This window comes from Hemitrygon akajei, unplaced genomic scaffold (genome assembly GCF_048418815.1).
Source record: "Hemitrygon akajei unplaced genomic scaffold, sHemAka1.3 Scf000230, whole genome shotgun sequence".
In the NCBI taxonomy this organism is placed as follows: domain Eukaryota; kingdom Metazoa; phylum Chordata; class Chondrichthyes; order Myliobatiformes; family Dasyatidae; genus Hemitrygon; species Hemitrygon akajei.
This window is the reverse complement of record NW_027332112.1, coordinates 28,351-100,439: the sequence shown is the minus strand read 5'-3', so window position 1 is coordinate 100,439 and position 72,089 is coordinate 28,351.

Genomic DNA, 72,089 nt, shown 5'->3' with positions numbered 1-72,089 from the left:
ACTCCTCATGTATGTGAAGGATGTAAGAAATAGAGTCAATTCAATCAGAAAGGAAGGAATGACTTTCGGACTTTTCAAGGTTTAGATGTTTCAAAGTGGTCATAGTCTGGTGAAATAGACTAAAAGACGTCTCTTTGAAACAGAGGGACAGTGTGATAGTATCACAGCTGTGGAAAGAAAGGACACTGTGGGGGGATTGAACGTTAATAGACTGTGAGTAGAACTCAGGAGTAGGAAGCGAACAAACACTGCTTTGAGAGTATCCTGTACACATCTCCCATCACAAAAACGAAAACAACACACAGAGACAGTGACAGGTCGGGAGATAGATTTTGGACAGGTGCCGTATTAACAGTGTTGTTGTGACAAGTAACATAAACCACTGATATTTATTGAAACTTTCTCAAGTTAAAGGGTTTAGAAGTGACTGAATTTCTCAGATGTGTCCAGGAAGGAGTCCTGGCATAATAAGTGGGCAGGCGGACTACCGATCAGTTCATCCTGGATCTAGTACAAGAACGCGAAACGGATCAGCATTTCAGAACGATAGGGCATAGCTATTCCACATTTACCAATAGCTTACACTGGGATAGGAACAGACAGAATGGAATGAACTTAATTGATGCTATTATGTAGGAACTTGGGAAGTGATGTGTTCCCTCAAATGAACAACAGAAATATGGAGATTGCTGATGGAACATTGGATTGGGGTAGAGTATTGGCTTCTTTCATTGAGGCGTGGAACGGATGGCCCCGTAAAGTTTCCCTGTTTGACAAGAGATATGGAACACTTCTTCAAGAAGAAAAAGAAGAAGAAGAAGAAAGGAATATACTTAGGTTTGGGAAGAAAGAATCAGACAGGGCTATGGGAAGTCTCAATGCAGCCAGGAGGAATATAACAATGGGCTTAGAAGGGGACATGAGAACGCCTGCGAGCCGCATTAAGGTAGATGAGGAACAGCAGATGACGAGAGCGAGAGAGTGGGAGAGATCAGCGACAAAAGAGGAATAATATGTCTGGGGTGCAAGGAGGCAGTGAAGGTCCTTACTGATACTTTGCTTCGGTATTCGCCAGTGAGTGAGTCCTTATGAATGTGGATGCAGCAAGAAAAAAGGCAGGTGTGATCTCAGGCGGATTTGAGTGTGTTTCATAGTATATTGACTGCTATATTTATTATAAACTATTATAAATTACTAGGATTACACCTTCAGACGGAGACGTAACCTAAAGATTTGTATTCCTCATGTATGTGAGTAATATAAGAAATAAAGTCAATTGAATCACAAGGGGAGGAATGACTAATAAGCTGGTAAGGAAGGCGGGCTCTGTCGTGGGTAAAGTACTGGAGAGTATAACATCGGTAGCAGAGCGAAGGGCGTTGAGTAGGTTACGGTCAATTATGGAAAACCCTGAACATCCTCTGAATAGCACCATCCAGAGACAGAGAAGCAGTTTCAGTGACAAGTTGCTATCGATGCAATGCTCCTCATACAGGATGAAGAGATCAATACTCCCCAATGCCATTCGGCTTTACAATTCAACCGCCAGGAGTAAGATATGTTAAAGTGCCGGGGTTAGGACGCAATGTATTTAAGTAAACTACTTAAGAACTTTTTAAAAGCTATTATTAATGGTTTTTGAGAGGGTGATTTTAGATGCATATCATATTTTTACTGAGTTAAGTATTGTATGTAATTAGTTTTGCTACAATAAGTGTATGGGACATTGGAAAAAATGTTGAATTTCCCCATGGGGATGAATAAAGTATCTATCTATCTATCTATCTATCTATCTATCTATCTATCTATCTATCTATCTATCTATCTATCTATCTATCTATCTATCTATCTATCATAGATTCTGAACTGGCTAACCAAGCGAAGGCTGATGGGACAGTGGATGGAGTGCACTCTGCCTGGAGGACAGTGGATAGTGATGTTCCGCATGGAAGGTATAATCTTTAGTTAACTTTACATCTATATCTAGACTTTGCTATTACAGTGTTCTGAGAGACAGACATTAATTTCTTTTCTTTCTTTCTTTTTATATCTTTTTATTAATTTTAAGAAAAACATAAGTGAAATATGAATACAAAACGTTTTAATAATTAATAGTTTATATAGACAATCAGATATGTAATAATCAATATATAAAGCCTCCCAAACTCATAGTATTAATGTAAAAGAATCGAAAAAGAGAAAAAAAAAACAAAAAAAAACTAAAAGAAAACTTTAAAAAAAAACTAACCAACATGGGCAATTGCATAATGTTAAATGCATACAGTAGTGCCGATAACTCCGAACCTCCATCCAAATAATTAAGGATAATAACAGTAAGGTTTAGGATCAGACCATTTAACTCATATGAAAATGTTGAATAAATGGTCTCCAAGTTTCCTCAAATTTAACTGAAGAATCAAAAACCACACTTCTAATTTTTTCTAAACTCAGACAAGAAATAGTTTGAGAAAACCACTGAAATACAGTTGGAGGGTTAATTTCTTTCCAATTCAGTAAAATAGATCTTCTAGCCATTAATGTAACAAATGCAATCATTCGTTGAGATGAAGCGGATAAACGATTATTATCTATCATTGGTAAACCAAAAATTGCAGTAAAAGGATGCGGTTGGAAATTGATATTTAAAACTCTTGAAATAATATTAAAAATATCTTTCCAATAATTTTGTAAACAAGGACAAGACCAAAACATATGAGTCAATGAAGCAACATCAGAATGACATCTGTCACAGGTTGAATTAACATAAGAATAAAATCGAACAAGTTTATCTTTAGACATGTGAGCTCTATGTACAACCTTAAATTGAATTAGGGCATGTTTAGCACAAATAGAGGACGAATTTACCAATGATAAAAAAAAAATTCCCATTTCTCAGTAGATATAGGACAATGCAATTCTTCTTGCCATTCCTTCTTAATGTTTTCTGATACATCTGGCTGTACACTCATAATCATATTATAAATGATAGCTACTAAACCCTTTTGACAAGGATTGAGGGCTAAAATTCTTTCTGTAATGTCCAATGGACATTCTTTTGAAAAAGACTTTAATTCATTATACAGAAAATTTCTGACTTGCAAATATCTAAAAAAATGGGTTTTAGGTAAATTATATTTATTAGATATCTGTTCAAAGGACATAATTTTATCATCCAAAAACAAATCACGAAAACATGTTATACCTTTTGTTTTCCATAATTGAAAAGCTTGATCTATAGATGAAGGCCGAAAGAAGTAGTTAGATATTATAGGACATGACAGCATAAACTTATTCAAGCCAAAAAATTTACGAACTTGAAACCAAATTCGTAATGTATACTTGACTATGGGATTAGTTATCTGTTTAGTCATTTTAAATAACGAAAAAGGAAGTGAAGATCCTAAGATTGAGATCAATGAAAAATCTTGCACAGATTTACATTCCAAATTTACCCATTGTGGGCAAGCAGCGGTAGTCAATTCTTGTGTCCAGAATATTAAATACCGTATATTAACTGCCCAATAGTAAAATCTTAAGTTTGGTAGAGCCAAGCCGCCCTCCTTCTTAGGCTTCTGTAAATATTTTTTGCCTAGTCTAGGATTTTTGTTCTGCCACAAATAAGAAGATATTTTAGAGTCAACCATATCAAAAAAAGATTTAGGAATAAAAATTGGTAATGCTTGAAATAAATATAAAAATTTAGGTAGTATCATCATCTTAATGGCATTAACTCTGCCTAACAAAGACAAAGATAATGGAGACCACCTATTAGCAAGTTGCTTAATTTGATCGATTAAGGGTAGAAAATTAATTTTAAATAGATCTTTATGTTTTTTAGTAATTTTAATACCTAAATAAGTAAAATAATCTGTAACAATTCTATATGGTACATGATTATAAATTGGAACTTGCATATTTAATGGAAATAGTTCACTCTTATTAAAATTCAATTTATAACCAGAAAAGTTACTAAATTGAGCTAGCAAAGAAGAAATAGCAGGAATAGATCTTTCAGGGTCAGATATATATAATAACAAGTCATCCGCATATAATGATATCTTATATGTCGTCTCCCCACGGGTAATACCGAAAATATTGGGTGAATCACGACTAGCTATAGCCAAGGGTTCTAAAGCAATGCCAGATAATAAAGGACTTAAAGGACAACCTTGCCTTGTACCACGAAATAGCTGAAAAAAGGGGATCTTTGATTATTGGTAAAAACCGAAGCTAGGGGTTTATGGTATATTAATTTAATCCATGATATAAATTTTGAACTAAAATTAAAATGTTGCATTGTATTAAATAAATATGGCCATTCGACTCTATCAAATGCTTTTTCGGCATCTAAAGAAATGACACATTCTGGTATTTTAGATGGAGAGGTATAAATAATATTTATTAATTTTCTAATGTTAAAAGATGAATAGCGATTTTTAATAAATCCAGTCTGATCTTCAGAAATAATTCGAGGTAATTTTTTTTCTAATCTAATAGCCAGAATTTTACTAAAAATCTTAAAATCCGTATTCAACAAGGATATAGGCCGATAGGATGCGCATTCAGTAGGGTCTTTATCTTTTTTAAGAATTAAAGACATAGAAGCTTCATAAAAAGATTGTGGTAGTTTACCTATACTTAATGCATCTTTAAAAATTTTACAAAGCCAAGGAGAAAGTATGGAAGAAAAATATTTAAAAAATTCTGTAGAAAAACCATCTGGACCAGAAGCTTTACCCGAATTCATTGAACAAAATAGCCTTTTCTATTTCAGACTCCGTAATAGGTGTATCCAAAAATACACTATCCTCAACAGTTACTTTTGGAATACTCAATTTCCTTAAAAATTCATTTATTATAGAAGAGTCCTTAGTACATTCTGATTGATATAAGGAATTATAAAAAATCTTGAAAGGCTTTATTTATCTCTTTGTGATCGATCGTCAAAGTACCATCTTGTTTACGAATCCTAGTAATCTGTCGTTTATCCGAAACAATTTTCAATTGATTAGCTAGTGATTTACCAGACTTATCTCCATATATATAGAATTGGGCTTTTGATTCAATTAACTGACTTTCAATCGAGGAAGATAATAGTAAGCTATGCTCCATTTGAAGTTCCACTCTTTCTTTATAAAGTTCTTTGCTAGGGGTCATTGAATAAATCTTGTCAATTGCTTTGTTTTTATCAACTAGTATTAATATTTTATAATTAGTTTGTTTCCTAACTCCAGCAGAATATGAAATAATCTGTCCACAAATATATGCCTTAAAAGTATCCCACAAAGTTCCACTAGAGATCTCTGCTGTAAAATTTGTTGAGAGAAACAAATCAATTTGCTGTTTAATAAAGTTGACAAAGTCAGGATCCTGCAATAAAACAGGATTAAACCTCCAACCTTTAGTATTAATATATGAATCCGTCATCATAATAGATAACTTCAAAGGTGCATGATCAGATATGGTAATAGAGTCATATTTACAATCCATAACATCTGTAAGTAAATGGTGATCAATGAAAAAGTAATCAATTCTTGAGTAATTATGGTAAACATGGGAAAAGTATGAAAACTCTTTGTCGTTAGGGTGTAAAAAACGCCAAATTTCACAAATAGCTGAATCAATCATAAAAGAGTTAATGAGAGAAGCCGATTTATTCGGAAGAGTTTGGGTGGGCTTGGATCTATCCATCAAAGGGTTTAAACAACAGTTAAAATCCCCACCCATTATCAATCTATATTGATTCAAATTAGGAAAGGATGTAAATAAACATTTAAAAAATACAGGACAATCAGTATTTGGAGCATAAACATTAAATAAAACAACTTTTTGATTAAAAAGTAGACCAGTAATAAGCAAAAATCTACCTTGCGGATCTGAAATTGTTTCATGATGTATAAAAGAAGTTGATGAATCTATAAAAATGGAAGCACCTCTCACTTTGGCTTGCGAATTTGAGTGATACGGTTGACCCTTCCAAAACCTAAACAACCGTTGACTATCCACCTTCCTTACATGAGTCTCTTGTACAAAAATAACATTAGCATTCATTCTATGGAATACTTTGAATGATTTTTTTCCGTTTGATCGGATGATTTAAACCATTAGTATTCCAAGAAACAAAGTTAATAGTCCTATCCATATTGACAATATTTATTACAATTAACACATAAGTTTGAAAAAAAAGTGAACTCATGAACCCGGAAGAAGCAAGTAATTTCAAGGAGAAACCGGAAGTCACGGCACTGCGACCATTTTTGTAGTTTCATTTAAGCCCATGAAATAAAACTAAGCACAAAGCCAGCAAAAAGAAAAGAAAAAAGAAAACTCCCCCTCCCTCCACCCTCAAAACCCCAGGAAAATGCCAAAAAGAGGCAAGCAAGCAATCTAATACTAAAATTAACCCCGTGTCTCAACACGGCAACTCAGACGCAACAAAGTTCAAAAAAATACAAACAACCCACATTATAAGAGAGGGTTGGTATAACAAAAGTTAAAATATAAAATTAGTATTATAAATGTATATAAACAAAAGGGTTAAAAAAGAATTAAAACGATAAAACCCATAAATGACTAATACTGGATTGGTATTTTAAATGAAAGTTTAAAACTTTCAAAGACATCAAAACACATATGACGTTTCAAGCACTAAAGTCTGCCGGGAAGAAGAAACGACATTTTATTTTTTTTAAAATCTTAATAAAAGCGTATATCAGCTTAAAAAGAAAAGCAAAAAAGAGAAAAAGAACCCTAATAAGTTATTTTCAACGCTAATAGATTAATAATATGCAAAAATAATAGTCAAAATGAACCGAGCAAAAAGAGCTTTAACCGTATATAAGAAATACATGTAAGCCATACCCCCCAAAAAATAACCAAACATCATTCTGTAACAGATCCAAATCTATAGGCTAAATTACATTCGATAGCCCGATAGAATGTCATTGTTCCAGGAAACTTTGAACATCCGCTGGAGATTTAAACAGCTGAAAAGTTCCGTCATCAAGAGTGACTCTCAAGTGTGCTGGAAATAACAGCGCTTGCTTGCAGCCTTTCTGGTGAAATTTCGACATAACCGATCTAAAAGCCATTCTCGCCCTTAAGACTTCAGGGCTATAATCTTCCAGAATGCGAAATTTAAACTCTTGATAGCTGATCATACCTTTTTTTCGAGCCGCCCGAATCAAGCGTTCTTTGGTATGAGGGTAATAGATCCGAAGAATTACATGTCGTGGTTTCAAACTTGAATCCGACCGAAAACGGGAGACACGGTGTGCCCGATCGATTACCGGGAGAGAGTCCAGTACCTCTGGACCCAAGACATCCATTGGAAATTTAGAGAAGAAAACGGTAAGATCACCTCTCTCAAATTTTTCCGGAATCCCAATTAATCGAAGATTTTGTCTTCGAGAGCGATTTTCCAAATCAGTAATTTTAACTTTATAACGATCCATCTGTTGAGAAGTCGAAGTTTGCTCTTCTTGTATTTTTTCAATTATACGATCTTTCTTGCGAGCGGCTTCTTCAAGAGCCAAAATACTTGCTTGTTGTTTTTGTGATTCCAGTGAAAGTGTCTGGAGCTTTTCTTCAACTAGTTTCAAACGCTCATCAAACCGAAAAAACTTTACGGTTATGTTGGATTATGGCGGCGACCAATGTACATTGATACTGCTTGCAAGGACATGGCGATGAGAAGGTTAAATTACAGTTAATGGGATGAGATGCTACGGAAAGGACGGACGGAAAGAAAATGGTGATGGACACACGCAGTACAAGAATAAGGAAGGTAACCAGGTAGTTAACAATTAGAGGGCATCAAAAAAAAAAAGAGGATTAAATCTGGCAGCTTAATATCCAGGAATACACGATGTATTAAAAGAGCAGGAATTTATGCAGAGGGTTTTGCTTGACTCTGTTATTAAAAAAATGAAATCCAAGCCTTAGAAGGAGGTAGATTGGGAAAATCAGGTTGGTACTGGATCCCAAGAAATGGGAATTCTGGAACGACTGCGAGGTGAGTTTTTAGAGCAGCTCCTCATTTAGCCCATAGGGTTCAACAAAGATTACAGAGCTGAAATCAAAGGAGCACTCAGGGGTGAGTGATCGTGATAGAATTCACGTTGAGATTTCAGGAGAAACTGACGTCCGAAGTATCAGTAAAGCCGTGGAGTATAGGGAATTCCAGAGGCAAGCAAGAGGAGTTGAGCAGTATTGATTGAATAACAACACTGGTATGGATGATGGATTTGCAGCATTGGCTTGAATTTCAGCAAGCAATTCGGAAGGAGCAAGACACAATATCACAAAGAAGCAGGAGTATTCTAGAGGCACATGGACAACCGTAGCTAATAATAGATGTCAAAAGCAACCAAAAACCAAAGAGATGGCATGTAATAGAACAAACATTATTGGGAAGTGGGAGAATTGGGAATATTTTAAAAAGCAATAGAAGGTAACTAAAAAAGTTATTAGGAATGAAATGTTCGAGTATAAAGGTAAGCTACTCGTTATTATTAAAGAGGATACCAAAAGTGTTTTCGGTAAAATATAGTCTAAAATAGAGGCCAGAGGCCAGAGCGGATGTTGGAACGCCAGAGGGTTCATAATGTGGGACAGGGGCACGGAACTGGCGGACGAACTGAACATGTATTTTGCATCCGTCTTCATTGGTAAAGAGTCTAAGACAATCGTATTAAGTCAGATGTTCAATTCCTTCAGGGGGCTGTAATGTGTGACGTCGTCATTACTAGGTAGAACTTTCTTGGGAAAGGAAAACGTCTGACGGTAGGTTAATAAATTGTAACGGATCGTCAACATCCAAGTGTTCAGAAAGAGGAGGCCGAAAACGAGTGAAGTGACATTTATAATGATCTTTCAAAATCAATACATTCTGCATGTTTCAGCAAGAGTGGAAAATCCACTTTTCGTTAACAAGGGCGAGTTGAAGATAAAGGAAATTATAGATCCCATAATGGGACATCAGTGCCTGGGAAGATGATGTGATTTCTGAACAGTGGAGACACACCATAAAACAGCCTGTAGACAGAATGGTTTCCTCTGGAGATAAGCATGCCTGTTAAAGAAGTTGGGATTATTTGAGAAACAACAAGCAGCATAGACAACGGATACTCTGTGGATGTTGTATTTGTGGATTTTCAGAAGGCCATTGTAAAGGAACACATAGTGATCTTCATAAGGTAATAACCAAAGCTGTGAGCGTAAACCTCCTAGCATGGATTCTCTATTCTATAGATAACTTCTTCTTTTACCTTTCACCTTTCCACCTTTCTCTTCAGTCCTCAAAAATAACTCGTTCCGGAACATCTGAATGTTTCCGAAACTGTCTCTGAATGTCGATAGTTGCTTCTTTAACTGCTGTTCCTCCAGCATTTTCTGCGTGTTGCTATGTAAGAAGCAAATAAGGGCAAGAAGGGAGCCATTTCATTTTTAAATTGTTGCCTAACATTGTAAAACCGCTGTCTGCGCTGGAACCGTTTGATCTATGACTAAGATGGTGACATTGAAGGCGTTGTCGGCAATTTTGCAAACGATATGAGGGTAGGTGGAGGATCCGGTGGATTTGCGGAAGTGGAGAGGCTACAGAAATACTTATATACTGATGAGAAGAATGTACACAGAAGTAATAGATAGAATACACGTCCTGATGATTGTGGTCATCAACATTGTTGAAAGAAATGAATGACTCTTCTTTACATGGAGATAAAATACACAAATCTGAGCTGCAAATGGGCTTGGGAGTCCTCTTGCAGGTTGCTCTAAAGGTTAATTTTCTAGTTCAGTCGGTGATGAGGAAGACAAATTCAGCATTGACATTTACTTCTTGAGAAATGGAATATAAAATCGAGGTGTAGTGTCGAAGATTAAGAAAGTACTTGTGAGGCCTCACTTTCAGTACCGACAGCGTTTTTTGGCCCATTGTCTCAGAAAGCCGGTGCTGACATTAGAGATAGTTCAAAGGATATTACTCGAATATGATTGCAGGATTGAGTGGCTTGACATCGTAGCAGAGTTTAAAGGCCATGGGCCTCTATTCACTGCAATTCAGCAGAAAAATACTGAAATTTATCGAATGTCGAAGGGAGACTTGCAGGGACTGTTTCTGTCAGTACCTCCAGTTGAGCTCTTTCTGTTTGTATATTTCCCACCGGCTATCAGTCTGTGGTGTTTTATTGCCATGTGCTCCTGTCCTCGCTCCTGCTCTACTACGACCCCTGTATTACTGAGTATCCCGTTTCTCATCTGTTTCTCATTATTACCATTGCCACCTGTCTCTCATTGTGCTCCACTTATCGTCTGCCGTTCTGCTTATTGTTCAGTGTATTTCAGTCCTGTGTTTTCACCTGTTTGTTGCCAGATTTTGCCAGAGAATTTTCCTGAGTCTTTCCTGAATCCATACCTGGATTCTGTCTGTTTGAATCCCCTCCAAGTGCCTCCTATGCCTCCTCCAGAAACATACGCTTGTGAGGGCGGTACCTGCTGTTCTTTTCTTTCCCAGTGCACCCTCATTATTGAATTTCAACCTGCAACATTTCCAAATGATCGAGCCAAGGTAACATACGTCATCACCCAATTGTCTTTCGGGCAAACAGAACGGTGAATAGCCGGCCGGGAGGCAGGCTCCCCTTTTTCCAGTAGCTGGCTGTTATTTTCTGTGGAGGTGAGAAAGTACTTGATCGCTCTAAACATGGGAGAGAGGCTTTCCGTGAAGTGCTGCATATGCACTTCAGATCTGTGTCAGATTATGCCATAGAGTTCCGGATCCTACCGCCTCCAGCGGCCAAAACTCAGAGGCACGGTAGAACACCTGATGAACAGCGTCTCCGAAGAGATCAAAGATAAGCTGATCACCCAGGCCCATCCTTCCACCTTTGAAGCCCTGCTGGAGTTGGAAGTTCGTATTGATGTTCACCTTCAGAAGCGTCGTAGAGGGAAGGGTTCCAAAGGTACCCTGCGCCCACTGGGTGAATTCCAAGCTCATCGCCAATCTACATTGCCCTACCGTTTACTTCCTTCTTCAATTCCCGTTCCAGAGCCCGAAGCTGTGCATGTTGACCGTACCCGCCGGACGTCGACTGAACGAGAAAGGAGAATCGGCACCAGTTCCTGTCTGTACTAAGGCCATCCAGGCCATTTCATCTCCACCTGTCCAGTAAAAGACAAGCGTTCACAAGCAGAACGAGGAGTACTGCTGAGCGTGACCCCTGTCCTGCCCTCCTCGACATCACTCACCCTCATTTCTGCTTCTCTGCATTCTGCCGTGCAACGACGAGCAGTTTCCACCTCGGTCGATTCTGGAGCGCACGGGTGTTTTTTCGATTCCGGCATGGCTGCCCGGTTGGGAGTATCCACGTCTGCCCTCCGGTCACCATTAATGGTCGACCCCCTTAAAGACCATAGAATGGCTAATATTGCCGTTGTCACGGCTCTGGTGTGTCTCAGTTTATCTGGCAACCATCATGAATATTTAACTACGTTAATGAATCTTTAAGCTCCCATTGTCCTGGGCCATCCCTGTTTAGTTGAACACAGCCCCCATATTGACTGGCTGAGTCGCAAGATTGTAGCCTAGAACCCATTCTGCCCCTCCTTCTCTCTCCGCCATGCTCAGATCCCCTTGACTCCAAACCCAGATCCGAGAGGAATCTTCGGACTTTAGTGCCATCCCTCCTCAATTCATTAACCTCAAGCCTGGCACATCTCCCGCAAGGGGCCGCCTGTACTCCCTGTCCATAGCTGAAACCGAAGCCAAGAGGAAGTACTTTCAATAGCCTCTGGCTGCAGGCATGCAGACATCATCCGGCCGTCTTCCTCCCCTGCTGGTGCCGGTTATTCCTTCGTGGAAATGAAGGACGGCTCTTTAGGTCCACGCATTGATTACCGGGGACTGACTGAAGTCACTGTTCAGAAGCATTACTCTCTTCCGCTCATGACCTCGGCATTTGAACTACTGCAAGGTGACTCAGTTTTCACCAGGTTTGATCTCTGTAACACCTACAATCTTGACCAAATCCTCGAAGAGGATAAGTGGAAGATGGCCTTCAAAACTGCCTGAGGCTATTATGAGTATCTGGGTATGTCATTCGGTCTCGCCCATGTCCCCGCCGTCTTTCAAGCCCTGGTAAATGACGTTCGCTGGGACATGCTGAACCAATTTGCTTTTGTATATCTCGACGATATTTTTATTTCATTGTAAGTGCCTTGCTGAACACACAGGCTACATCCGTAGAGTTCGGCAGCACCTTCCAGAGAAACACCTCATTGTGAAGTCTGAGAAATGTGAGTTTTATCGCAATGTCTCCTTCCTGGGGTATGTAACTTCAGACGGACCAACAGAAGGTCAAGGCGGTGGTTGAATGGCCCCAGCCTTCGACTCCTCGGGATGTGCAACGCCTCTTGGGCTTTGCTAACTTCCATGGCCGTTCATCAGAAATTACAGTACACTGACTGCACCACTCACTGCTCTTTCCTCGTCGGCTGTCAGATTCTCCTGGTCCCCTGCTGCTGTACAAGCATTCTCTGCCCGTTTTGAATTAATTCAAAGAGGAAAAAAAAATCTTGTACGTATAGTTTAATTCAAAAACAGGCAATTAAACAAGGAATTCATGTCAAGACAAAAATGGGAAACTTACTTGAATATTAAAATTGAAGAAACAAGTTGATCAAGACTATGTCTTGACAGTATGACAAATGCAACAAATGTCCGGTTACGATTAGTGCAATATAATTTTTTACTTCAGTTATATATTACATCACAAAAAAATAAATCAATTAAACCCAAATTTATCTGATCAATGTTCCCGATGTAAACAGGAAATTGGTACTCTTTTACATTCTACTTGGTCTTGTTCTAAAATTCAACCTTTTTGGACAATTTTAAGAGTTTTACTGGAACAAATTATTGGAAGACATCTTCCATATAATATTATTTTTATTAGGTGATATTGATGGGATAAAACCGAAACCCAAATTGAATAAATATCAGAAAGAATTCATAAACATTGAATTGGCAGCAGCCAAAAAGTCTATTGCAGTTACTTGGAAATTGGATTCATACTTAAGTATAGATAGTTGAAAGAATGACATTTTCAGCTGTATTCCACTTGAAAAAAATACTTATAATTTAAGAGATAAACATGAAACATTTCTGAAAATATGGCACCCTTATTTACAAAAGACAGGATTAAATATATAGGTGCTCTGAAGATAAAATTATTGGTTATTTGGGGAAAGAAATAAATATATATACTAAAGCTGTTCTGAAATCCTTTCTTTCTTTCTTTCTTTCTTTCTTTCTTTCTTTCTTTCTTTCTTTCTTTCTTTCTTCTTCTCTTTCTTTTTCTTTCTTTCTATAGGGATATGTTAGTGGGGAGGGGTTACGGAATCAGGGGAAGGGTTGATAGTTTTTTTCACTTTCTTTCTGTAATCATTTAAAAACTCAATTAAAAATATATAAGCATTCTCTGCCCTGAAGGAACGTTTCACCTCTGCCCCCATCCTGATTCTACTCGACACCGACAGGCAGTTCATTTTGGAGGTGGATGCGTCTGACCCTAGGAGCTGTTCTGTCTCAGCGCTCGGCCAGGGCTGAGAAGGTACACCCCTGAGCCTTCATCGCTCACCGCCTCACTGCCACGGAGCGGAATTACGATGTCGGAAAAAGTGAGCTGCTGGCTGTGGAGCTAGCTCTGGAGGTAGCCAAGGTGCCATTCTTAGTCTGGACTGATCACCGGAATCTGGAATATATCCGTACAGCCAAGCGACTAAACTCCCGTCAAGTTCGTTGATCCCTGTTTTTCTCAAGATTCAATTTTACTCTGTCCTTCCGCCCCGGTTCCAAGAATAGAAAACCTGATGCCCTCTTCCGAAGATTTCCCTCCTCTCAGACCCCTGAGGTACCCGATATTATCGACGCTGCTTACAGACTTGTGGGTGTAGCGCAATGGGACATTGAATCCATTATGCAAGCTGCTCAACAGAGCAAGTTCATTATTTACGGTATCCTGTCACCTTGGTATCAAGCGTAATCAGGCCTTCAACAGTCGGCGGTTTTGGTGACCCTCCATGGGAGAAGACATCCGAAACCTCGTCTCAGCGTACTTGTTCTGTGCTCAAGACAAGGAATCTAACCGGTCAGCTGCAGGTTACTGATACTCTCAAAAACAAGAGGCCCAGTTAATTTAATGTGCAGGGTTTTTCTATCGATCTCTGATGATGAACAGCAGTTGCATTTGTAAAATAGACGCGGCATTAGGGATATTCACCCGCGCGAAATGGTCGTGATTTGAAATTATTGTTGCTGTCACAGACGCAAAAGGCAATAAGACCATAAGATATAGGAGCAGAAGCAGGCCATTCGGCCCATCGACACTGCTCCGCCATACAATTATGAGCTGATCAATTTCTTACAGTCATCCCCACTCCCCTGCTCTTAGCTCGTACTCTTTGAAATCTTGGCTATTCAAGACCCTATCTACCTCTGCAGTAAACATACCCAATGACTTGTCCTCCACAGCTGCTCGTGGAAACAGATTTTACGGATTTACCACCCTCTGACGAAAGTAATTCTTTCACATCTCATTTCTAAAAGGATATCCTTCATTTCTGATATCGCGCCCTCTTGTCCTAGAATCCACTACCATGGAAAATAACTTTGTTATATCTAATCTGTTCATGCCTTCTAAGTTTCGGAATGTTTCTATGAGATTCCCCGCTCCCGCCCGACCATTCTCCTGATCTCCAGTGGATACAGCTCAGGACCTGGCAGATGTTTCTCATACGGTAACCCGCTTAATTGCTGGAATCATTCTTGTGAATCTTCTCTGAACCTTCCTCCAATGCCAATATATCCTTTCTAAAATAAGGAGCCCGAAACTATACACAAAACCCCAAGGGTTGCTTCATGAGGACTTTATAGAACCTCAACATCACATCCCTGCTCTTATATTCTATACCTCCAGAAATGAAAGCCAACATTGCAACTCAGCCTGGACGTTCACCATCAGGGTATCTTGTACAAGGACTACCAAGTCCCTTTGAATCCCTGCGTTTTGAATTCTCTCCCTATCTGAATAATATAAGCCCATTTACTTCTTCCACCAAAGTGCATGATCATACAATTTCCAACATTGTATTTCATTTGCCAGTTCTTTACCTATTCCTTTAATCTATCTAAGTTTCTCTGCAATCTCTCTGTTTCATAAACACTACACGCTTTCCCAGCTATCTTTGTATAATTGGCAAATATTCCCACAAACTCATTAATATCGGAATCCAAATCATTGATACACATCGTAAAGATCAGCGGTCCCAAAATCGACCTCTGTGGAACTTCACTAGTAATCAGCAGCCTGCAAGAATAGGATCCCTTTATCCCTATTACCTCTTTTCTGCCGACCAGCCAAGGTTAGTAACTAATGCTAGTAACTCCTCTCTAATTCCATGGTTTTTATCTTCCTAAGCAGCCGCAGATCACCTGGAACTCAGTGCAGGTCTACCCAATGTGAACGCAGTTAAATCTGAAGAAGGGGAAGTATCTAGAGTTCATGAAAACATATATTCCAAAGGCATAACATGTGGTCACAATTCACAGAGCCTTTCTTTCTGACTGTGTCTGTGCAAGAAAGCCACAGCGGTATTTGCTTTCTACAGTCTCTGGAGATTATAGTCTGACAATAAACTGAACACAAGCAGACCAATAAATCAAAGCGCCGACACAAACTAAACTGAACCTGAAAACAGGTTGCGATTACTCTCTGCAGCAGATAAAACTTCCTAGAGAAACGTGGCCTTTGCTATCGTGCACTGAATTAATATTTCTAATTGGGAACACATGTAATAAAGATTCATTTAATTAAAATGAGTATTTGCGTGTTTTAAGAAAAGCATCGTGAAACAGAGAGCAGCGTACATGTTGAAAAGGGTGACATTCAGATTATGAGTGTGTTATTATCTGAACTTTCCTCAACGTGTTTTCACCTAGTGTTAGGGCCCATAAAATTTCGTTGTTTAAATTCGCTGAAGCAAGGCTAAGGCCGCTGTTATTACAGTTCAGTTGTGATGATGGAAAATGGAGGGAAAGAACCGAGGGGTCGAATGTCCTGATACTAATTCAACATTCCAGCAGAACACTCTGAAAAACAAGATGCCTAGTTAATTTAATGTTCAGGGTTTTTCTATCGATCTCTGATGAGAAAAAATGTAGTTAAATGTATAGGGATATTCTCTAGCGCGAAATGGTCATATCTTTGATATTATTGCTGTTGTGTTAGACCACAAGACAGTAAGATCTTAAGGTATAGGAGCAGAAGTAGGCCATTCGGCCAATCGCGTCTGCTCCACCATTCGACCATGGGCTGACCTAATTCTTTTAGACATTCCGTTTCCCCTGCTTTCAGCACATACCCTTTGACGTCCTGGCTAACCAAGAACGTATCTGTCTCTGCCCAATGACACACCCAATGACCTTGCCTACACAGCCGCTCGTGGTAACATAGTTCCCAGATTTACCAACCTCTGTGAGGGACAATTTCGTCTTTTCCCGGCCACTTCTTCAACACGTATTTCTAGAAGTATCCATTCTAATGAAAGCAATCCAAGTACTTTGGATTTGCACAATCCCCTGAATTCTTCATCCTGTGTTAGCAACAGATCTCTAAGTACTTCAGGCACCTGGTCCGTCTCGAGTGACCAGCTAAACAAAGAGATTCATCATCGAGACCAGGCAGGGACGACAATTCTAATACAAGTATCACCGCTTGTAATAATGATTTGTGAGGCAGAGAAAACCTGCATTTACTGAGAAGTATCTTCTATTTCCCGACTAAAAAGCACGTGGGTTTACAAACTATGTACTTGTGTGCACCCTGCTAGGATTCCCGAGCCTCCCTGGACAGTCAATGAAGAGAAAAATGATTACACTGCCCATACGTTCCTCGTGGTCCCAATCTGCATCTCTCCCTGTGGTCCTTCTTAACCGCGATGGTGGGTTTCTGTTTGCCCCAGTGTATTTAGAGTTCCTTTCTCTTATAGATTTCCTCATCAATTGATCTCCATTCCATTGGCTCAAGGTCAGTTGACCAAGGTCAGCTTCTTACTAGTCATTATATAGGTCTACAACCATTTTTGTGCCTTTTGTCTTCTACCTCTGACTGGTCTAAACTAATTAAGTAAGGCAAAACTGATATTGTCTAACGAGATCACAGATTGTTTCGCTGACATTTTACATAATAAGTATCTACCCCTCCGAGAATGGTCTCATTTAGCAGTTTATGATCTGAAGTTCCTTGTGTCGACATTCAATTGCTCTGATTAGATTGTCCCAGAACCAGATTCAGTTCAGAGTCCACGCTCTTAATATGACTTGCCTGGGAATGGTCACATGTTTACCAGCTCATAACCTGAAGCTTCTTGTATCGGCATTCAATTGTTCTAATTAGGTTATCCAAGAGCAGGAATCAGTTCAAAGTCCACAAAAAGGGGTGACGAGGCTGTACATCACTACAACTGGTCTGACTGCTCCTCCTGTCCTTGATTAGACTAACTTCTGCTGGCCAATATTAAAGCAACCTTATGTGTTTCTACTCTTACTGACATATTGCTATGATCTTTCAAGATGAATAAGGTGACAAAATATGAGGTAAGAGTATTGACTATGTCCTTCTCTGCATAATGCACTACTCTTTTATTCCTAATATACTTAACTTCTTCCTTAACTTTTATTTTACTGCTCAATTATAAGAAAGAATATCTACTGCGTTCAATCTTAGCATTAACGGGATTATCATTCTCAACATATATTTTGGCAAATCGAATTTTACTCTTGAATATTGCTCCCTCATCTTCATATGCTGTAAGGTTAAGATCATTGCTTTCTTTTCTCTGCTGTTTTTGCAACTGTCGTTTCTTCAATATTTTATCTATGTATTTATTCATCCATATACTCGTCTATAGATTTGCTAAATATGCCTGCAGATAAAAAAGAAGGATCTCAGGTTGTATGTTTTACGTACTTTGATAATAATTTTTACTTTGAACTTTCAACAATAATTGATTTTTATTTTTGTGCTTCTCTCGACCTTGGGTTTGAAAGCTTCCTCCACAGCGTATATACACTTTTTAAATCGACACCATTGTTCCGCAATTGACTCAACGTAAGGCAGTTCCTTTCAGTTTACCTTCTGAAGACCCAGCTGCAGCTGCACACACTTTTTTTTTCAGCAAAACTTCTAGATTAATAATGAAATGATAACTTGCTCCGAAAGTCTCAACAACTTCCGTACTCAAAATGTAATCCTGATTGTTACACTGTGTTACGTACCCCGTAACTGGGTGTCAGACTAGCAGAGAAAGAAGAATCCTTTGAAGTCTGGTGGTACCAAACTAAAGGTGTTTATTAATAAAAATAAGCAAAACTATATCAATACTGCAAAGATACATATAAATCAAGTTAGCAGTAATAAACCTAGAAGTGTAGGAATAATAATAATCAATAACAAACAAGCTCTATTGATGTCTAGGGGTAAATGAATTGTCATAGAAAAGTAAAAAATTCAGTTCAGTTCATGAGTGCTGATGTAGTTATGGTTGTTGTATTGTAATCGTTGGAGAGAGAGAGAGCGAGAGAGCGAGCGAGCGAGATGTAACAGCGACAGCAGCCAAACCTTCCTTTGCTTTCTTAATCCGTCGTGTCGTTGTGGTCAATCAGTTATGACCTCTCCGTCCTTCTGCTAGACCGTTCTTCTGTGGTGGACTCGTCACACTGGCATGAGTAGACACGCACACAAGCCCCCACCGGCCCTGCTTTTACACTGATAACCTTACTGACCGACCTCCTGGTTCGGTCTTCGAAGCCCCCGCCTTTCTTGTGGGTTCCAACACTCAATCAGTGTCCACTGGCGTGTCTGAAGGGTGTATCTCCGGACCTGTCTTTTATCCCCATCAACGGGGGCTCAGCTATCCATCAATTTTGTATGACTGTGCTTATCAAACCAGTCCACTCCGTCAGTCCACTGAGGAATGTTAATGAGCAAAATGGTAGAAGATACATAACCCTCGCAGAGGTCATAATACAGTAAATCAACAGTCTCTCTCCCCTCTCTTATCTGTAGCAGATGTTCTTGCATGTTTTTCCATCTCTCTCTCTCTCATGAGCAGCATAAAAACAGTAATAGTTCGTGGTTCTCAGGAGGCGAATGGTTAACCCTTCACCCCATTGTCCATCAGATCTGTTCATCATTCATAACAACGGTCACGTGGAATTCTCCTCAGTGTGGAGATATCGCTGGTCCTGGATGAATGAAGGAAAATTAAAAACACTGTGATAAAGATTTGGATGATTACGCATGGGACGATCTGAGGCAAGGAATTTAAAAGGAAGCCGGAGCAAAAGGATGCTTAATTGAGAATTTAGTAGGATCGCGGCAGCAGCGCGAAGCATAGAGGGACTGTTTAGATGAAGCAATCATGTTTTCCATGATGTGGTGACCCGTCTTGAAGAGCAGCTGTCAGCCTTGATGGGAAGGCAATATATTTGCGTGGAAGGTGCGTGCGAGGAGCGTGTAACTAATGCATTTGAATCAGTTTTAGAAGGCCTGTGAAAGAAAAGAGCGAGTGATACGAAGCACTTTTGTTTGTAGTGAAGTGGAAGGATTGAGTAAAATGTATAATCATTTCTACACATTTTGAATGTAATGATGGCATTTTTATCAGAGAAGAAACGTTAACACTGGGGATCAAATGCACTGTCTACAGCCGATAGAAAAGTTGCTGGGCTAACATCCTCATTCACGGAGAAATACTAAACAGGTGGTGGACTTGAAACAGGAGTTGGTTAATGGACGTAGCGACGCAGCTCCATAAGGTTATGGCGATGAAACTCAGCCTATTTCCAAACATCTCCTGCGAGCATAAAAAGAACCCATTACTATTGACACTACTCCGATTCCCTTCCCCATTTGCGACCAGAGAGAAAATCACAGTGAAAGGACACAGGGCCAGGAATCTAAATGAAGATTACAAAATGCCCTACCGTCATTGTACCTGAGAAATATTGATCAAGGTATAGGAAGATTATTGTCCATTGATAATTATAGTCAGCTGTTGCAGGCAACTGATCATCAGAGAGCAGTGTAAAGTCTAGGTACGACAAAATAAAGGAAATGAATTGGATTGTGTTTTTATGCGAACATATCAAAAAACCGCAATACATAGCAGCTTTATGAAGCCTCAGAATTACATTCTTAACATTCGACATTTCATAAATACAAAGATAGAGGAGAAAGTGAATAATTAAATAATCCGTTAAGTTACTTTTGGATTGCCCTACTTTGCAAAAATCTATCCGAACATGGTCTTAAGTATATTTACTGGAGTAGCCTGCAATGCTTCATTGGACAGAGAATTTTGTAGATTCACCACTCTCTGGGAAAACATTTCCTCCTTATCTCCGTCCAAAATCTACATTGCCTTTTGTTCAGTCTGTGTCTCCTAGTTCTGGTTTAATATTCCAGTGGAAACAACTTTCCTGCCTCTATCTTATCCATCCCGTTCATCGTTTTATATGTTTCTATGTCCTGTAGCTCCAGGACACAACCTTAAAAATAACTCAGAAAAGGAAGTAAAATAGATTTCGAAGATAGAAGTAGAGCTCAATCAGAAGATGCAAGCAAACGAGTGTCCATTAGGAGCCATCATCCTAAATTCCTCCTTGCGATTATAAGGGAGGTAACGCAATAAACGGATGTACTGTCACTCCATCATTCAGGCGGTAAGAACCATAGTTCCGAAGTGGGGCTGGGGACGTGTGGCAAATGAGTCAGCACAGTGTACAAATCTGTTACCTTAACGGCGGTGATGGGGATTATTAAACCTGATAATATACAACGAAACGTTCATTTAATCTCAATATTACCTTTGGTCAGTGATTGGAGGTGAGAAACGTGTAGGTCGTTGGATCTTTGAACACGTCGTGACGTCATCCTGTAGATATGTTGAATAATAATTTAGGGCCGATAAATAATTTCTAGCGTCCATTTGCTTTAGAATCGAAAGGATTTCTTAAATGCTGTATGATTCTTATTATAGATTATTTGTTAACTGTTCAATACATAAAAGGACTGAGATAGTTTAAAGTGTGAATGCATTGAGAATGTAAAATATTACACACTTGGGAGTTCATTTGAAAGAGCAACAGCTGTAATGCTTGCGTGAATGAACGGAGAGTAGTCATGTGATTGTTAGCATTCTATTGAAAGGATGTTTGAATATTTTTTTTTCTTTAACAAGAGGATCTCACTGTCTGCAAATTTCTGTTTCATTGGTCGAAATAAATTTGCGGGAACATGTGAATAGCAGAGACAGTTTCTTTTTTCCGAAATTGTATAACGTCTCAGTGTATGGGGGTCGCAATCACCCACACCTGGTTTCCCTTTGTTCTTTAGAATATTTGATAAGGATTTTCACTCTAGGAATTAACTATTTATTCTATATACGACAGTCACCAGCGACAGTATGGAAGGAGGAAACGTCGAAGCTTCGATATTTGTTTTTCCTTACCTGCGTAATTCGATTGCATTTGTGTGTTTGTTTGCTGTGGTGTTGATTTCAGAGGGAGACACGGACTCCACACTGGCCATGTGAAATCAAGGTTAAATTGATCGAGTTTTGTGTTTATCTATTTCGGGTACTATAAACCCATGTTCAACGGTAAATTGATATATGACAAATTTGTGTACTTGAATTGGCAATTTGAAATTCGCTTTCCGGGAGACTGGTTCCTTTGGAAAGCATCAAAGGATGCTACTTAATATTTTGAAATTCTCATCTTGAGTTGCAGAGTTCCAGTGGAAAAAAAGTTGTTTTGTTGTTATCGTAACATCTGCCCTGTAGTAAGTAAACGTAATTTCAGTTTAGATAGCGTGCAGTATCTGTGTGAATTCAGCAGTGTGCTTTCAAAATCAACCCTAACTCCGTAACTTATACAAGTCTTGCTGGATGGTCGAATTAAAGTCTGTCGGTTAGACCACTATGATATCAGAGTCTAGATATAGTTGTAAAGTGTGCTGAAGATTATACATTCCTTGCGGAAAATCACTACACTCTGTCCTCCAGGCAAAACACACTCCATCCACGGCCTCATTGGTCTTTCTTTGGTTAACCAGTTCTGAATCCATGCATCCAGGGTTTACAAGATCCCAGGCCACTGCCCTTCTGAAAAATGTGCACTATAGGGAACCCATTCTGATGCCTTACAGAATTAATATACCCCATATTGACTCTTCTGCTTCATCTACCTATTTTTCACCTTTTCATGGAATTTATTCTGATTCATAAGGGTTACAAAACCATGCTGTCTAGCCCCAAGCAGAATACGTTTCTCCTTAAATTCTGTCTCTAACAAGCTTCTCCAATACCTTGCCCACTGCTGACTGAAGTCGCACTGGCCTGTAGTTCTCAAGACGATCCCTATTATATTTCTTGAACAAAAAAAAAACATTTGCAATTCTCAAATCCTCCCGTACTAATTTTGTGCCCAGTAATGATGCAAATGTCATGTCCAAATGCTCAACAATATCTCCGCTTACTTTCTCTGATTACCTGGATTGCATACCTTCCAGCAGCAAGACATGGTTTATATTCATGTATTCCCTGTTTCCAGCTCGGAATTCTAAGCGTCTGCATGCCTCAGCACACCTGCCTTTTTCACTGCATCCACATTCATCAAGATGTCACTCACCGGTGAATACCGAAGCAACGCATCATAAGGACTTTCACTGCCTCCTTACAGTACAGACACATGTTTCCTCTTTTATCTCTTATCTCTCACACTCTCTCTCTCGTCATCCTCCTCTTTTACACCTACGTTAATGATAGATAGATAGATAGATAGATAGATAGATAGATAGATACTTTATTCATCTCCATGGGGAAATTCAACTTTTTTTCCAATGTCCCATACACTTGTTGTAGCAAAACTAATTACATACAATACTTAACAGTAAAAAATATGATATGCATCTAAATCACTATCTCAAAAAGCATTAATAATAGCTTTTAAATTTTTAATTTAATTTAATTTTAATTTAAAGCTTTTAAAGCTTTAATGTGGCTGTCCCATGTCTTCTCATTCCCCTTTTAATTGATCCCGAGGCCATTGTTAAATCCCTACAGGCTATATTGTGACTTTATATAACCCTGCCTGATCATTTCTTCCAAACACTTAAATATATTTTTTCTTCTTCTTAACGAGGTGTTCCATATCTCTTCTCAACCAGGGTTACCTGACCCATTTTACTTTCTAGTATTATCACAAGATGGTCTGTTCACTAGTCCGCTGGCCCGCTACTTGTGCGAGGTCCCCTTCCTCTAGACAATTGAGGGATTCTGTCACATCTAAACCTTTTAAATAGAGAAATTGCCGATGAGTATCAGAGAAGTTTCAGCTGCCTGTGACAACAGCCGTGTGAAAATGGCACCTGTCGAATATCGATCTCCCGATCTGTCACTGTTACTGTGTGTTGCTTTCCTTTTGGAGATGCGAGTTCTGCACAGAATACTCTCAAACGAGTGTCTCTTCTCTTCCTACTTCGGAGTTCCACTCACAGTCTATTAACATACAATCCCACCAGTGTCCTCCTTTTCCACAGACGTGATACTATCACGCTGGTCCTGTGTTTTAAAGGCTTTTCCTTCACTCTCGTTGAATCGACTATCAGCATTTTGAAACATCTGTACACGAAAATCCCGGAAGTATTCCTCGCCTTGTGATTCAATTAACTTTATTTCTTACATCCTTCACATATATGAGGAATAAATATCTTTAAGTTACGTCTCCGTCTAAAAGTGCAATGTGCAATCCTAGTAATTTATAATAAGTAGAACAGTCCATATAACATTAAAAAACACTCAACTCAGCTTGAGTTTATCACTTTGATGGCCTGGCAGATGACGCTGTCCCGAAGTCTATTGATCCCGGCTTTTATACTGTGGTACCGTTTCTCGGATGTCTCTCAAGTCTCTGTGATAGCTTGGAATTTATTAATTTTAGGATGACCAGGCACAAGATTGTTTGAATTTATGACATATTTTGTCAAACCTAATGAATAATTCAAACTGTTTTGTTCTAAAACTCCACTGAATTGCAACTAAAGTGAGCGTTATCTACACAGATGGGCATTTAACGTTAAAAGAAACCTCATTCCATTCCTCAGCTCTTGTCTGAATTTCCTCTGTGTCAGTGTATAGATACAAGTATTGGTGCACACACTGAGAGTTTGCAACATGTACCCAAATTGCTGTAGTATATATACCGGGGAACTCAAATATCTGTCCAGGTAATAGTAATTTTCCGTTTGCCATTTCAGGGAACGAACTGTATAGGGCATCCAAAGTAATATGAAATTAGCTGAAATTGCAAACAACAAAATCATCGATTTTCTGCGGTTTTCTACCTCGGTATCTTTCTGTTTATCGCTGCTCTTCCGAAGCCCTCTGCGGACTCTATTTGCGGCAATTATATGTCTTACTGTTAACCCATTGAAGATAACAATTAAGCCAATTGGTAGCAATGGTGTTAAAATGCTCTCTAGCAATTCGAGTCCTTTCCACACCGGTAAAGTAGCGTATTCATCTGTGAGGGCACAACGCCACGGCATATTGTCAATAATGACGTAAGGTTCAACAGCAAAGTAATAAGGGACACTTCTCCCGCAGCTCACTATAACCACCGTCACCATGACCACCGTTGCTGTTCTCTCAGTGCAGTATCGTTCCCCGAGCTTTGGACAACATATTGCGATGAAACGATCGAAGGTAAAACTGACCGTAAACCAAACAGAACAGTCCCTCGTCATTATAAATAATACACCTGTCACTGCGCATACAGGAGTAATGAGCAGGAATCTGGAATAAATGTAGATATTGTTGGTCTGTTCCACTAAAGCGAAAAAAATAACCACCATCATATCCGCTGTTGCCATTCCAATCAGGTAACGGGTGATGCATTTGGAGAGTCCGCATTTTCCCCGAGATAAGATCGCAATCGCCGTTAAATTAACTACAAGAAATTTGAAGAGAAAAATAAAATCAACATAGAATTATCGTTAGCAGCAAATATCAGATTGCCCACCATTTTTCCAATGCTACGAAGGGTGTGATTTTTTTTTCTGAAGTGAAAAGCAGAAATTCAATTTGTGCGGACTCTGTCCGTGCAGTCCGGCTGGACAAAAATGGACAGAATTAGCAGTGGATTGGAGACTTTCCAACAGATTAGAACCGAGCATCTGATTTCCGTGAATCATACACCGGTGAAGTTCGATCGCTCCATAAACAACACCATTTCCATTATTTAAGGTGAAATAGTTGAATGTTTATTTGTACTGAAATCATGAGACTTAATGCATATTTTAACGTTATATGTAAGAACAAACAATATTCGACTGTCCGGTCAGTTGTAGAAGATTCTGATCTGGAAATATGACCAATATCGGTTCAGAAAGCTGAGCAAGGTGAAACATTGGAACTGTGGCAATAACGACACCATCGTCATTGACAAAAGAAATACAAAAGCATCATATAGAGACAATATGGAAGCTGAATAACAAAACTATCAGATGTTTGAACCCTCAGTTCTGGAAACTCATTTCAGACGGAAGTAGCATCTGTGCTCAGTAAAAGTCCAAACAGTGCAGCGGAACAAAATCAAGATGACGACGGCACCATACATAGAGTAACCAGCTCCAGTATCTTACCAGGGATACCGATCGCTACAATTGTAGGATAGAAAATGCCCGCGATGTAGAATATAGCCGGATATCCCATAATCCCTCAGAGGCAGCGTTCAGTTGCACGAAACTTTCCGACTGCTCATATGGACTGGTGACAGGTTTTACAGAGTTATACACAAGTGAGAGCAAATCCCCTGAGGCAATTAGATTGGTTATCACATCAGTCACATTAGGGACAACCGGCTAAACAAACCGGTTTACATTAAACAAACATTTACATTAAAGTGTTTTTATCGCTCTGTCACCGTGCCATGAATTCGTATCCCCAAGTGATGTTATAGTTATTAACTTTTCAACAAAAAGATACTATGAACGGAACCAATGTACTTTCCAAGACATCTGACGTCAGCTGCCGAAATGGGACATTTTCTGATCAGTGTTGTTTCTAACGTAGACAATTATCCTGAACAATCAACATGGACAATCAACTTCAAACAGATTTATTTTTCAGCGGGGCGCATTCGCTTCTGACATTAGTGGCTGGACATCAGCTCAAGGGGTGAAATAGGGTACAGTTTATTGAGGGGGAAGTTAGGATTTTTTTTCTGTCGCTTGTTTCAGTCATTTCGAGTAATCTGAATGACGAAATACACAGTAACAGCTGATGACATGTATCACACTGAAGCACGTTGTACATATGTTCTTCTGAGCGTATAAAAGAGATCGAGGGTAATATTCCAGGGACCTTTGCAAATATAAATTTACGCGGCCATACGAACTTAGATACGGATTTATGGACGGATTGATGAACGTTCTTTTCTCGATTAGCAGAGAGTGGATGGATGATTCTTTGACTCTGACAACTGCAGTTCAGGGTTTGGTGTTAGGCCCATTGTGCTTTTTTTAATCATGCATTTTAATTACACAAATGTCGATGTAGAAAACTGAATCAGTAGAATTGCGGATGATTCCAAAATTGGAGACGTTGTTCCTGTCAGGAACTCTATCCAAGCTTGTAGCCTGATGTTGTCTTCCTAGGAAATGGGCTGAAAAATGGCAGATGGCATTTAATACAGACACTTATGAGATAGTCAGAGTTTTGAGGAAAGATACAACAGGTTTCGACTCATATGTTGAATATGTGGACTTTAGTGTGCAGTATTTAAAAAGAGACCTGGCTAAACAGATCGATAATTCCAGGAAATCGGTGTCACGGGCAGATCGTCTCGTATTGAGCTCTGATCACGTGGCCTTCCCAAACAGATTACTGTGTGCACGAATTGAAACGTTATGTTGAAACTGTGCAACATGTAGGCGAGTCCGTAGATAGAATATCGTGGGATGTTCTGGCCTCCTACTTAGAGTTTTGAAATATCATTAAGCTTCAAAATGTCCAGCGATAATTTGAAAAGAAGAGTTCGGGAAATGAACAAGGTGAATGCACGCAGATTTTTTCCCATCCGGGGTCTGTATTGTAGACACTATAGAGAGGGTGCGTGGTTACTAGAGAGGGAGTGCAGAGGAGATTTTCAAGGGTGTTGGCTGGAATGGAGATCGTACCTTAGGAGAACAGGGCCTTTTCTCCTTGTAGTGACTGGGAGTACAGTTAGACGAGAAGCTAGACTGGACTGCCAACACAGATGCCTTGTGCAGGAAGGCACAGAGTCGACTGTACTTCCTTAGAAGGTTGGCGTCATTCAATGTCTGCAGTGAGATGCTGAAGATGTTCTACAGGTCAGTTGTTGAGAGCGCCCTCTTCTTTGTGGTGGCGTGCTGGGGAGGAAGCATTAAGAGGAAGGACGCCTCACGTCTTAATAAGCTGGTAAGGAAGGCGGGCTCTGTCGTGGGCAAAGGACTGGAGAGTTTAACATCGGTAGCTGAGCGAAGGGCGCTGAGTAGGCTACGGTCAATTATGGAAAACCCTGAACATCCTTTACATAGCACCATCCAGAGACAGAGAAGCAGTTTCAGCGACAGGTTACTGTCGATGCAATGCTCCTCAGACAGGATGAAGAGGTCAATACTCCCCAATGCCATTAGGCTTTACAATTCAACTGCCAGGACTTAAGAACTTTTTTTTTAAAGCTATTATTAATGCTTTTTGAGTTAGTGATTTAGATGCATATCATATTATTACTGAGTTAAGTATTGTATGTAATGAGTTTTTGCTACAACAAGTGTATGGGACATTGGAAAAAAAAATGTTGAATTTCCCCATGGGGATGAATAAAGTATCTATCTATCTATCTATCTATCTATCTATCAGAGGATGAGAGGTGACCTGAAGAGGTGTATAAGATGAAGAGAGGCAATGATCGCGTGGATAGTCAGAGGTTTTCTTTCCCCTTCCCCCAGGTCCGAAATGGCTAACACAAGAGAACATAGCTGTAAATTGTTTCGAAATAGGTACAGAGGGGATTCCAGGGGTAGGTTTTTCACACAGAAACTGGTGTGTGCATGGAAAACAGTGCCGGCGAGGTGGTGGAAGCGGATACAATAGGGTCTTTTAAGAGTCTTTTAGACAGGTACATGGGAGCTTAGAAAGATTGAGGGCTATGTACACTGGAAAGTCCAGGGAGTTTCTAGAGTAGGTTACATATTAGGGCACAACATTGTTGACCGAAGTGCCTGTAATGTGCTGTAGGTTTCTACGTTCTATGTTCCATCCTTTGAGGGAATCTACAACTAGAGTTCATCGGCTTGGGGAGTAAGTTGAAATATGCAGCAGTGTATGTGGTAGAAGTTATTCACTCTGAGGGTCGAGCGAGTGTGGAAGGAACTGCAAGCGTAAATGGTAAATGCGGTTTCAATTTTTATCATTTCAGTGAAGGTTGTGTGGGTACGTGGATGAGAGAGGGACGGAGGTTGCAGATAATGGGGAGGGGCGGAGGATCACAGTGGGATGACCTAGATGAACGCGCCTATTTCTCTGTAGTAATAATCTGTGACTTCATGACTATCTCTGTCCCATTTCCCTATCTAGTGTCCTCTCCATTTCCTCACCAATCTAATGATGTGCAGAACAGAAGGTGTGTTGAAGCTCAACTTTCAATCTCATTTCCTTCTACCTTTGTAGTACAAACTATTCTGTGCCTATTGCAGGATTTGTACCGATGAGCGGCGCTCGGTTTAATGGAAAAACGAAGTCTCATCATTTTACATCCAGGTTGGAACCTGTACCACTGTGCAGCCTTCGGTTGACTGGAGAGAGTCTCACATCTGCATCCATCGTGGAGCTGGTGTCATTGCGCGATGTGCGGAATTGTTATCATCACTGTGGGCTGACTCACCTCTCTTTATGCATTGTGGAACTCGTACTGATGCGTGGCCTTCGGCTTCTTTGAAGATATCTCAGCCCTTATAACACGTTTATCCCTCTCACACTTTGAATACGATTTGTGAGGCTAACTGCACTAGTCTCACCGTGTGATTCGCATTTTCTTTTAAATTGCTTTCCATCGGTAGCTCGGAAACAGTTGTCATTTGTTGCGACAGCAATTAATTTCATCTCTACTCCACCATTACTCAACTGTACCATTAATCAATACACCCTGTTCATTGATCAATATATCAACACTCTTACAAGTTTTGTTGATTTCGCCGATATTTGTGTTGTTACCGAGGCATCATTTATCGCCTGTCTCCAATTGCTCCTTCGATGGCAATTATTAACTTCCCTTTTATAGGATTGCAGCCTTTCCAGTGGCGAATGGGAAGAGTTGGGGAGTAACAGTGACGTGCGGAGATATATTTCCCGGCAAAGCAGGTTTCTGATTCACACGGGGACTCTGAGATAGCAAATCCCCTGTGGTCATTGTCCAGACGCTGGAGGTGCTGCCTGGACAAGCACTGAACACAATACACACTGCAGAATGAAATGTGATGATGAGCTGTCAGTTGCTGGATTGAATCAACATTCCTATTGACTTGCTGAAGATGTAAGTGTGGAATATTCCATCATATTCTTGTTCCCTGTCATCTGTGGACAAAAGGTAGGATATTTTAGGAGGCGTCTCATTGAGCAAGTCTTCGATGTGAATCTGTGCATCCTGTTGCAAGGCAGTATGAACCTTATTCTGACAATCTACCTGGAATTTACTCGGTTCCATTCTTATAGTCTGGACGGACATCGGAACAAAGTCTGGACTTTGATAGGAACACCGGAGCACGTTTACACGTTCATTCGCTAATGTAGAAAGCATGGATTTTAGAGGGGGAATGTGAAGCGATAGTATCCCACAATGCGTAGCGGAATTTATATTGGGTCTCACCAATGTGGAATGAGGGAGGACGTGTAGATGCAGGTAGGGCAACTGTAGCGCTTGAAGTGATTAATGCCAGGAAGGAGATTAGTCGGGAGAGATTATGGACAAGAGAGTGCTGTGATTCCTGCAGTAACCGCAGAAGGGTCAGAGGCCCGTGTAGGGAATGGTATCTTCGTAAGGTTCCGTTGAAGACCATGGGAGTTACGAAGGAGGAATGCCGGAGATGTGTTAGGTATCAACATGAACATTTTTTTTCTATCTCTCACTCCAGCTCTAGGAGGAATATAGAAACCATAGAAAGCGAGCAACGGAAATCAGAGTTTTTTTTTCTCAGGACTGAAATGGTTAACACGAGAGGGCACAGTTTTAAGGTGCTTGGAATTAGGTACTCAGGAGATGTCAGTGGTAAGCTTTTTTTTTTCACAGAGAGTGGTGAGTGCGTGGAATGGTCTGCTGGCGACGGTGGTGAAGGTCGATACGATAGGATCTTTTCAGAGACTCCTGGACAGGTACAGGAGCTTAGAAAAATAGAGTTATATGTAACCCCAGGTAATTTCCAAGGTAAAGACATGTTTCACAGAGCTTTGTGGGGCCAAGGGCCGGTATTGTGCTGTAGGTTTTCTATGTTTCTGTGACGCTGGAGGAAGGTAAGTGTAAATTCTCCAGAGAGTGAGACATAGATGTTCGGAAATATTCACCCGTCTCAGTGTGATAATATCGTTCAGTCAATCAAAGGTCAATCAAATGGTTGCAAAATCAAACAATGAAAGTTTCAAAATAATGATTATTACTATCTGAATTAAATGGAAATGCAGGAAACAGAACTAAATTTCAAGCATGTGAGGATGATTGATCAGAATCTAGAATTGGAGTTATCTGAGGACACAGGTCTATTTGCTTGCTGGGAAGTGTTGTTTTGCCTACTGCTACAAATTACCAGGTGGTGTCTCTCCTTTGAATACAACTACTGTCATTGTGATCCTGAAAATGCTTTTGTACTGGTCAAATAAATATTGCAAACATTTATTATGCTAAATATCATCAACTGCAACCAGCATTGCATTTCTAACGGCTCAGTGTATCGTGGGTGTTCCGTCATCAGGAAAGCATATACAATGGCTCTCTGTTAATGAAAGGGAGTCGTTGTTGTCGTTTTTTTTAAGCAGGTAAAATATGTTATATGTATATGTGTTCCTGAAGGTCGAAGGACAGTAATTGTATTCACCGGAGAAACTTCATCTGGAATCTTGTCGCAGAATTGGCAGAATAACACTTTCTAGCAAGTAAATAGACCAGTGTCTCTAGCTAACTCCATTTGAAGATCTTGATCAACATCCATCACACGTTTGAAGTTTGGGGCAGTTTCCTGCATTCTCCTTTAATTCAGATGGTAATCATCATTATTTTGCAGGTTTCATTGTCCGTTTTTGCATAATATATATTTACTTTATATTACCCACTTAAAGAAACTCCTTGTCATTAGCAGAGAGCCATTGTGCACTAAATACATATTTAGTGCATGATATACATGCTATGAAAGTTACTAATTATTAATATTTCTCAAATTAGCAGCTTAAGTTTTGCAACAAAATAAAATCTCCAAGACCCTTCATTTTAAAATGTATTAAGCATTTACATATTTGCACCTCTGGTGGCGGGCCTGTTGTACTCTGCCCAGAGGCAGCTCGTCCACTTTCGGCACCTCCTAAAATCCAGCTCCTACCGGTGGCTCCGAGTAACTGTTTGCGTCTGAAAGCGGCAACCGCCAGTCCGGAGCTTCGACAGGGGGGCTAAACCTGGTGAAAGTAGTCTGGAAACTTGAACCCTCCTGAGTTAGGGATTTGCTTAGCAGAGCCTTTGAAGCCAGTTCCCGGACTCGGCGGGTGAGATCAATTACAAGATGCATCAACCAAGAAGGTGGTGCAGAAAGCTTCATGGAGAGCGAATGGCAAAAAAGGTACCGCTGCAGCCGAGACATTCTCCAAACTTGCCGTTCCTTCCTGCCATTGGACCAAAACTTAAGTTTCAAGTTTTAAGAACAAAGGATATGTACATGGATGGGAGAGGTCTGGAGGGTTATCGACTGGGTGCTTGTCAATGGGAGTAGCGGAATAAAGTTTCGGCACAGACTAGAAGGGTCGAATGGCCTGCCTCTGTGCTGTAGTGTTCTACTTTTGAGGCCGAGCGAGTGGAACTGCCCCAAACCAACAGCTTTTTGGCTATGAAATTCTTCCATCACAAGTTACGCCATCAGCAGAAAGACAGACGAACAACACTGACTAACAAACAAACAAAAACCAAACAAACAAACAAATAAATAAATAAATAAGCGTTAGAAATTTAAAATTTTAAAAAAATAGACAAAACCGCTAGGACATAACCCATTGATATTCTTTCAGAAATTTTCTTTGCACGTTTTTCACAATCATTTCAACTATACATCTGTTTTCCAGTTATAATTCTGCATATACAATAGAAATTCTCACCACGACTCTTTCAAAGAAACTGATTTTCAGTTTATCGCCAATGGGCGTATATAAATTGATAGATCGGTTCGTAAATATATAGGCAGTTCGATTGAGAAGGATTACATTAACAAGACAGATAATTTGATTTTTCTGGGCTCTGAGGAGAAACTGAGGTTATTTCCCTCCTTCCAAGGGATCCAGCACTACAATGAACAGGACTACAGGAACATCACTTCCGATCCGGTGTAACCAGTGCATTCTAAAGTGCCACCGAACAAATGTCACTTCTTTTCTAGATCCCTCAATTCTGCAATGTTATTATCACATCACATTCATTCCGATGATATCTCACACAGAGAATATCACTGCTTATTCAGAACCATCTTCATGTATTCTGCTGAATTCCTTGCCTGTCCAATCTCATAATGGTCAGCAAAAACAGTGCGCGTTACCACAAAATCATATCAGCATCTGTGGTGAACTAGATATACCTGTCTGACTGCTCCTGTGGCTTCTCCCAAGACCCTGCTGACTGCCCCTGTGGCTCCTCCCACAGACCCCTGTATAAAGGCGACTGTGGCCTGCTGCTCTCCCTCATTTTCCCCAGGATGTAGTGTTGTTCTTCAGTCAATAAAAGCCGATATCTCACTTCCTAAGTCTCGGCGTGAGTTATTGATGGTGCATCAATTTTATTGACTGAAAGTTACAACATGGAAACCGCTTTACGCCCAGAACGCCTAGACTTGGACCCCCAAGACCCTGGAGCAGCTCTTGCCTTTGAACACTGGCTGGTGTGCTTCCAATCGTACTTAGAGGAGGTTCGTGCCACCGACTCGGCTGTTCGGCACAAACTTCTCTTCTCGAGGGTCGCCCCAAAAGTTTATTCGTTCATCAGGGACATATCCACCTACGAGGAGGCGCTTGCCGCCCTCCGAAGACAGTACCTGCGGCCAGTAAATCCAGGTTATGCACGGCACCGCTTGGTAACACGAAAACAGCGGCCTACGGAGTCGACTGCTGAAATTCTCCGCGAACTACAGGCACTCGCGCGGACGTGTGATTGCCAAGCGCTCACAGCGGAACAGCATAAGGAACTCTTGGTCCGAGACGCTTTTGTGACTGGGGTTCGGTCAGTGTGTATCCGCCAGCGGCTGCTGGAAAAAGCTGATCTTACCTTACGTTCCGCGATAGAGACGGCCGATTCGATAGAGGCTGCGCAGCTGTACGCCGAAGAAGTCCAGCCGAGCGATTCCCCGGTTCCGAGCGAATTCGCCAACGCCGCTGCCAGTCGCGGTATCTCAAACCCCACGAATTCGCCAGGTATGAAACTCTGTTACTTTTGTGGGCTTCTGAAACATGCCAGGAATAGCTGTCCGACGCGCGAAGCGACTTGTTCCAGCTGTGGGAAGAAGGGCCATTTCGCCAAGGTCTGTAAATCTAAACCGTGCCCGGGGTCGAGCAGCGCTGCATCTGAGACCTGGGGGCCGCCATTTTGCATGACCGGATGTGGACAACCATCTTTGCCGGCGTCACCAGGCCCCGCCCCCGCCTCGCCATCTTGCATGCCCGGATGTGAGCGGCCAACTTTGCCGGCGTCACCAGGCCCCGCCCCCGACACGCCCCGTTCAACGCTGGCTTCCGTGACCCTCGATCAAAGCGCTCCGCACCAGCTCGCAAGGTCGATGATGGACATCCTGGTGGCGGGGCACAGGACTAGCTGCCTGTTTGACACGGGCAGCACTTAGAGTTTTATTGACCCGGCCACAGTGAAACGCTGCGGACTCGTGACACGGCCGGTCCGTCAGAAGATCACCTTGGCTTCAGGGTCGCATTCCACAGACATCCGGGTGGGTTGTGTAGCGACATTGGTGGTGCAGGGCACAGAATATCGGAACTTTGCGTTCCTGGTCATGCCTCGGCTGTGCGCGCCTGTGCTATTGGGGCTGGACTTCCAGAGCCATCTCGAAAGTGTGACTATGGCATATGACGGGCCCCACCCACCACTCACTGTCAGGAATCCTCAGTTTGGTGGGACTTCGCCATATACTCCGTTACCACACGCACATACACCCCGAACCCCACATCCCGCCCAGCACCATGCCGATAGCTGTGCTGCTGACACTATTTGCAACCTCTCCACCCTCAAGATCCCTCCCCCATCGCTGTTCACCAACCTGACCCCCGACTGTAAACCTGTGGCAACTAAAAGTAGGAGGTACAGTGCGGGGGACAGCGCCTTTATTCATTCAGAGGTGCAGCGGCTGCTCAGGGAGGGGATCATTGAGCCAAGCACAAGCCCATGGCGGTCCCAGGTGGTCGTTGTTCGGACTGGGCAGAAAAATAGGATGGTTGTGGACTACAGCCAGACCATCAATAGATTCACGCAGCTTGACGCGTACCTCCTACCCCGCATCGCGGATATGGTCAACCAGATAGCTCAGTACAAGGTGTACTCGACAATTGATCTGAAATCCGCTTATCACCAGCTCCCCATCCGCCCAGAGGACCGCCCCTACACCGCCTTCGAGGCGGGTGGCAGGCTCTATCACTTTCTGCGCGTACCATTTGGTGTCACAAATGGGGTCTCAGTCTTCCAGAGGGAGATGGACCGGATGGTGGACCAGTACAAACTGACGGCCACATTTCCCTATCTAGATAACATCACCATCTGTGGTCGCGACTGGTCGGACCATGACGCCAACCTCCAACGTTTTTTCCAGGTGGCCAATGCTTTGAACCTCACTTATAACAAGGACAAGTGTGTGTTCAGAACCACACTACTCGCTATCCTTGGGTATGTCGTGGAGAACGGGGTCATTGGCCCTGACCCTGACCGTATGCGCCCCCTGTTAGAACTCCCTCTTCCCACTACTCTCAAGGCCCTCCGGCGGTGCCTGGGTTTTTTTTTCCTATTACGCCCAATGGGTTCCCCATTACGCAGACAAGGCCCGCCCCCTGGTCAAGTCTACCACCTTTCCCCTCTCTGCCGAGGCCCGCGCGGCCTTCAGCTGCATTAAAGGGGACATTGCCAAAGCAACGATGCATGCGGTAGACGAGACCATTCCCTTCCAAGTAGAGAGTGACGCCTCTGACGTCGCGCTGGCTGCTACCCTCAATCAGGAAGGCAGGCCAGTGGCGTTTTTTTCACGTACCCTTCAAGGCTCTGAACTTCGGCACTCCACGGTGGAGAAGGAAGCCCAAGCCATAGTGGAAGCTATTCGGCACTGGAGGCACTATCTCGCCGGCAGAAGGTTCACCTTGCTGACCGACCAGCGCTCGGTTGCGTTCATGTTCAGCAGCCAACAGCGGGGCAAAATCAAAAACGATAAAATTTTGCGATGGAGAATAGAACTCTCCAACTATACTTATGATATCCTGTACCGGCCTGGCAGGCTCAATGAACCGTCTGATGCCCTATCCCGGGGACAGTGTGCTAGTGCCCAGCTCGACCAGCTGTATGCCTTTCATGCCCAACTTTGCCACCCGGGGGTCACCCGGTTTTATCATTTCATTAAAGCCCGGAACCTGCCGTACTCCCTGGAGGACATCAGGACGATGACCAGGGACTGCCAGATCTGCGCTGAGTGCAAACCGCACTTCTACCGTCCTGACACTGCGCAGCTTGTCAAGGCCACCCGCCCTTTTGAGCGACTGAGTATTGACTTTAAGGGACCCCTTCCCTCCACCGACCGCAATGTCTACTTTCTCAGTATTATTGACGAGTACTCGCGATTCCCCTTTGCCGTTCCCTGCCCCGACACTACTACCACGTCGGTCATAAAAGTCCTGCGCCAGCTCTTCACACTGTTCGGATATCCCTGCTATGTCCACAGTGATAGAGGGTCCTCCTTTATGAGTGACGAGTTGCGCCGGTTCCTGCTTGCTAGGGGCATAGCTACTAGTCGCACCACGAGTTATAATCCCCGGGGGAATGGCCAGGTGGAGAGGGAGAATGCCACAGTGTGGAAGGCCATACTTTTAGCCCTTAAGTCACAAGGGTTGCCGGTCTCCCGATGGCAGGAGGTCCTCCCTGAGGCACTCCACTCTATCCGCTCCCTGTTGTGTACGTCCACTAATGCCACCCCTCACGAACGCTTATTCTCTTTTCCCAGGAAGTCTGTCACTGGGACCACCCTGCCAGTTTGGCTGACGTCCCCGGGGCCAGTGCTGCTGCGTAAACATGCGAGGAGTAATAAGTACTCACCACTGGTCGAGAAGGTTCACCTCCTGCATGCTAATCCCCAGTATGCCTACGTGGTCTTGCCTGATGGGCGGGAGGACACGGTCTCTGTCCGCGACCTGGCGCCCGCCAGTGCAGCAGACCACTACCCCGAGCACTCCACGGTAACTATGCACCCTGTACCCGAGGTGACTCCGCGCGCACCGTGCCCCACACAGACTCCGTATGCGTCTGTTCCAGGGACCACGCTCACACGCGAGGGATCCCTGACACCTCCTGTTGGGACAGAATTAACCCACTCTCCGCCTCCGGAGCACACACCACCTCCGGCACCTGTGCCGTCATCACCTCCGGCTTCTGTGCAATTGCAGCCGGAGCTACGTAGATCGCAGCGAACGATTCGACCACCTGATCGACTTAACCTGTAAATATGCTTGGGAATTTTTTTAAACAAAGGGGGGGGGGGGGGGTGAATGTGGTGAACTAGATATACCTGTCTGACTGCTCCTGTGGTTCCTCCCAAGACCCTGCTGACTGCCCCTGTGGCTCCTCCCACAGACAACTGTATAAAGGCGACTGTGGCCTGCTGCTCTCCCTCATTTTCCCCAGGATGTAGTGTTGTTCTTCAGTCAATAAAAGCCGATATCTCACTTCCTAAGTCTCGGCGTGAGTTATTGATGGTGCATCAGCATCCCTCTTTGTAAAAATGCTCTTCAGCACAATCAGACTATTGGTGGCGATTCCCTGCATCAGATATCGCACTGTCGCTGAATATCAGAGCATATTATTTATATATTTATTCTTCAATGTCCACTCTCTTGCAGCAAATAAAATGCTAATAACACACACATTACTAACTGCAGAATCAATGTCTAAAATATGTAATCGTTAATGGCATTTATAGTACCCTGAACAACAGGAGATGACTATGCGATGTGAATAGAATTTCTGTGCAACTTGTCTTTCAAAGGAGAGAGTTGTACCATCAATGTACCAAGGAGTGACCGAAACATCAGTGAACATAAAGACATTTAACCTTTGCTTTTGTACTCATTTTCGTACTGATATCAGGTGTGACCCAGTGGAGAAGGGAAAATATTCACTCGTTTTCTCTATCATCATATTAGCCCATGTTTATTGGGCAAGGAATAAACGTTTAAGCTTTCTGTTGTTTCAAGAAGATGGTTTAGAATAAAACAAGAGGGAATTATTGTGCAGCAATAGTCAGATTAATTACAGTCAGGTGAGATGTAGTTAACTCGTTACAGATCGGCACTTGCAGAGCTGCAATATACGGTCAATTGCACATTTGTGTACAATAAAATTGAGAGAGTTTTAAGGATTTTGAAATACTTTGCAACCTAAAACGTAACCTCATAAATATGCACAAACTGAAGAAGGTGAGAGGTGAAAACAGGTGGAGGAGATATCCTTCTTCTTCAGCTCTTTCTCTTTTCCTCCTGTCATTTCCCAGCTTCGCACACATCCTTTCATTTCTAAGATTAAGCGCAATATGGTAGATTTACACTGATGTCCTGATGTACACTGATGTCACAATTATTTAAATCCGTTCAAACTCAAATCTGGCCTCGTATGTGGGTGAGTGGAACCAGAATCGGGAGCTCCATAAAGTTGTGTCACTTGTATTCAGTGGCAAGAGGTAATGGACCCGATCTGGGAATTGAAAAGTGAATCATTTACTGAGTAATGGTGTGTAGAACTTTATATTGTACAACCGAACTTGAATGCGGTTTCATGTCATGATGAATATATTAACTGGTGATTTTCCAGAACCATTCCTACACACACACTGACAATGGCATTGCTGACCATGATGATGATGACGACATTAGTAATCCAGGCCCATCACTGACCAGACTAATAATACTGTTGTCTCTGTAGACTGACCAGTGAGGATCATTTAATAATGGTCATTGATTTAAGGTGAGGAGAAAGAATTACTAGGAAGTGGAGGGACCACTTTTGACCAATAAAGTGAGTAAGTGTGTGGGACGAGCTGCCTGAGGATGTGTTTCAGGAACACACTTTCAGAACATTCAAAATGTAATTGTACAACCCATAGATAGGAATGCTTTAACGGGATAAAGTCAAAAAGGGAGCAAATGAGTATAGCTTAGATGGTATGAACCGCTTAGGCCGCCGTTCCTACATCCGTTCACTAAGACTATTTACTTTAAGAACTGGAACATTAAATGCTTCAGAGAATCTGTGCATGAGTTGTGCTTCGTTTCCGATTTCAGTCACTTGTGGCAGTTGGATTTCTGTGGTCTTTCATCAAGGGCAAATTACGAAAAATCCCAACGATTAGAAATGAGGTAACTTTGCTTGGTAATATGTACAAGGTCAGTTCGAAGAACGGCAATGATGCATCTGGATAAATCGTGTCCTCTCATCCTACTTCTCTGCATTTAATGGAGTAGCATCGGGTGCCATACTCCGGAACTATTTTTTACCACTGTAGTGTGGGATCATGTAAGAGTTTCGTTGCAAAGAATATATTTTAAAATCAATTTAGCCTCCCTTTCTGATTCGACAACGGTATGTAATTACAATAAAATAACGCACAATGGAAGTGCTGACGTCCGTAAACACTGGCCTGGTTCCAGTATAAGTTTCTTAAGAAACGAATCTCTTTCCCATCTGTGTCAGGATCTTGAAGCATTTCCAGGAGATCTTGATGTCTGACAGTGTCAAAAGCTGTTGTATAGTCGATGAAACATCGGTAGATTTCTTTTTGTACCTGGCTGGCTCGTTCACAGATCATTCGTAGCATGAAAATTGCATTTCTGATTCCAGTGTTTTCCACAAAGCCGCATTGTTCCATGCTGATATCATGTTTTACATAACGTTTTGCTGTCATCATGATTACTCTGAGAATAGTTTTTGCCATGTGGCTCATCAGTCTTATTGTACGCTGTATTTCACAGACTGTTGCTCCCTCTTTCTGTGGAAGGGTGATGAACATTGATTTAAATAAATCATCAGGTATCTCCCCATGTTCATAGATTGCATTTTCCAATTCTGTTATTTTCCCTATTCCAAATTTTTCTGAGGCCAGTATTTTTTCAGCAGCGATGTTGTCTGGACCAGTTGCTCTGTTATATTTATGGCTTTTTAAATTTTTGATTTTAGAATGTTAGTTCCTTCAAGATTCTTCTTTATGTTCAGGTTTTTTTCTTCTCTTTCGTCTTCAAGAAGTTATTTTATATATCCTGTCCATCTGCTTAGGAATTCGTCTTTGCTCATAATTAACTTGCCGTCTTTTGCCTCGATGCATCCAATTGCTGAGCAAGGTAACCTCCACGTTAGTTCTTCAATCTTACTGTACATCATCCTTGTTCCAGAGTTATGGGTTTGCAGCATTTTTATCTCTGAGCATTACTCATTTAGCCATTTCTCTTCAGCTTTTCTGCTTTTTTTCTTTTTTTACTATCTTATCAAGTTGTTTGTATCCTTCGCTGTCACTGGGTTTGATAGTCTGTTTTTGTGCATCGATTGTATTATATTTTCTGTTATCTTCTTACCTTTCCGCTCTTTTCGTGGGATGGTTTGTTTTGCAGCTTTAACCATGGAATCCTTCAGTATGTCCCAGGAAGGTATGCTTCCTTCATCCTGCAGTAATTGAAAACCAGTTTTCACCTTGATTGTGTATTTTGATTTCAGATAAGGGGTGTTTTGTAGTTGTTGATAATTCATTAGCTCTGATATTTTTGGTTTCTTTAATTTTCTCATCTTTATTTTCACTTTGCAAATGACTGGTATGTGGTCGCTCCCACAGAATCGGTTATGGATTGTTATGTGATGATTCGATTTTTGTTTTTCCCGTCTCGGCTTCTCCATGCCCATTTCCTTCTTAGATGTTGTTTAAACCAAGTGTTGGTGGTTATCTGATTGTTTGTTTTACACCAAGATATAAGCTTTTCTCCTCTTTCGTTTCGTTCTCCCAATCTCTGGTCTCCAACAATATGGTCTTCTCTGCCCTGAACAACTTTTGCATTGACGTCGCCCATGGCTATGATGACTTCTTGCAATTTGCATTGTTCTAGTGATATGTCTCGGGAGTAGTTGAAAGCTTCAATTTCTTCCTCTGACCTTACAGTTGTGGGTGCAGATGCTTGAATGATAGAGATGTTGTTTATTTGTCCTTTTACTTTGACTAGCATCATTCTGTGACGAAGTGAAAATCAGAAGACACTGAATGAAAAAATGGGACAGATATAGTCATGGAGTCATAGATTATTACTACAGAACAGTAGGCTCTTTCGCTCATCTGGATCATCCCTCTGTGATTGTTCGCCTCGTCCCATTTATCTGCACCCTCGGTCCGTTTCTCATGCACTTAACTAGACAGTCTTCCCTATAATGATACAATTGAATCCGCATCTACCACTGACGCTGGAAGATCCTTCCACATTCCTCGAACTTCTTAGCGAGTCAGCTTTAACACACACTCCTGTTGAATATTTCAGCTTTCAGCCCGCACCTATGAAGTAGTTTAAGGTTCACTCAGAGGATGTGGAAGATCTGCGAGCATTCACCCTGTCCGTAACTCTCATAAATGTGTTATTCTGTAAGATCTCCATTCACTGTCCTGCCGTCAAGGGAATAAATTCCAATTCAACAGTTCCTTCTAACTCTTGTTCTCAGTTCCCAAACTCCTGCTTTCAAATTATCTCTGTACACTTTGAAGCTTATTGACATTGTAAAACGGTAGGTAGTTTGCCGGTGCAGACCACGACAGTCTGTCTACGGCGTGTTGTACAACTTCAACCTAACGTCGCAATTCCTGTGCTCAGTGAACTGACTGTGAAGGTCAATGAGATTTGAGCTCAATACAAGCCGATCTGCCCGTGACGCTGCTTCCCTGAAATTACCGATCTGTATTCCCAGGTCTCCTTCTGCAAACTAAATTCCACCTATTCAATGCGCTTCTTAACCTGTTGTATCATATTGTAAATATGTTGCCTTCTACTTAAGGTGAACATCTTCACTTCAAGACGAATAAGCACATCATGCTTCTTCTAAACAATCCCGCTCTGCTTTAGTTTGCTGGCGACATTAACCAGCCCTTTGCTCTGGCTTTGTTTAAATTCCACACGTCACACCTTCCCGTGATTAAACACCCAAATCTTTATCACAGTGTTATCATTTTCCTTCATGCCTACACGACCAGCGTACTTTCCACATGAGGACAATTCTTCGTTAGCTACGTTTCCATCAAGCTGTTGAAAAAGTATTGGAGAATAAAGTTGCATCATTTGCTGTGTGGCCAGAACTCTGTGGCCAGGCTTGTGTTTGATATTTGCTGTGTATCCAATTTATTGACCAGAATGTAATCTCTGTATTGCCTCTGTACTATTGAACACATCATTGCCTTAAGAATGTAGCTAGCATTAAGAATGTAGCTAACAGTGAAAAACCAGCCTTATATTTACTATGTATCCAATTTATTGGCCAGAATGTAATCTCTGTATTGTCTCTGTACTATTGAACGCATCAGTGCCTTAAGAATGTAGCTAACCGTGAAAGTAAGTATGTGGAGATAACGGTGTTAGACAGGATCGTGGAGTGATCCAGTCAAAGCCGGGAAGGGGAACACGTGTTCCAAGGAGTAGACTGGAACAAGTATAAGCTACTGAACAAAAATATTAGTGGTGAATCGAGAGGCTAATGTGCTGATGATAAGAGGGTATACTAATGTAACTGAGATAAGAAATTACTGTAAAGAATACTGTGTACCAGGCTCGGCGGGCAATTAGTGACACGCTCATTAATTGTCTCAGCTTTTGTTTGCAAATAAAGGCTTAAACCTCTCGAAGAATCTTCTGCGTCTCCTGGTTATTTCAAGAAACCACGACAAAAGCAATTTCTGTGTGTGATGCGATAGTTATGGCTGATCTCAAATTCTCAAATCTCGTACTAAGGGGGATAAGCAGAGAGGAATGGATCAGAGGAAAATGAGTTCATTCAGAGATTGATTAATTGTTTTTGACCACAAGAGTATGTTAATGAGTAAGAGTACCACAGTGTTTGTTAATGCACCAACGAGAGGAAAGTCCTGTCTAGATTTGAAATTCTATATCAATTAGGATAGTATTTTGAGTACGGAGATGTTGATCCTTTAAGAACAAGTAATCATCACATTATCAATCTCGAAGTTTTTAGGGTCAGTATATCAATAAAAAACAGTACCACTAAATTGAATTTCAGAGAGGCAAAACTTACACAAATACGGCTAAGACATTTAAATGAGGGAGAGAGAGCGTTATACGAGACATTCGGCGACCCCAACGATCAGGAGCAGTGACTGGCACCTTTGACCACTGCGTCTCACGGCGAACGGGGTTCACCTCAGCCGTTTGAATACAGTTCCTCCTTCCCTACGCCGCAGTCAGCTCAGCTGCTGCTCTAGACGGAAAACGTAGGCCAAAGATTTCTCCTGAAACTTGTTCCAAAACACCGTCATTAGCTGCATTGGGTTTCCTGTCGCGCCAAAGTTATTTTCTAGCGCTTCCATGTAGCCTGCAGAGGCAGAAAATGGGTTCTGTGTCTTTACGGATCTCACTACGTCAGGCGATGGCCCCCTCAAACTTACAATCAATCGCTGTCTTTTTACGTCATCAGAGCACTGCCCCTCATCTGAAATCGGAGATGTCTGCTCCGCCCAAATCTTATACTCCTCTTTCAATTTAGAGGTGGGGTTCATTCCTGAGAACAATGTCATCTCATGTTGCTAGGACTCTCTGCCTGTGCACGGAGAAATTTAGATGCCAAAGGTAATGGCTGATACTAACTCAGAATTTTCACTCTTTCCAAAGGACTCATTAGACATTTAAAACTCGACTCCTCCTGCCCCGCTTGCCTACACTCTCCACCTGGAAGGTATGGACAGCCCACGGCCAACACAACCCCGCCCCTATCCCTCTGTATTCCCACTATTACCAAGCAGATCCACAAGCATTGAGTAAGCGGCAGTCTGAAAGAGAACAAAGTCTTTGTCCGCCATTTTATCAAACCGCTCCTCAATCGTATCTGCTGCTACTGCTTTAACGTACTGAATGTTTGAAATAAAAAAAAAATTGGCAAAACGAATGTGTACCCCACTCAGTGTACACCCATTCGTGATCGGTAAACTCGTGGATGTGCAGCAGCGCTCAACACATGCACAGCCATAATCACTTTACTGTACAATAGCTTCACACAGAATGAAACACACAACCCACTGCATCAATGCTCAGGGCAATCACACAGCATCGAACGAAATCGAATGTCGGATGACACCCACATAATAAACCCCCATGGTTTCCCTGGCTGGGGGAGTCAAGGGAAAGCAATCTCCGGTCCACCAAACAGCTCAGACAGCTCTCCCACCCGAAACCCCGGTTAGTGAGGATCCTCTGGAATTTGCTAGACCGTTATATCTGAGTGCCAGGAAATATCAGACAGCACACAGCATACGGATAAATGAATTCTATTTATAAATCTTAATACAACTAAAGACTGTGTAAACAGTAACTGAAAGAAAAAGGCCCTTTCTAATTAAATAGTCAAATGTGCACAAGTTTTAGCTCATCCTGATGTCTCTGTCACTCAGGCGCTGGGCCCTCGGTCTGCGTGGCAATTGACGTCACATTCCAAACACCGTTCGCAATCTACCTCGAACAAACGGGCCTCCGACTGGATCGCATGATACGACCGTCTCTGCTCAGGGTTTTCTCTCTTCTTCTCCCGCCGAACCAAAAAAACAACATAAGACCTACCTTAATGTCCATCAGGAAGACAACCTCCCCCTCACTGGATGACACACATTACACATCATCCCCTACCGTCAACGATATCCTAACAGGCTGAACGCAGAACAGACCGCTCTTACAGAGCAGAAGCCCCAATCCGCGTGCGCCAGGTTTTCGCCGAGAATTCGGGGTTCACAAAACTATATCTGTGATTTCGTGTTTCAGAAAATCATGAGCATTGCAGGATAAGAAGCAGGTGGGGTCTGTTAGTCTAGTCATACTAATCAGAAATAATTTTTAGTAATCAAAAACGGATGCTGTGCGTCAGAGGACCGCTTAACCAGCAGGGCGACAGGGCTAACGGTTTGGATTCCTATAATTAATGCGAGGTTCCATCGGTCATCAAGTCTACAGGGCTGGCAATATAGTTTCTTCTAATTAATGGGGAACCGATTTCGCATTTTGTGTAAGTCATAGAAGCATCCTGACACTTGTCGATAAGATCTGTGTAGGAACACCTGCACAGATCTAAGCCATGGACACTGCTGAACTACTTGTATTTTCGGTTATAAAAGAACATGCTCAAACTTGCTTTAGCAAAGTCTACCCGTGTTCTCATTATAAGGCAATTAAACCGCATAACGGGATCTGTTTCTCAGCCCCGGTTGGCGATTGTAAATTTTCTAACAGTTTGCCAAAGAACGTGGGATCCCTATTGTTACAGGATACAAGCGAACCCCGACCGAAAACATTGGATACAGGAAGAGGACTCGTGGGACTTCCTTGAAAGTCACTGATCATGATCGGAATAGGGGGAACAGAGTTGTCCCGGAGCGGTCGCTCTCCAGACACCGGGTTTCGATAAAGAATAAAAGAAAAGACTGGGAAGAAACACAGGACTGAACATAGACATATAAAGAGTGGTAGGAAGTTAATTAGGGTTAGGGGTACAGCTAAATCCTGAAGTAAAAGTATGGGGACTGAAAGCCTCAAAGCTCAGTACGCAAACCGAAGAGGGACCCCGGAGGTGGATCATCCAGCTGGGCTTGTCCTGCTGAACCATTAACTAAGATGCTGATTAATAAGATTACGCGAAGAAATGTCGATAATTATAACTGGACGAAGCATCTCCCAGGTGACCCATCGATTCCTCCAGTTTCACGCGCCGACAAGGTTTGCTTGGAAACGGGGAAATGCAGTTACTCTATAATATTCTCTGCTGATCTGCATGGATAGAGCTGTGGTATTTGGCTATATGGAAGGTCTTTAGATCTAAAGGAAACTCAGTACTGGAAGCCGGAAGCCCAAGTGGGAAATGGGCTTCCTAACTGTAAATATATGACGTGGGGTTTTGATAGATGGGAAGAGGTGGCACGACAGCCTCCTACGTCAAAGAATAACCGAAGATAAAGGAAAACCCGGCCTCTCAGAAGATGGAGGCGCGTTCATCGGGATCCTCAGCTCCGACATCATAGGAGACTAGACGGTACCCTCGTATCGCCCCACCACCCCCCCCCCCCCCCACCACCACCACCTTATCCCAGCTCCTTGTTGTCTTGGAAAAAATCAAGATTGGTGTAGCTGTCTTTCAGCATCGTGACAGCTGGCGGCGTGGGCCGAAACATCTGCGACAAGTGGGAGGCGGTCAAAAATGTGCGGGCGTCAGAACCACATGACCCAGGGGCAGGCCGTTGGGACCCAGATTATTCAACGGAATGTGATCTAAGACAAAGGATGGAAAGGGGCCGGCTATCCCCACTGTTAGCATTCCCGTATTATGATTGGAGAAGTGTCTTTATTATAAACCTGGGACCTGGCTGAGGTTCAAAGCTTAATAAATAAAGCCCCAAACCAATACAAAAACTATTTCCTTTCCAACAATTGTTGGTCCAGACGTTTGATTTATTTAACCCGCTACCTTGTGTGGCCGCTGGTTAATGTGATTTATGGAACTTCATGGCTCGGATTAGGAACCAGTTTCCCTCCCATCAATGCAGGACCAAGGGTACACCAACAGACGGAGCGAACAATTGGTTAGGCACGGTAGAATATCTCATTCTCACGGACTCAAGACAATGGGAGATTTTGGGGATGTTTCTATGTGTCAGCAGGATCACTGTAGATCCAAGGATACCAGGGAACCTAGTGCAGGAATTCCACTTAATGAGCAAAATTGTCCTCTAGCCGGGAATAAAACCATAGACAATAGAGTGCCGGAGCGATGCACTATAATGCTCCAAAACAGACGACCAAGAACATTAAGCTTTTCTTTATAGCTTTGAATCTTGAAAGCTATTTGAAAATATCTACCACAATGGCGATCTGCAGATGATGGGGGATATTTGGATGATATCCAACTGCAAAATAATATCTGCTCTGCGTGATACTGCTGTAATTAGAAACCCAGACCGCCATGATAAATATTGACATTGCTCGAATTGTTATGAAGAATTTTTAGGAAGAGCCTATTTCCGCATCAATGAGGGCAATCTTTAAAATAAAAGTATAGCTGTGGAAATTGCTTTACATCCAAAGGAGCTGAAAAGTTTCCTGAGAGGTCGGTTCTCACTACCCCATGTATCGTTGGCATTTAAACCTTCTCTTAAGCTAGAAAACGAAGGATCTATGGTGGGACAGGTGTTGAAGGACTGACAGCCGTCTCACCCAAAAGGGATGACATATCTCTGACCTGATACTGGAGTGATATTAGATCCGGTAGAATTTCCACAGTTCCACAGACGGACCCCACACCATATCTTGCCTCAGCCCCGGGGAAGGGCATCATGTGGTAAGCTGCAGATAGACGTTGTGTACATGACAGCCAGTGGTGAAATAATCTTCTGCCAGTAACATTAGATATGTGGAATGTGTGGAGGTCCTTTCCATACAGAAAGTCTGATAATCGAACGGTGGTGAAGCCATTGAACCATAAAAACCATATAACAATTACAGCACGGAAACAGGCCATCTCGGCCCTTCTAGTCTGTGCATAACGCTTACTCTCACCTAATCCCACCGACCTGCACTTAACTCATAACCCTCAATTCCTTTCCTGTCCATATACTTATCCAATTTAACTTTAAATGACTACATCGAATCTGTAAATGACAATATGGAACCTGCGGAAGAAGGAGTTTATTCCGGATTTGTGGTACCAGACAAATATAATAGCTACGGAGAGACTCATTTTACAGGTAAACTAATCAAAAAATTAGGCTAGAAGTTAGGTTTCACTTGGGAGCATGATCTTCCGTATCAGACCCAGTCCTTGGGTTCAGTGGATAGAATGAATAGAGTATTAAACATACATTGGCTGAAACATGTTATGGAACTGGGCTGATGTGGCCAAAGTTCCTTCCTATAAATTTATATACACACAAAGAAAATCAAGTATATCGGTCAACTAAATTAACAGCTTTTACAGTATTAAAGAGAGGATCAATGTACTTTAACAAGTGCACAAACGTCTCTGGGCTGACGAGATAACTATTCAAATGGAAATCCATATGATTGAATCAGGAGAAACTGGCAGCGGCATTATCTCAGCCGGGGGAGGAGAAAACTCATCTCTTCAAGACAGGAGACGACGTATACGTGTAATCGTTTAAAAAAAAAGGTTATTTTCCTCCTTTGTGGAAGGGCGCCATCACATAATTTTGTTGACAAAGACTGCAGTAAAGGTGGAAGGTAAGCCGGACTGGATTCATAGGTCTGGCTGCAAGCTCATTCACGGTGGAGGATAGATCAGCGACCCAAAAGAAAAATGAAAATAGTTAGATTTTCGCTTGAGCTCTTGCAGGCACAGGCCTCGGAGAATGTATAAAAGGCCCACTGCATAATGCCTCTTTTTTAACCTCTTAGTTATGAATTTGCTGCACTCGTGAACGTTTCTGATTGCTGGAGCTACACTTACATTCCTCAGCACCGCAAATGGCAGGTGTAACAATTTCGGTCCTTTTTCCCTCTGGGAGGATGCAGCGACCGAATGGATCCTCTTACAAAACCGGAGACTGAAGCGGATAACTGGGACGGAGAGGGTAATATCGTAGATATGAAAATGAACCGAAGTACAACGTGCCCCATTTCCACCGTTTCTGTATTGAGCACTTCTGCTGTGAGCGAATTGTGCGTAACGCGTAACGGGATGACCGAGGTATCTTGGTATCAGCCACTGTCTGCTAAACCTCAACGTCAGAGACGCACTTGGAAGTAGCTCTTGTTCTTTAGGGGGAACACCGCGATCAGAACACCCTAGGCAATCGTCGCTCATCGAAACCGATGTGGAAATGCCACTCACTCAGAAGTCCTTTTCTATATAATTCCCTATGGCTCCTTATTTTTTCCTTTTTTTTGCCTCGATCGGGTCTATCCCTGGCTGCCTCGACACTGGGTAGGGACCTGTTATTTGACCTGTGTCGCTCCCTTCATGCGGCACCTGAAATCCTTAAACTCTTCACTCCCCCCTCGACCCCCAGTCTCCGGATTAAGGGAACTATCACTGATGCTAAGAGTTTTTCGATAATTATGTTTCCTACGTGCGAGGTAGGCAGGGCAGCTCAAGAATTAACTCGGAGGGCCTCAGCTCTTGAAAAGACAATCAATGCGACCGCTTTGTCCCTGGAGGAAGCTCAGCGCAGGCGAAAGAACTGAGGTCATAACCATTGGGATGGTTGTTCTGCAAAATAGAATGGCGCCGGACTTCATACAAGCTGAGAAAGCAGAAACCTGTGCTATCACAGGGCATTAGTGTTGTACCTATATCCTGATGAGTCCGAGGATATAACCCTTCTGCGGATCATAGTCAGATGAACGTTAGACAAATACAAAAGGTAGGTGAATAATTCCAGAACTATAATTCTCCCGGAGTGTGATTGCCTTTTGGAAATCTCTTAGGAGGGTGGTGGATAACGGTGGAGTATTACGTATTATTGACAGTGTTGACAGTAGTGGTGGTAGCGACCTTTCAGTTTACGTGTGTCCTGGAACACCAGACCCGTCATGGAACCACAGGGATGTCTCCACAGACAAAGTTAAAATACTTTGATCCTGAGTTAGACAGGCAGCCTCTGGTTATGAAGACATTTATCCCGACGATTTAAAGTGTGGCGACTGTGGAAGAAAATTCAGCCTGAGTAAAAAAAGATATCAAACTCATAAGGATAGCAGGACAGCGCATGAAGCAAATGCATTCTGCTTGTCCACATACGAAATAGCAATATTTCCTTCAAGACTACATGACCAACCGGTTGGTGTCTTACAATTAAAGGCTGGGTTCCCTCGGCCTTCAAAGCGACAGGACTGTCGGCTTAGCTTCTTCTCATTATTAGGGATCTGCTGCGGTATGCGGGAACACAATGCATACCTTTGTGTGAGGAAGTCCCCTTCGGCCTTCAGGACGACATGACCAACCGCTTGGCTTATAGCAATTAATGGAGAGGTTCATTCATGCTTCAAGTCTACAGGAAGGACGGCTTCTTTTCCAATTGATGGGAGACTGATTGTGCAAGTGGGGACCCTATAGCTCATCTGAAATTTTCATAATTTAATTCAATATTCTATATCTAACAAATAGTTCCATTGAAGTACATATCTACTGTAGAGGTATCTTTAATTGATAAGACACCTGGGAAGGGTCAGAGAACTTTATTAGAGGAAACTAACTGACACTAATGGTATATACAATAATTCATTAAATTAATCACAATCCTTCATCGCCAGGATTGGATTTACCTGACGTAATAAGCTTGTTTATAAATCTTTATTTTTAAATGTTGAATTCCGTCCCTGTGGAGTCGCTAACAGGTATTTATAAAGCCAGGGCTTAGCACTTTACCGGCAGAGATCGTCTGTAGCATTGGAGGACAAATCACGGGATAGAGAAAATGTCTGAAATGTGGGTTTGGTACAACAGTGTGGAGAAAATATTGTACACGTTCATTGCAGTCATTGGAGTTCCTGGTGAGAGAGCAGAGCAAGTCATGTTTGGGTTAAACAGAGTGAATCTGTTTATGATCATTTTACAAACTTTCAGCTTCATGAATATTGCACAAATATCGATTGGTGATGACGATCCTGTATGTGCAACAGTCTGAATTTTCACACTTGTCCTGACACTTACCGCCTGTCTGTCCTGGAACTGACGGGACAGAGTCGAACGTTATTCTCAGCCTCTGGTGACTAAGATGCTGCTGTTTCCCTTCAGAGATCTTTCGTTAATTGGAGATTTGCTTCGACCTGAAGAAGGGTCGCGGCCCGAAGCATGAGTTTGTTCAATTCCGTGGCTGCTGGCTAACCTGTTGACTTGTTCCAGTATTATGCGGGTGTTGCTCCCTCTATGTCCCGTCAGGGAAGCCGGTCCCATCAGCGACTGGAATCGGGATCATCACCAATTGTTGTTGTTCATGCAGCTCGTGTTTATCCCCAACCAATCCCCACACATTGTCCTATTTCCTTTCACCGGCTCCTGAAACCCGATCCCGTGTTAATTTTCATATAATGTTTGAATGTGCTCAGTGACGCCCAGTGTCTGTTCTCTCGCCCCCCCCCCCCCGCCCCCGCCAACTCCAGTGAATTTACTTGCGATTGTTATGCTGTCCCGTGGAAAGTGCGGCCACCTGCAGCACTCGCTACCTGGTGGCCATGGCAGCGGTCGATCTGATGGCCATTGTGACACTGGTAATATTAGATAAAATAAATGGCTATTACTTTCTGTGGAAGTTTCTGGACATCACCCCTGTGTGCAGTGTTATCGATGTGCTGAGGTTCGCAGCCACAGACTGTTCTGTCTGGTTCACCGTCATTTTCACCTTTGATCGGTTTGTCGCCATTTGCTGCCAAAACATAAAAACAAAATATTGCACCGGGAAAACTGCGACTGTGGTTCTAACAACAGTCGGTGTACTCTCCTGTCTGAAAAATGTTCCCCGCTTCTTCACGTTTGAACCCAGTGTGATCATTGACGGAGTACCCTGGTTCTGTGCGGACATAGACAATTATTTCATTGATCTCGGATGGGTAGGATATGATTGGCTCGATACGGTTTTAAATCCGCTCGTCCCTTTTGCCGGGATCCTGCTGCTGAACGCTCTGACCATTCGGCACATTTTAGTGTCCAGTCGGGTCCGTAAGGGGCTGAAGGCTCAGAGCGACGGACGGAACCGGAGTGACCCGGAGATGGAGAGCAGGAGGAGGTCTGTAGTTTTACTCTTCACCATCTCCGGCAGCTTCATCCTTCTGTGGATGACAAACTTTGTAAATTTCATATATTATCAAGTCTCAGGAAAAGGATTTGAATTCAATGATTCTGAATTGATCTTTCACGACGTCGGCTATTTGTTGAGCGATTTCAGCTGCTGCACGAACACATTTATTTATGTACTGACTCTGTCGAAATTTAGGGAGCAGGTGATCAGCGCGGTGAAATATCCGGTCCTCTCGGTGCTTCATTTTATTAATAAAGCCGTGTCCTGAGCAAAAGTCAGACGCCGCCGCTGTGTCTCCCGTCCGGGCTCCCGCTCCTGACATTCACCGCCTGATCCCCCTGGTGTTCCCGGGCGCATTCACCCAACGATCGGCAGCTACGGGGCATGTTGTACTTTGGTTGATCGCAACCCTTAAAGCTCTCCGAACTACATCCCTCCAGTGTCCATTCTTCCTCATGCTTTGCCCTATCTACAATATTACCCTCTCCATCCCAGTTATCCCTTCAGTCTTCCGTTTTGTAAGAGGATCCACTGTATCCACCCCGAGGGAGAAAGACCCCAAAATGTGATACCCGCCACTTGCGGCGGTGTGGAATGTGAGTACATCTAGCAAGCAGAAACATTCAGGAATACTGAAAGTCCATAACTGAGAGATTTAAAAAGAGGTATTATGCAGCGGAGCTTTTTTTATACATCCTCAGATGTCTGTGCTTGTAAGAGCCTAGGCGTAAATCTAATTATTTTCATTTTACTTTTGAGTCGCTGGGCTGTCTTCCACCGTGATTCAGCTTCCGTAGTGACCTGTGAATCCCGTCGGGCGCTCCTTCTAACTTTACTGCAGTCTTTGTCACCAAAATCCTGTATTTGTTAACGATTTTAACATGCACCAACATGTCAAACCCCCGGCTCCCACGGCTGAGATAATTCAGCTGCTAGTTGCTCCTCATTCAATCATGTATAGTTCCATTTGAATAGTTACCTCGTCGTCCACATCAGTACAATTCCCTGACATGTTTCAGCCAATGTATTTTTAATATTCCATTTGTTCTATCCACTGAATTCGAGGACTTGGTCTGATACGGACGCCTAACGCCGGGCTTAATTATTTGATGAGTTTACCGGTAAATTTAGACTTTCAGTAGCTATTAAATTTATCTGCACCCCAAATCGGGAATAACCTTATTCTTCAATGGCCTAACCGCCGTTCGATTATCATTCAAGCTGGAGGGAAAAGCCTCCAAAAACTCCACATATCTAATATTACCAGCAGAAGTTTTAACCAGGTAAATTGTGAAGGATGTAATTTCACTGCAGTATCAGGTACGAATTAGGTGATCACCGTTTGGCGAGGCGGCAGTCGGTCCTTCAACAGCTGTCCAACCATAGATTCTAGGTACTCCGGTTTAAAGGGAGATTTAAATGTCAACTATACGTGGGGTAGTGAGTACTGCCCTCCTCAGGAAACGTTTCAGCTCTTTCGTTTGCAGATCACTTTCTGTGGCTGTACACACTATTGCAAAGATTACCCTCTCTGATACTGAAATTAGCTCTTCCTATCCCTCATAACAATTCGCGCGATGTCTATAGTTCTGATCGCGGCCTGAGTCTCTAGTCGCAGCAGTACCATGCAGAGCAGGTATTATTTTGCAGGTGCACGTCATCCAAATATCCCCCATCATCTGCATATTGCCATTGCCTTCGATAAGTTCAAATAACTGTCAGGATTCAAAGCTATTAAGGGCCTCTTGATGTTTTGGGTGGTCTGTTTGCAGCATTATAGTACCTAGCTCCGGCAGTCTATTGTCGGTGATTGTTTGCACGGCTGGAAGACCACTTTGCTCATTGAGGGGAATTCCTGCACTAGGTTCCCAAGTATCCTTTGATGGCCAGTGAACTCGGTAGTGAGTTCGCTCTTCTTCTGCTGACACCTAGCAATGTCCCCAAAATCCGCGAGAATGAGATATTTTACTGTGTCTAACCAATTGTTCTATCCATCTTTTGGAACACAATTTGGTAGACCAACCCACAGAATCATTGTTCCTGCATCGTTGCGAGGGAAACTGGCTCCTACTCAGAGCCATGAAGTTCCATAAATCATATTAAGCAGCGACCACACTTCGTAAGGTAGCGGGTGAAATAAATCAAAGGTCTTAACCATCCATTCTTGGAAAGGGACTAGTTTTTGTATTAGGTAGGGGGTTCCATTTATCAAGCTTTGTATCTTTATCAGGGCCCAGGTTTCAGGTTAAGACCTACAAGTATCTGGGAGTACAGTTAGACGAGAAGCTAGACTGGACTGCCAACACAGATGCCTTGTGCAGGAAGGCACAGAGTCGACTGTACTTCCTTAGAAGGTTGGCGTCATTCAATGTCTGTAGTGAGATGCTGAAGATGTTCTATAGGTCAGTTGTGGAGAGCGCCCTCTTCTGGGGAGGCAGCATTAAGAAGAGGGACGCCTCACGTCTTAATAAGCTGGTAAGGAAGGCGGGCTCTGTCGTGGGCAAAGTACTGGAGAGTATAACATCGGAAGCTGAGCGAAGGGCGCTGAGTAGGCTACGGTCAATTATGGAAAACCCTGAACATCCTCTACATAGCACCATCCAGAGACAGAGAAGCTGTTTCAGCGACAGGTTGCTAGCGATGCAATGCTCCTCAGACAGGATGAAGAGGTCAATACTCCCCAATGCCATTAGGCTTTACAATTCAACCGCCAGGAGTAAGATATGTTAAAGTGCCGGGGTTGATTGTATTTAATGTATTTAAGTAAACTACTTAAGAACTTTTTAAAAGCTATTATTAATGCTTTTTGAGAGAGTGATTTAGATGCATATCATATTTTTACTGAGTTAAGTATTGTATGTAATTAGTTTTGCTACAACAAGTGTATGGGACATTGGAAAAAATTTTGAATTTCCCCATGGGGATGAATAAAGTATCTATCTATCTATCTATCTATCTATCTATCTATCTATCTATCTATCTATCTATCTATCTATCTATCTATCTATCTATCTATCTATCTATCTATCTATCTATCTATCTAATATAGTCACTTCTCCAAGCATAATCCGGGAATGCAAACTCAACCACCAAGTGGAGACAGCCGGCCATTTTCCATCCTTTGTCTTGGATCGGGATCCGCTGGTGGGACTCCGTTGAATAATCTGCGTCCTCCCTGCCTGCCACTGGGTCATGTGGTTCTGACGCTCGTACCTTTTTAACTGCCCCTTGTCACAGATGGGTGGTCCCTGCCGCTATCTGTCACGATGCAGGAACACAGCCACAGCAATCTCTATTATTTCCAAGTCATCGCGTAGCTTGAATAAGCAGATGGGAGAGCTATTTGACTGAACAGTCCAGTGCGAAAGGCAGTCGAAGCCCAGGGCCCCGATGGATTGCCTCTATCTTCTAAAGGGCCGGGCTTTCCGCTTTCCTTGGTTATACTTTGGCGTAGGAGGCTGCCATGCCTCCTCTTCCCGTTTATAAAAACCCACATCATATATTCTCATTTTGGATCCCCATTTCCTAATTCGGTTTCGTGTCTTCACTCCTGAGTTGTCTTTAGATCTAAAGACCCTCCATACAACCAGTTACCACAACTCCATCCATACAGATCAGGAGAGAATGAGACAGAGTACCTGCCGTTCCCCGTTTCCATGCAAGCACTGTCGACGGGTGAACCCTGGGGAATCAGCTGTTCACCTGGGAGTTGTTTCGTTCACTTACAAATTCCGACCTTTCTTTGCTTACTCTTCTTAATCGGCATCTAGATTAATAGTTCAGCAGGCCGAGCCAAGGTGGATGATCCACCTCCGGGGTCCCCCTTCGGTTTGCGGGCTGAGCCTTTGTGCTTTGAGTTTCCATACTGTTACTTCAGGACTTCACCGTACCCCTAACCCTAATTAACGTCCGACAACTCTTTTTATATCTATGTTCAGTCTTGTGCCATCTTCCAAGTTCCTTCTTGTTCTTTGCGCAAACCAGGGGATGGTGAGCGGCCCCTCCGGGACAACTCACTCCCCCGATCCCGATCATGATCATGTGATTTCAAGGAGGTCCTATGAGTCCTTTTCCTGTATCCGAGGTTCTCGGTCGGGGTTCGGTTTTATCCCGTAGCGATAAGGATCCCATCATCATTGCCAGATTGTTACAGAATTTATTATCGCCAACTAGACTGAGAAACAGACCCCGGTATACGGTTTAATTACCTTATTACGAGAACAAGGATAGCCTTTGCAAAAGCAAGCACGCGCATTTTTATATCCAAAAATACGAGTAGTTCAGCAGTGTGCAGGGGTCAGGGGTTTCTGCACAGATCTTATCGACAAGAGTCAGGATGCTTCCACGACTTACACAAAATGAGAAACCTGTTCCCTATTAAATAGAGGAAACCATATCGTCAGTCCTGTAGACTTGATGGCCGATGGAACCTCGCATTAATTATAGGAATCCAAGCCGTTAGCCCTGTCGCCTGGCTGGCTAAGTGGTCTTCTTACGCATGACGTCCATTTTTGATTACTAACAATTATTCCGAATTAGTGTGAGTAGACGTACAGACCCCACCTGCTTCTTATCCTGCTTTACTCATAATTTTCTGAACCAGGAAATCTCAGGCATCATTTTCTGAACTCCGAATTCTCGGCGAACCCGTGGTGCGCACGGATTTGGGCTTGTGCGATGATTTGGAAGTCTACACTCAAATCTGGGCAATGCAGAGATTTGGGGATGGGATGAATCGCAAGTTTGTTTCCTTTACAGATACTTTGCAATGCTCTGATTTACATCTTTACTGTAATGCTGTAAGTATTTAATTTCGCAGCTCTGTAGGAGCAGTCTGTTCTGTGTTCAGCCTGTTAGTTTATCGTTGAAGGTAGGGGATGACGTGTAATGTGTGTCATCCAGTGAGGGGGAGGTTTTCTTCCTGATGGAGAATAAGGTTGCTCTTGTGTTTATTTTGTTGGTTCGGCAGCAGATGAAGAGAGAAGACCCTGTAAAGAGCCGGTCGTAGCATACGATCCAGTCGGATGCCCGTTTGTTCGACGTAGATTGCGAACGGCGTATGAAATGTGATGTCAGATTTCACGCAGACCGAGGTCCCAGCGCCTGAGTGACAGAAAGATCAAGATGAGCTCCAACCTTTGCACATTTGACTATTTAATTAAAATGCGCCCTTTTTTTACCGTTACTGTTTACTCGGCCTTTAGATATGTTAAGATGTATAAATATGATTCATTTATTCGTATGCTGTGTGCTGTCTGATATTTCCTGATACTCAGTTGTAACAGGCTAGCAAAGTACAGAGCATCCACACAAACCGGGATTTGGGGTGGAAGAGCTCTCTGAACCTCACGGGGTTGGAGGACCGGAGATTGCTTTCTCCAGACTTACCCAGCCAGGGAAACCATGAGGGGTTATTGTGGGGGTATCGTTCTTCATTCGATTTGGTTCGATGCTGTGTGATTTCCCTGAGAATTGATGCAGTGGGTTGTGTGTTTCATTCTGTGTTAAGCTATTGTTCAGTAAAGTGATTATGGCTGTGTATGGGTTGAGCGGTGCTGCACATCCACGGGGTTACCAGTAACGAATGGGTGTGTTTTGAGTGGGGTACACATTCGTATTTCCAATAATTTGTTAATTCTCGCATTCAGTACCGTAAAGCAGTAGGAGCAGTTACGGCTGAGGAGCACTTTGATAAAATGGTGGACAAAGCTTTTGTTCCAGTTTAGACTAGCGCTGACTTAATGGCTGTGGAGCTACCTGGTACTATCGGGGCCCAGGGAGAAGTGGGGCGGGGTTGTATCGGCCGTAGGCTTTCCATAATTTCCGGGAGGATGAGAGTGTAGGCGAGCGGGGCAGGAGGGGTCTGGTTTTAAATGTCTAATGAGTCCCCTGGAATGAGTGAAAATTCTGAGTTAGTATCAGCCATTACCTTTGTCGACTAGGCATACGCAGACGGAGAGTCCTAGCTAGACGAGATGACAATGTTCTCAGGAATGAAGCTCACCACTAAATCGAAAGAGGATATGAGATTTGGGTTGAGCAGACCTCTCCGATTCCAGATGAGGGGCAGTGCTCTGATGACGTAAAATACAGCGATTGATTGTAAGTTTGGGGGGCCATCGGCTGACCTAGTGATCCGTAAAGACAGAGAACCCATTTTCTGCCTTTGTGCGCAACGTGAAAGCGCTAGAAAATATGTTTGCCGCGACAGAAACCCAATGGAGCTTATGAAGGTGTTTTGGAACAAGTTTCAGGAGAAATTTTCTGCCGACGTTTTCCGTCTAGAGAAGCAGCTGAGTTGCTTGCGGCGTAGGGGGGCTGGGGGGTTAGGGATTGTACTCAAACGGCTGAGGTGAATTCCCCTCGCCGGGGCACCAAGTGGTCAATAGCGCCAGTCTCCGCACCTGACCGTTCTGGGTCGCCGAATGTCTCGTATAACACGCTCCCTCCGTCATTTGTTGAGCCGATTAGTAAGAGAGAAGGAGAATGTGGTAGCGGCGCGCGAAGCCTCGGTTAGCAGGCTACAGTCGTCCGTAGTAGTTCCCTTGTCGAATAAATGCTTGAATATATAATCACAGACCCCTTTAAATACCATGGATATATGCCATCTGGCTTGAAGATTTACTAATTTTTAACTTTTACGTCTGACACAGGATTTCACTTTCTAAGATCTTTAGTTCACATAAAACAACTCCAGTTTTCTCTACGCATGCTGTCATATTGCAATGAACTTCGCAGTTGAATACTTCTCAAAAATACGTTAATGGTACCGCTATGTCCTTCTCTGCATAATTTAACACATCACTGCTATTCCAATACACAGAACTTCACCCTTGTATTTTTCATTTTCTACTGAATCATTGTTAGTATCTGTTGTAGTCGATTTTGGAATATCGGGGATATCCTTCTCAGACTGGCCTTTGGCGTTGAGAATGTCCCTCTTGCTTATTAATTTCATATTTTTTTCATACGTCCGACGGTTAAGATCAGTAGTATTATTTCCGTATTCCTTATAAAGCTGTCTCTTCTTAAATACTTTTGGTATGTCTTTATTCACCTATGTGTTCTTCTATATTCTTCTGTAGCTCAACTGACTGAACGCCCTGTTTGCCTTCTAATGTCTTAGCCGCATTTGCACAAGCTTTGCCTTTCTGAAATTTAGTTTAGAGGTTTTGTTTTTTATTGATATACTGCCCCTAAAAAGTTCGAGACTAACAATGTTATGATTACTTGTTTCTAAAGGATCAACAACCATCGTATTCAAAATTTTATCCTATTTGATGCAGAATATCAAATCTAGACAGGACTTTCCTCTTGTTGGTGCATTAACATACATGGCCAAAAACAATTCATCAATCTCTCACTGAACTCATTTTCCTCTGATCCATTCGTCACTGGTTTTCCCACTTAATACGAGTATTTGAGAATTTGAAGCCACCCATAACTGTCACATATGATAACTATCAACACATGATAACTATCACCTAAAACTATCTCGGAAATTGCATTTTAACAGTCTGATGGAGAAGCAGTAATGAAAAATTGTCCTCATTGTGGAAAGTACGCTGTCATGGAGGCATGAAGGACAATTAAAACAGTGCGATAAAGATTTGGGTGATTAATCACGGGAAGGTGTGACGTGTGGAATCTAGACAAAGCCGAGCAAAGGGGTGGTTAATGACGCCAGGAAGCTAAAGTAGAGCGGCACTGATTAGAAGAAGCAATCAGGGGTTGCATGATGTGTTGATTCGTCTTGAAGAGAAGATGTTCACCTTAAACAGAACACAACATATTTTCGAGAAGGATGGATGCGAGGAGTGTAGAAATGATGCATGTGTATAAATTTTAGAAAAATTAAAAAAAAATGATTGAGTGAGAAGCAGCACATTAGCTGGTATCGAAGTGTAAGATTTGGGGAACTTGCGCACTGAATTAAACGGATTATGAATGTAATGCCGAAATTATTGTAAGAAATAAATGCTGAAGATCACATGAAGTACCTGAGACAGACAGAAAAGCTGCAGGATCAACTTGCCCATTCAGAGAGAAATGATATGGTATTTTGGATGTGAAATAGGAGGGTCCTTAACGATGGAAGTGGTAACGCATCTCCGTATGGGTATGACGATGATAGGCAGCCTACTTCCAAACATCTCCTGCCAGCATGAAGCAAATCAGATCTACTGTCGCATCACCGATTCCCTATTTCCGAACAGAAAGAAGTCGCAATGTAAGGAATCAGGGGCAAGAAACTGAAAAAAAAAATTATACGAGATGCAATGCATCTGTTGAGCTTCAGAATATGAGAAATGTTGCTGAGGATGTTGGGACATCAGTGCCCGCGGATGATCACAGGGAGCCGTTGCAGGTAACTGATCACCGGAAAGCAGTACACCGTCTGAGTGCCGCAGAGGAAAGGAAATTGATTAGACGGTGTTTCCATCCGAGCATATCCTACGGCCGGAACATATAGCAGCCGGAAAAAGTCGCGTATTTACATCCTTAACACTTGACCTTGCCTAAAATACAGGGATAGGGAAGGAAATGTTTTAAATAATCCGTTAAGTTTACCTCAAGTATGAAAAGAGGATTCGCTAGATGTGCTAACGAAACGAAAGCAGATGAGTGGCCTGATCCAACTGCATTTACGTCAGTTCCATCAATGAATCCATATTATATCGAGACAATTTAGAGCCAGAACTCAGATATATTAGACCAGGAGACCATAAGGTATAGAAGCAGAAGTGAGTCATTTGTCCCATCGAGTCCGTTCCTCCATTCAATCATGGGCTGATCCATTTCATCCAGTTATCCCCACTCCCCTCATTTTACTACATACCCTTTGATGTCCTGGCTAATCAGGAACCTATCTATCTCTGTCTTAAATACACCCGATGACTTTGCCTTCGCTCGTGGCAACAAATTCCACAGATTTAATATCCTCTAAATCATGTAATTTCTCCACATCTCAGTTCTAAAAGGACGTCCTACAATCCAGAATCGTGCTTAAGTATCCCAGACCATGGAGAATAACTTTGCCATATCTAATCTCTTCAGACATTTTAACATTCGAAATGTTTCTATGAGATTCCAGCTCATTCTCACTAACTGCAGGGAATACAGCCCAAAATCTGTCAGACGTTACTCATGTAGTAATCCTCTCATTCCTGGAATCATTCCTGTGAATCTTCTCTGAAACCTCTTCAATGTCACCATATCCTTTCTAAAATAAGGAGCCCAAAACACTATGCTCCAACTGTGGTTTAGTGCCTTATACAGCCTCAACATCACATCCTAGCTCTTATATTAAATGCCTTTAAAAATTAAACCAGTATTGCATTCTCCTTCTTCACAACCGACTCAACCTGCAGGTTAACCTACAGGGTATCTTGCACAAGGACTTCCAAGTCATTTTGCATCTCTGCTTTTCCAATTATATTTGGTGAAGATATACCGGCTCGCAACACCGAGGAATCTATAAAGTCTTTGGTATTGTTTGATACTTCTGTCCTTGCACGTAGTGAAACCTGGAGACTTCGTTAAACGAATGGTTATAGCATGTAAATAAGAAAGTGCGGTTGTGAGATTATAACGGAGGTATCACACTAAAGGAATATACCTTCATTCCATTAATGAAGTGGTAAACACGATAGTTCCGGATTGTAGGTGTGTTTGGCAAAGGCATCGGTAATGTCCAAAACTATTAATTGAATGGTGTTAATGGGGGTTATTAAGCCAGATCCTATTCAGCATAACGGTCATTGAATCTCAATCCTACCCTTAGAGATTGGAGGTCAGATTCGGGAAGGTTTACTGATGTGGTGACTTCATGTTTAAAATATGTTGAATTTTAATGTGAGGACGATATATAGTTTCCATCGTTATCAGTCTCGAAAGCATTTCTTAAACGTTTTATGATTATAATTATGGATTACTTGTTATCATTTCAACACTTAAAAATATACCACGTTCTACTATCGTTTAAAGTGTAAATGCGTTGAGAATGTGAAATATTGCACGAACACTGGATATCTGTGAGATAACTTGAAAAATCAAGAGAGGTAATGATATAAATACCTGAAAATGTGGGGTTTTTTTCGTTGAGTCTAATCAACTTACAGGAGCTAATGCGAATTTCAGAGTGAGGGTTTCTTTACGAAACTACACGAAGTGTTATTGTATGTGGGGCCGCAACTACCCTCATCAATCTTTCTTCTGCTCTTTAGAACATTTGGATAAGCAATTTCACACTGGCAATTAGCTGCTTCTTCAGTATACGCCAGTTATCTACAACGGTTTTGAAGGTAGAAAAGTGCAAGCTTCGATGTTTGTTCTGCCTCACATCCACATTTAGATTGTGCTATTTTATTTGTCTGCTTTGGTATTGATTTCAGAGAGAGATGCAGATTTCACACCGGCCATGTTGAATCATGGTTAAAGCGATCACAATATGAGTGTATCTAGTCCAGGTGCGATTAACCAACTGTTCAAAGGTATTTTGACATTAGGATAAATTCATGTTTACTCGAATTGGGAATTCGATATTCGCATTTTCTGAGGTTGGTCCATTTGGAGAGAACCAGAAGGCGCTGCTGGAGACTTTGAAATATTGACGTTAATATATGCATTGGAACATATTCTTTTGATGTTATTGTAGCATCTGCCCTGCAATATGTAGATGTGTGTTCAGATTACATAGCGTGCAGTTCCATTCTGTAATTCAGCATTTTACGGACATCGTCTGCCAAATTCAATAAATTATCCAAGTGCTGCAGGATGGTCAAATTAAACCCTACCTCTAGAACGCTGTTATAGCAGAGTGGGGACATAGCCGTAAACTGTACGAAAGTTTATACCTTCTCTGCGGAAAATCACTGGCCGTTGTTCTCCAGGAAGAATTCCCTCCATCTAGAACTTAAACTGCCCGTAAATAAGCCAATTCTGAGTCTATGCATCCAGCTTTCCCTAGATGGAATATCGTCTGACACTCTGAATGTGCCTACCATACATAGCCAGTTCAAACACTTTGCAAAATTAATACATCCCACATCGGCTGTTCTGTCCTCATCTGTATATTGTTTTTTTTTTCCCCACCTTTTTAAGCATTTCAAACAGGCTCATAAGGGACGACCTGTCCACACAAAACGATGCAGCCTATCCGCAAACAGATGACGTTTCTACAGATGCTCATAAATTCTCTCTCCATGAATCCTCTCCAGTAGCTTGACCATTACTGGCCGAAGACTCGCTGGCCTGTAAATCTCAGGACTATCTCTACTGAATTTCCTGAACAAAGAAAAAATCATTTCCTGTCCTCCATTCCTCCAGTACTACTTCTGTGGCCTGTGAAGACGGAAATATCACGTCCAAGAGCGCAGCAAAATCTTCGCCCACTTTCTCCAAAGTATATCCCTTCTAGCAAATGGGAATGATTTATTGTAATGCTTTGTAAGTTTACAACGCATAATTATTATCGCCGGCATGTTCCTGCATATCTTCCTTTTTACGCTGTATCTACATTATTTAAGGACCCGCTCACTGGTGAAGCAAAAGATCATTAAGGACCTTCACTGCATCCTTGCACTTCAGACCCATGCTTATTATTTTATCTCTGATCTGTCCCACCCTCTTTCTCACCACCCACCTGTTCTTCACGTACCTGAATGCGACTCTCCAAGGACTTCTCATGCCCCCTTCTAAGCTGATTTTTAATTCCGTCTTGGCTAACTTGTGATTTTTCATGGTTGATCTTTTCTTACTGAACCTTAATTATCTTTCTATCTTCTTCATGACGAAGTGTTCCATATCTCTTGTCAAGTAGGGTTACTTTGCACGACCTACCGGTACGCACCTCAATGAGACAAGCCTATACTGAACACCAATGCAAGTAATACAGTAAGAATTAACTGATGCGCATATTCAGGAGCACACCACCTCTCAAATTCGGGTCCCAATACCAGAAATTAAATACATTCCATAGTGTCTGCCTCTATTGCGGTGTAATGTTATAGTAAAACTCGTATAGTTGACCTGCGAAGAGATCTGACACCTGATGCTTTTCATTTTCTGGTAGGTCAACCTGAATGGTCTGTTCTCTAGTCCGCCTGTTCGCTCATTGTGCCAGAACTCCTTTCTGGACGCAACTCATAAATTCCGTCATACGTCGTGGGCAATACCGTCTTCATATGGCACCTGTCCAAAATCTATCTCCAGAACAATTCCTTGCGGTCTAAGTATTTTTTTTTTTGTGATAGGATGTGGGGTCTGAGGTCTGCCCAGAACACTCTCAAACTACTGATTGCTCCCTTTCTGCTCTGAGTTCTACTCACAGTCCATCGACAGACAAACTCTCCACGGGTTCTTCGCTTTCTGCTGCTGTGTTATTATCGTGCTCTCTCTCATTTTCAGTGGCACTCCCTTTATCCTCTTTTACTCGACTCTGTCCATTTTGAAACATCTGAACCCGGGATTGTCCTCAAGCCATTCCTCCCCTTGTGATTGCCAAGATTCTGCGATAGTGCGGAGTAAATCAACCAATGTAACAATCATTGCCCAGTGGCCTGCCTTAACTGTTTGACGTGTGCAATCCTCCGTGGATTTTGCGATTGAAGGATGGCCAGGCACACGGTTGTTTGAATTTATAACATATTTGCCAAACCAGTTTTATTCGGAGACTGTGCTGAATTGCAATTGGAGATACAATTGTATAGATACAATTGTATAGATACAAGTATTGGTGCACACACTGAGTGATTGTAACATGAACCCAAATTGCTGTAGTATATATACAGAACTTAAATATTTGTCCTGATAAAAATAGTTTTGCGGTTGCCATTTCAGGGAACGAATTACAAAGGGTATGCACAATAATATGAAATTAGCTGATATAGCAAACAAAAAAATCATCGATTTTCTGCGTTTTTCCACCTCGATATCGTTCAGATTATCATTGCTATTCCGAAGCCCTCTGCGAATTCTATTTGCGGCAATTATATGTCTTACTGTTAACCCATTGAACACTAGAATTAAACCGAACGGTAACAAGGGTCTAAAAATGCTATCCAGTGTTTCGTATATTTTCCACAGGGGTAAAGTAGCGTATTCGTGTGTAAAGGCGCAACGCCACGGTATGTTGTCAATGATCATGTAAGGCTCTATGGCAAAGTACAAGGGGACACATTTCCCGCAGATCACAGTAACCATCGTCAAGATCACCACCGTTGCTGTTCTCTCAGTGCAATATCTTTCCTGCAGTTTTCGACAACTTATTGCGATGAAACGATCGAAGGTAAAACTGACCGTAAACCAAACAGAACAGTCTATTGTTGCAACAACAAAGATATATATCAGAGCGCATACAGGAGTGCTGAGCAGAAATATGGAGTACATGTAGATATTGTTGGTGTGTTGCACTAAAGCAACAAGTATAACCACCATCAGATCCGCTGCTGCCATTCCAACCAGGTAACGGGTGGTGCATTTGGAGAGTCCGCATTTTCCCCGAGATAGGATCACAATCGCTGCTAAATTAACTACAAGAAATTTGGAGGGAGGGGTGACAAAAAACCCAGAAACATCGTTAGGTGCAACTGTTTGAATTCCCAATATTTTTTCGATGCTCTGCAGGGTATACATCTTGTGGGAAGTGAGGAGAAGTGGGAACAGACAATCCTGTCTGTCTGGGCTCCGTCGGGGCACTACAGCGAGTTGACTATAATGGACTGGAGAGACAGGGGGCTGCCGACCTTCCGACAGTTCAGAGCGGCGTCTGATTTCCACGACACACGTGAACGATCAATCGCTCCATAAACAACAGCATTCCCGTTATTTGAGGTGAAACATCTGAAGTGATTATATGTAGTGAGAACAAAGTGGAATCAATGAAATAGAAAGCACACGTTCTCTTTACCTGACATATTGAAGAACAGACCTGCGTCTCGAAAATAGATTGGTGCATCATTTGAAAAAGCTATCATATTGTTTTTGTAAAGTCAATGTATCTGTATTGACAAAGACTTCGACCTAGAAAACCATGGACCTGCATCGATTCAGAAGTCTAAGGTGAAATTATGATGCTGTGCCAATATCGGCACCAACGTAATTGACAGGAAAAAAAAGTCACACGGAAAAAATATGGAAGATGAAAACAAAGCTATCAGATGCTTGAACCCTCCATTCTAGAGAAAAAAAAGTCAGACGAGGGTAGAATTTGTGCTCGTGGAATGTCCCAGCTGTGCAGCGGAACAAAAGCAAGACAATACCTACACATATTGTGACCAGATCCAATATCTTACCAGGGACACCAATCGCTACAATTACAGGATAGAAAACGGCCGCGATGTGGTAAATCGCTGGATATCCCATATTCCGGCAGAAGCAGCGTTCAGATGTACGCTAACTGCTCTTATGAATCGTTCATCGGTTTTACGCATTTATATGCAATTGAGAGCAATTCCACTGAGGCAATTAGTGTGGTTACTACGTCAGTCACATCAAGGACGTACTGCCACACAGAACCTGACGTTAAAGATTTTTTTCCCTCACACTGTCACTGTGCCATGAGTTTGTCTTCTCAAGTGATGCTTCTATTTACAGCTGAAATTAATATCACTATTGCCCATTTGATTTCCAAGGCACGTGGTTTCAGCTTCTGAAATGCAACATTTTCTGATCAGTTTTATTTCTAACATAGGCTACCAAATGAATAACTAACATTGACAATCAACTTCAAACAGATTTATTTTTTCACATTCAGCCGAGCACATCCACCTGTGACACTGGGGGGCGGGACTTTAGCTCGGCAGGTGAAATGGAGTACACCTTATTGAACGGGGAGATAGCATCATTTATTTCCTTCACTTGTTCTAGTCATTTCGAAAGGCACGAATAACAACTGATGACCATGTATCAAAATAAAACACGCTACATGTACGTTCTTCTAATCATATAAAAGAGATCGACAACAATATTCCAGGGATCTTTGATCATAATAGGTTACCCACCCACACGACTTTAACTGCGGTTTGTGGACAGATTGATGAACGCTCGTTTCTGGATTAGCAGAGAGTGGATGTTTGATTGATGGTGAGAAGGGTACTGCAGGATTCATGCTGGGTCCTTTGTTAATTATCATGTATTTTAATGATATAGATGACGATGTGGAAAACACAATCAGTAGAATTAAGGATGAACCCCTAGATTGGGAGCGTTTTTACAGGCAGGAACTCTATCCAAGCTTGTAGCTTGATGTTGACTGGCTGAAAATGGGTTGACAAATGGCAGGTGGAATTTAATACAGACAAGCATGGGATCGTCTCTGAAGACAGATACAACAGATTAAGAAGCAGATATTGAATAGGTGGAATTTAGTGTGCGGTATTTCAATGGAGACTCGGGGCTACAGAGCGATAATTCCAGGAAAGCGGCGTCACGGGCGGATCACAGTGTTGTAATTGAGCTCAAATCACAGTGGCCTTCACAATCAGATCACGGAGCACAGAAGTTGAGACGTTATGCTGTAGCTGTACAACACGTTGGCAAGTTTGTAGACAGAATATTCAGGTTTGTTCCGATCCGCTACCTGTAGTTTTGAAATGTCAGTAAGTTTCAAAGTGTGCAGCGATAAATTGAAATGAAGAGCTGGGAGACTGAGGACAAAAGATAGAGGGATAGGTTGAATAGGGTAAGAATTTATTCCACTGAGAGCAGGAAAATGAATGGAGTTCTTACAGAAGTATATAAAATTGTGAGAGTTACAGATAGGGTGAATGCCCGGAGATTTTTCCCCATCCTCTGAGTGAATCTACAACTGGAATTCATAGGTTTGGGGTGAAAGGGGAAATATGCAAGAGGGATATGTGGCAAATCCTATTCACTGAGAGGGTTGAGCGTGTGTGGAAGGAACTGTGAGCGTATGTGGTGGTTGCAGATTCAATTGTATCATTTCAGTGAAGGTTGTGTAGGTACGAGGATGAGAGACGGACAGAGGGTGCAGATAGATAGATAGATACTTTATTCATCCCCATGGGGAAATTCAACTTTTTTTTCCAATGTCCCATACACATGTTGTAGCAAAACTAATTACATACAATACTTAACTCAGTAAAAAAATATGATATGCATCTAAATCACCGTCTCAAAAAGCATTAATAATAGCTTTTAAAAAGTTCTTAAGTCCTGGCGGTAGAATTGTAAAGCCTAATGGCATTGGGGAGTATTGACCTCTTCATCCTGTCTGAGGAGCATTGCATCGATAGTAACCTGTCACTGAAACTGCTTCTCTGTCTCTGGATGGTGCTATGTAGAGGATGTTCAGAGTTATCCATAATTGACCGTAGCCTACTCAGCGCCCTTCGCTCAGCTACCGATGTTAAACTCTCCAGTACTTTGCCCACGACAGAGCCCGCCTTCCTTACCAGCTTATTAAGACGTGAGGCGTCCCTCTTCTTAATGCTTCCTCCCCAACACGCCACCACAAAGAAGAGGGCGCTCTCCACAACTGACCTATAGAACATCTTCAGCATCTCACTACAGACATTGAATGACGCCAACCTTCTTAGGAAGTACATTCGACTCTGTGCCTTCCTGCACAAGGCATCTGTGTTGGCAGTCCAGTCAAGCTTCTCGTCTAACTGTACTCCCAGATACTTGTAGGTCTTAACCTGCTCCACACGTTCTCCATTAATGATCACTGGCTCCATATGGGGCCTAGATCTCCTAAAGTCCACCACCATCTCCTTGGTCTTGGTGATATTGAGATAAATGGGGCGAGGTGGAAGATCACAGCGGGATGATCTGGATGTGCGGAAGAAACTATTTCTCTGACATAATCTATCAGCCCACGGCTGTCTCTTTCCAATATAGCCAGTGTCTTCTCATTTTCCTCACCAATCTGAGTCTGCGCAGAACATATTCTGTGACTACTATGGTACTGTACCGATGGGAGATCGTCGAATTATTGGAGGGAGAGAGCGAGAGAGAGAGAGAGAGGGACTGACAGACAGATTGACAGAATCATACTGCATTGTCTGCACGGGCCGCTCCACACAGTCGTCTGATTTCTAGCTCTCCTTCACTGACAGTTTCCTTCTCCTACCCACAGGGAAAGACTTCATTCGAATCAGATATTATCTCCTGTCCGGGGACAAGGTACGGAGCAGCCGCACCACTCAAACATATGGTGTGGTACAGAGCACCGAGAGACCGGCAGCTCATCAGTTCCACAGTCTCATGCAGTAGAGATATTCAGTCCCACAATAAGCCGAAGATTCGTACAGACGTTTCCAATGCAACTGTTAAAGTGAACCACATACAGTCAATCTTTCTATTGTATTCTGTACAGTGACCTACAGGCAGGGACACACCGACCCAGAACCCACATCCCCACCCACGCGGTTGGATGGACAGCAACAATAGCGTTGGCAGAGTCAGCGTGTGATTAGAAAAGAATAAACAGATGGAAAATTGTGGACTGAAGAATGTGGTGTGGGTGGAATGTATGAATTTTTCTGATAAACTCTTGGGATTGCGGTTAATGTACTTCTGCGGACTCAAAACAATCAGCAGTTTAAAGGCAGAGAGACGTAATAAATGGACTGTTTTCGATGTTGAATGTGGTGCCGGTGGGGTTACACAGCGATCTGACCGAGTCCCCAGCAGTTTTCCCTACAGGGAAATGCACTCTACGCTGGCCTGACATTCCTCGCATTCCCGATCACCACGTACCCGTGGGCACCTGCTTATCTGCTATGGCTGATCTCTCGTGGCTGAAGTGCTATCATCCCGGCGTATTGGGAGCTCCTGATACTTACAGTGTTTCTCATTATTTCAACTCTTGGATCTCCATCCCATTGGCTCTCCGTCACCTGAGCTATCTGGGTCACCTTCTCACTAGTCATTGTAGAGGAATACAACCAACATGATATCATAGCTCTGCCTACCCCTGCTTTGTTTACTTGTTTTAACTCTGACTGGTCCAGGCCAGTTAAGAGACGACACCAGACAGAATCTAACGAGATTACAGGTTGCTTCTCATTCAGTTGGCTGCCCAGAGGACTCCTATGGAGCCACATTGAACAATTACATTCTATATAAAGTACTAACGCTCACTAACTAAGTTTGCCGTATTTATACTGACGGCATTCTCTGCTATTTCATGAAAGAATTATGCTCGATTTTTTCCCATTATTTCTGCCTTCCATCGTCGCGATTGATATACACTGAGCAATCAATTATGAGGGTATATTAAATTGGTATTACAGCAGCGTGTGCTAATTTTCTTATCCACGGATATATTTGAACGTTTGTCCCCCAATTCCAAAACTTATTCCAAAAGCCTTGGTAGCTGAATAGTTAATTTGCCTTACCGGCGTGTGTGTTAATTATTTCAGTGTGTTCTGTTCAGTGATGGATTATCTCCCTTGCCTCCTACACGACACATGTCCAGGCTGCATTCTAGTGAGGGATTGGTGGCAACTGAGTAACAACATATTCCCACAGTTAATCATCTGTATCATTGCATTGGATCTGGAAGTTCTCCTTCATTTACTGTGCATAATATAAATTTCAGTCCTCTGTTACACCTTTGTCAGATCGTATCACAGGTTGAGAAGATACTTTATCTTTTTGTTGTTCACTGAGTGTTTTCCAAGCAGTAATATCACTGTTGACACATTGGTTCGCTGTACTGGCTCTGGAGCAAACTTACTCTGTCTCAGTCATGGTTAACGTCATCGCAACGAAATACAATATTCTCTTCATGTTGAATGAAACCTCTAACACAAGAGGGATATCTGCTCTTAATTCCAGTTAAAATATTAAGTTATTTTAATTCCATATTTTCTTTTTTTTTTCTAGACCGTCCAATCCGGAATCTCAGTTGTCTTTGGACTCAAGGCGTCCATTGTCCTCACACAATTTTGGTTCAGAAAAAGTGGAGGACTCGGATAGTTACCTTTCTTTTTGATTTTTTAACAAAACTGCCATTTTTCCTAGGATGAGGGAACTGACAATCACTCCATTGATAGAACCTGTCCAAATCTTGTTGGAACAGTTGGTCCATTCTCAAGTCACCCAAGTCAGGGCCGATGGTGATAACATTCCTGTTTCTCCTCCACCAATTTCAGATGGTTATTACAGTACCACCCACATTTAATCTGAGGAAGTCAGTAGTTTGTACACTGATGGAGTTGGTTTGCCTATAATTTCAAACAGCCCTGCTAAAGCTTCGAATTTATATTAAAGTTTTGTGTATTCTAATTATCACTCTTTGTCTTTAACAATTCAGAATCCAGACTGACCTCTGAGTCAATGTAGGTTTTACTCTGTTGTTTCGGCTTCCCCCTTTGGTGGGCTGCCACATAGCCGGCCTCTTTCATGGACTGTACCATTTTTGTACCCTCATTTCTGACACAATATCATTGATTTCGTGTTCTAACAAATTTCATCCAAACAACTCCTCTAAACCTTTCATGTCCCTTCCAGTGATGACTTTAGAATGGGATTAACCTGTTGAAAATGTTAATGTATTCCATATGATCATTAAAGCATAATGCTGTCCCATGGTTTTGCACCATTTCCTTTCCGCACCTCCTCTTGATTGCGCTCTACGGAGTTTCTGAAATATCCGTTTGATCTCTAAAAGTGCCATGACATCTTCCATTATCTGGGCCGTGAAATGTGTGCCTTAATCCATTTGGGTACTCCGGGAAAGTCCCCAGCAAGTGAATATCCTTTCCGAAAAGAGTTTTGCGGTAGCCTTTGCTGTGTCTGTCATAGCTGAGAATGCTTGTGTGCCTTAATCCGTTTCGATACTCCGAGCTAGACCCAGCAAGTGAATACTTATTTACCCACTTCATTAAGCTATCTATAATTACCACGGTATATCTGTATCCTCCTGGGGCGGGCGGTAAGAAAAATAACAATCTATTTGTACAGTAGCACAAGGCTCTTCTACCGGGCTGGTGTGTTGAAGGCCTCTTTTCCTTACATTTCTGTGAGGATTAAATTGTGCACAAAATCAAGCAATATTTCACAAAACATCAACAGCTTCCTTCTTCTTAGGCCACCAGCCAACTTTCCTGATCTTTTCTGGGTTGTGTTTGCATCCCTGGTGTCCCCATGCATTATGGTACCAACGGGTCATCTGCTTTCTTCCTTCCTCTGGAACCAGAAACTTTTGTTCATGAAGGACAACTCCGTCTTTGACAGATGTTGTCTTCTGTTCTTTGTTTACTTTAGACGCTGGCCCTACTATCATTGTGTGTGTGTGTGTGTGTGTGTGTGTGTGTGTGTGTGTGTGTGTGTGTGTGTGTGTGTGTGTGTGTGTGTGTGTGTGTGTGTGTGAGTGTGTGTGTGTGTGTGTGTGTGTGTGTGTGTGTGTGTGTGTGTGTGTGTATTTCTTCAGCTTCTTGGCTCAATCCATAATCGTAACCTATTGTTCCTTCTGCCACCCAGTCTCCCCAATCTGTGACTGCCATT